This window comes from Hemitrygon akajei, unplaced genomic scaffold (assembly GCF_048418815.1).
Source record: "Hemitrygon akajei unplaced genomic scaffold, sHemAka1.3 Scf000073, whole genome shotgun sequence".
Classification (NCBI taxonomy): Eukaryota; Metazoa; Chordata; class Chondrichthyes; order Myliobatiformes; family Dasyatidae; genus Hemitrygon; species Hemitrygon akajei.
In genome coordinates, this window is record NW_027331959.1 from 1,212,116 (window position 1) to 1,284,204 (window position 72,089).

Sequence of the window (72,089 nt, forward strand, 5' to 3'; positions counted from 1 at the left end):
ACCAATCGATGTGTGGACCGTGCAGAGCGAGCCATGGGTGACCTAACACAACTTCAGCTTTGGGGAAATCGATCACATGAAAAATAATACTCTCCCTGTGATTACCAGAAATCAGGAGACTCACCGGAGCTGTAGAGTGGGTAATGAAGGCCATTTTCACCCCGGTTAAGCCGCTGGCCTCCAGGGGTTGCTTTAGACGGGAGAGTGGCATCCCGAGTTTGGCCACCAAACTGGAATTGATAAAGCTTCCCTCAGCCCCGGAGTCGATGAAGACTGAGACGGTATGTCTCCTCCCTTCAGCCAGTTTAAAAGCGGGCAGCAGGGTTCGCGTGATGGGGGACCGGGAAAAGGAAACATTGTTCGCCATTAGTTCCCTCTTTACGAACGAGCGTTGTCTTTTACAGGACAACTGGATACATAGTAATCAGCCTGACCACAATACAGACAAGAGTTGGTCCGGGGTCTCCTCCTTCGCTCCGAAGGAGACAGACAGGCACGATCAATCTGCATGGGTTCCGTTGGGCTGGATGGGGGTGACTGAGGATTCGGAGAAGGAGACGTGAGTGCGGGCTGGAAGAATATCAGACGTCCCCTGGTGGTTCTCCGGGAACCCCGGATCTCACGTTCCCGCTGACGCTATTTTATGCGGCTATCAATTTTAATGGCCAAATCGACCAGCTCTTGGAAGACGGTAGGCAGGTCACGGGCGGCTAGTTCATCCTTAACCTCCTCGCTCAATCCATAGAGGAACACGTCAGATTGGGCTTCCGAACTCCAGTGGGTAATCGCGGCTAGCGTGCGGAACTCAATGGCGTAGTCCGAAACAGAGCGGTTACCCTGATGAATCCGCAACATTTCCCTCACTGTATCTCGTCCCTGCTGGGAGTGGTCAAGGACTCTCTTCATCTCCTCACAAAAGTCTTCAAACGTGTGGCAAAAAGGGCTCTGCTGTCCAACACGGCCGTACCCCACTCTCTTGCTCTTCCCGACAGCAACGTGATCACATAGGTAATACGGGATCGATCAGTGGGAATGGTAGCGGGCTGCAGCTCAAAAATCAACGAGCATTGGGACAGGAAGGATCTGCAGGTGCCTGGTTCACCATTGTAAGTTTCGGGTGGAGTTAAACGGGGCTCTCGGGCTGGGAGGGTTGGAGTCTGTGGGGCTGATGTTGCCGCAACAGGAGGGTTAAGTCTCAGCGCTAGCTGAATCTGCTGTAGCTGGGAGGCCATACTGCTCAGAGAGGCGGAGAAGGCTTCCATCGACTGGGTGACAGAGGCGAACTGCGCTTCGTGTCTCCCTAAAAAGACTCCCTGTCAGGAAAGGGCCTCACGTACCTGGTTGGGGTCTGCTGAGTCCATATGTCCTGTTCGTTCTGTCAGGCGGGGCCGGTTGCGGTAGGACTCAAGTACAGACCAATGAATGTTCTTTTACCAGGATTTTATTAGCGGCCACAGGAGCAACAGTCTTTCAACACCAGGAGACAGGCACGAAGCCGGAATGGCAGGCGGAGGTCTTACCCGGGAAAGGCTGTCCGGCGAGGGCAGACGATTACGGGTGCTTCACACAAGAATCAAGTTCCAAACAGGCAGAATCCGGAAACAGAATTCAACAATTTCCGTTGGCAGTAGTCACTATCGCAGGCTGGAACGACTCAGTTCAGGACTGGGACGAACAGGCAGAGAGTATGAGTCGAGGCAGGGTTTAAGTGGACCGGGTAATGAGCGAGAACAGAAACGGGTGGATGTTATTGAGGAGATAAGTGAGTAATTGGCGAGAGTCCAATTAAGGGAAGGGTCTGGTTCAAAGCCCACATGGCCAGGTGAAAAAAGGTAGAATTTAAGGGCTGTCGTGGTCCAGAGTTATCAGCAGAGTCCCTTTGACCCAGTGTTCAGGGCGGATCCTTAATAGGAACCTGTCTGCTCAGATCCCGGGAGGTCTCCTATGGATGGACATGAGTGGTGAACTTGATCTTCTATAGTGACCATTTCTTCATTTTTCTGGATTGTGTTTTCATTTAACTTTAGTGCTATGTACTTCTTATTAGTTTTACACATGCTGTCATGGAGTGCTGAATCCTGGTTTCGTTGTAGAAAGTATATCCTGGGGAGATATTTTACTTGACCCCACTCCATTCCGATGTTCACCCATGACCTACCACCTTGTACTTCTTCCTCCGCTCTCCACTCTACATTCCTTACTTCGTCTTTGCATCATTTTTTCCACAAAAATGCCAATACTTCAAGAGCATCGGAGACAGAAGTGAGTATACTGTAGACGTTATTACTAAGGAGAAAATGTGCTTTGGAAACTGAAAGGTCTGAAGGTAGATAAGTCTCCCGGACAGATGGTGAACACCCCAGGCTTCAGAAAGAGGTAGCTGAAGAGTTTGTGCAGACATTACAGCCAGAGAGCACTACAGCACAGAATGATGCCATTCGGTCAATCTAGTCTGTTCCAATCCGTCTATCTGGCAAGTTCCAGCAACTTCCACTGGGACCATATTCCCCCATACTCCTCGCACCATGAACCCATCCAAACTTCTTTTACATGTTGAAATCGAACCTGCCACTTGCTCTGGCAGCCCAGTCCACAATCTCATCGCCTCTGAGTGAAGAAGTCCCCCCTCATTTTTCTCTTTAGGAATGTGTAATGACCTTTCAAGAATCACTAGATTTGGGAATGGGTCTGACGAACTACAAAGTTGTAAATATCACTCCATTCTTTAAGAAGCGAAGGAGGCAGAAGAAAGGAAATCATAGGACATTTCGACTGACCTTAGTGGTTGGGATGATCTTAGAGTCCATTAACGATGATTTTTCGGTGGAAGAGCATGATAAAGTAGGGCAACGTCAGCATAGTTTCCCTCAGAGGAAATCTTGCCTGACAAATCTGTTGGAATTCTTTGATGAAATAACAGGCAGGATAGAGAAAAGAGAAGCAGTGGATGTTGTTTGTTTGAATTTTCAGATGGTCTTTTTCAAGATGCTGCACATGAGGCTGCTTAACAATACCACAATTAGGGTATTACAGGAAAGATACTGGCATGAATGAAGATTGGTTTACTAGCGGGAGGCAAAGAGTGAGAACAATGCAAAGTTGTTATATTTGCTGCCGGTAAATAATGGCGTTCTGCTGGGGTCGGTATTGAGACCGATCCTTTTCATGTTAGATTTCGATGATTCTTTGAGAGAATTGATGGCTTGGTTACCAACTTTGCAGTTGATATGAAGGTAGGTGCCGGGCAGGTGGCTTAGAGTAAAACTGGTGTCTGCAAAAGGACTCAGACAGGTTTGGAGAAGAGGCAATAAAGTGGGAGATGGAATACACTGTAGGGACTGTGGTCTACTGTCTGGTACTCAAGTTCTCTCAGCATAACGTTGGACGAACGTTATTAGAAAAACACTGCGATACAATATGGGTTTCATTTTGTTACATTCAAAAATGTTATTTTAGTACTACAAGTACATTTCCACAGTGGTGGAGAAGTGCCCAATCGCCCCTCGCCAACTATAAAATCCCTTCCAACTCCTACATCACTCCTCATTTCTGTGAACCCCTCCGACCCCGACAGCACTCGCCATCTCTGCAAAACCCTCTACAATCCGCCCTGGTACATTCAGGTGACAGCTGACACGATGAAGACACTGCCCGTGCCATATGGCAGGGTTCATAAAACACCATCAGACTTCCTGTTTGTAAACCTAGCGATTTGCATGGTTATCTTGACAAAACCTCTTCCCACATTACCTCCTGAAACAAAAGAACTATTGTCTTTTCTCAATTCCTTTGTCCCCGCTATATATGTTCACAGGATGCGGTTTACCTTTCCGGGACACCAGAGATGGTCTCTTCCTTCATGGAGTGAGTTTTGCTTCCTCCACCATTGATGCTGATCTCAGTCCAATCGGTTCTATTTCCTGAAAATCTGCCGTCACTTCATCTTACCGTCCCCTTAACATTGGCAGAGTCCTTCTTGTCCTTACCTGCAAACCCAGTAAACATCGGTGGCAGACGCTTCAGGTTAGAGTAATGAGCAGTGCTGGGATAATTAGGCCAGATCCTTTGGCAATGGGAATTACGGGCATGACCAGGAAATATGGGCAGACTTGTCCAAGTATAGTCAGCCTGGATCAAGCCAGTTCCCTGTGCATTGTGGGGATCATGTCAGTCTCCCAGCCTCCCGGACGGCCATATCTGCACATGCTGTGTGGAGCTGCAGCTCCTAATGGACCGCGTTAGGGAACTGTGGTTGCAGCTCGATAACCTTAGACTGGTAAGGGAGAGCGAGTAGGTGATAGAAAGGAGTTAAAGGAGTGAAAGGAATTTGTCACACCGGGGCCACGGGAGACAGATAAGTGGGTAACAGTCACGAGAGTGAAGGGGAATAGTCAGGGACTAAAAAGTCCTGTTTGAGTACTGGTGGGGTTGGTGGTTGAACAGTCTACCTGGGGGAAGCAGCAGTGTCCGTGTCTCTGGCGCCGAGTCCGGTTCTGTGGTTCAGAAGTGCAGGAAAGGGAAAAGGAAGGCAGTAGTGTTGGGGGACTCTCTAGTTAAGGTAAGAAAGAAATGCAGGAAAGAAACTCGGATGGTATTTGCCTCCCAGGTGCCAGGGTCCGGGATGCTTCTGATTGCGACCACAATATCTTGCAATGGGAGGGAGAACAGCCAGATGTCGTGGTACATATTGGTACCAATGACACCGGTAGGAAAAGGGAAGAGGTCCTGAAAACAGAGTACAGGGAATTAGGGAGGAAGTTGAGAAACAGGGCCGCAAAGGTAGTAATCTCGGGATTACTGCCTGTGCCACGTGACAGTTAGTATAGGAATGGAATGAGGTGAAGGTTAAATGCGTGACTGAGGGATTGCAGCAGGGGGCAGGGATTCAGATTTCTGGATAATTAAGACTTCTTTTGGGGCAGATGTGCCCTGTACAAAAAGGATGTATTGCTCTTGAATCCCAGGGGGAGCAATATCCTATTTTGGAGATTTGCTAACGCTACTGGGGTGTGTTTAAACTGGAATTGCTGGGGGGTGGGAACTGCGGAAGAGGCGGTTGGCTCAGAAGTAGAGGAAGCTTGGAGACAGTGTGTGAGGGAGGACAGGCAGGTGATAGAGACACGCTCAGACCGACCGTTTGAGATGTGTCTGTTTTAACGTAAGGAGTATTGTGAATGAAGCAGTTGATCTTAGGGCGTGGATCAGACCTTGGAGCTATGATGTTGTGGTCATTACAGAGACTTGAATTGCTCGGGAACAGGAAAGTGCCGGGTTTGATATTGTTCAGAAAGGACAAGGAGAGAGGCAAAAGTGGTGGGGCGTGGCACTGTTGATCAGAGATAGTATCAAGCCTGCAGAAAAGGTGGAGCGATTGTCTATCGAGACTCTATGGGTGGACGTTAGGAACAGGAAGGGGTCAATAACAGTACTGGGTGTTTTCTTTTTTATAGGCCGCCCAGTAGTAACAGGATATCGAGGAGCAGATAGGGAAACAGATCGTGGCAAGGTATATAAATAACAGTTGTCATGGTGGGAGATTTTAATTTCACAAATATAAATTGGCATCTCCTTAGAACAATTGTGTTAGATGGGGTGGTGATTGTTAGGTGTGGAGTTCTTCTTCGGTACGTTCCAATGAGACAGGGAAGTTATGGTAGGGTTTGGGCACGAAGTAAGTTTGCCCGTCGACCTCTGTTTTGAGATTGGCAAGGAAGATCTACCGCAGAAGACTTATCTGAAGTATGTGTCCCAGATGAGAAGGGAGCTGAAAAAGGCTTATGAATCAGCTGAGGTCTCGGCTACTAAGCCGAATCAAAGAAATAACAGGAAGTATGATCAAAAAGTTAGGTTCTCCTAACTCATGCCTGGAGACTGAGTACTCATAAAAATCTGGGGCTACCTGGGAAGCATAAGGTGGCTGACCGCTGGGTGTTACGCCCTATGTAATGGAGACTCAGGTGTCAAACGTACCAGTGTTTTGCGCGATACCAGAGGCTGGGAATGGTCCTGTCAGGGTTCTGCATTTGAAGCATCTTCTACCTCTGAAGCAAGAGGTGCGAGTTAACCCAGAGCCTGGCCTGGACCCTACACCTAGTAAGAGGACTCTGCGGCACCGTGGACAGACTGAAGGATCCGGAGGATGAGAAAAAGGGGTTGTGGTATATGCTGCCTTTCTCCAACTCCCCAGAAAGTGAGGAAGAGATTCCTTACCTTTCCCATACAGGTAACCTGGGCGGTGGTGGGGGGGGGGGGCGGGGGGACGGGAGATTTGTGGTATTATCAGTGCTCAGACAGGCTTGCAGCTGGACCAGGTACGGGGTATAGTTTCCACAGTAACTGGGGATGAAACTGAGCAGAGGAATCCGGTTGGCAGGAAGGCCCGAATGATAGATGGGGGGAAGCCTCGTCAAGTACACCAGAGGTGTCCCAAGGAATGTCTGAAACTGAAGGAATAGTTGATGGGACAAGGAGGTCTCAAAGAATCAGGAGTCCCCCCAGATAGGCTTGCCTATGTAGCAACAGGGGAACAGATTGCTACGACTATCCCACTAGGGAGATATGTCACTACCCTTTACAAGTGGATTGGAGTTGCTGACATCACGAAATTCCATTGAAAGAGGTGTTATTAACCTGAGATGACAAATTATTTCCAAGTCATGAGGACATGACTATTTTGTTGTGTGGAGAGTGTAATGCCCCGGTTCCTAGTTTTACTGTTATGCTGCATGTGTTTCATATTGGCTGTTCTGCAAAAACAGCTTGTGTTCAGCTTGTTGGGCTTGTGGTTGAACATAAGAGATGAGGAGAAATATGTGCCATCCAATTCGGATGGTTGAATTAAGGGGATGTTTCTCTGGTGAGGGACGCTAAGGTTGGGCTTGGGTTTTGTTCTGCGGGGGATTGGGAGAGAAGACGCTGTAGAGAACCTGTCGAAGAATAGGATCCGATGGGAGAGCCGTTTGTTCGAGATGGGTTGCGAGCGACGTTCGGAAGGTGGGGTGAGCTTTCGGGTTGACCGAGGGCCCAGCGCGTGAGTGACAGAGAAGTTCCAGATGAGCTCCAACTTGTGCACATTTGACTGTTTAATTTGGATTGGGCAGTTTCTTTTTGTTATTCTTTACTAACTTTATCAGTTAAGTCAAGATTCATAAGTATAATTCCTTTAATCGTATGCAGCGTCCAATCTGTTAGTGGTGACAGGATAGCAAATTGCACAGCATCCACAAAAACCGGGGTTTGAGGTGGGCTCGAGCTGTCTCAATCTCACGAGTTCGGTGGGAATTGAGTGTGCTTTCCTTAGACTTACGCAGCCAAGGAAACCGGGGTGTTTCACCAGTATATCAGTGCATGTGGGCAGGCACATAAAGATCAGAACTTAAACGGAATAGGGAATTAAAGTGGCAGGAACAAAGACGTCGACGATAAGCAGGAGCGGTATCTCATCCGCCTGTCGTTTGTCCAACACACAGGTGACGTGTCTTTAAACGTTCCATGAAGCACACAGAATTAACAGATGTACCACTCCATTACTGTTTTCCCTGGATGCAGTGGGGAAAAAAACTGTATGAACATAGACCATTGATATTTACAGCAGATTACAGGCCCTTCGGCCCACAGCAGAGAGACCTACTCTAGAGACTGCCAAGAATTTCACTAGCGCTTCGCCCGCTATTTTGCTCAGCTCCGTGTACTTGGATCACAGAGGACGGGCCTCATCCAGGACCAAGATGTAATGGTGGCGAGGGCCGAATAGTTCAGAAAATCAGGTAAAAATGTTTCCTTCAAAATGCTGAAAGACGTGGAGTGGCAGAAAATATAAAAAACAGAGTTGTGAAGATTGGTGGAATCGTGCTGACTCGTAGAAATTGAAGAGCATGACGATCAGGACAATCACACCTGAATTCGGGAGAGGTGTGGGGAGAATATGCAGAGTAAATATTTGAGATGTAGAAAGAAATTTCTGTCCATTGGCAGAGGGAGAGAACTTTAGAGAAACCTGTGTGGAAGGTTACAACATTGGAAAAATACACCAGAGACGTGGAAACTGTAAGAATGGAATATAGCTTCAAATGAGGAGTATGACAGTGGGGAAGGGATGCAGGAGGACGAACCCGAGAAGATCAGTGGAGTGAATACATGAGTCAGAAATGAACTGAATCAAACATCCACACTGAAGACAGGATACAGAAGAAAGGACACAGAGAGAATTTTCCCCAGGTGAGGAGTTAGGAAACGCGAAAATTTGGAAATGTGACGGGGAAAGTACTCTTCAGCTAATGTAGTGAACATTCGCAACATTTTACCCGAAGTTCCGCCGACGCTCAGTCTTTGAAATACTTCATAATATTCATCTCTTTTATATGTATCAATGAGATTTGATGCGGAAAATGGGGAAAAAACACTTTTTCGTGGGAAAACATTAGCCGTAATAATGCCTCATTACGGAATAGCTTCTGCATGTATTTCATACGTCCATCCGGATTTCCGCGAATTTTCGCAGTGTGATCGCTTTTCCCCAGTTATTACCCAGGAGGCTATGCTCTATTTGCCTCATTTCGTTCTCCGGGAAGGCTGTCATTTCTGTGTCCTTTATCATATGGCTTGGGGTATTTTGGTGGGTGAGTTTTTGTCGGGAAGCGGATCTCGCCCAGTTTTCCACTGAGCCAATGCCCAAATATGGAAGGAAAAGACAGGTTACTGAGCGGGCGGATGTTACTGCGGTGTTTTCACGTCAGGTAGCTGAAGGATGGATGTCCGCGGTGGAGGGAGGGCCATGCGGGAATGTCTGAAAGAGCGCTGAACTCTGGGATCATGGGACTGATTTGGAAGCGACTTTGGAGTGATTCCCATACAAGTGCATAAATTATAAACTCAGCGTTCTTAATTCAGCTGTGCGGTTAGACATGTAAACATCAGTCTTCAATTTATTCCCCAAACTCCGTTTACAGTTTGTGGCTCCATAAATGTATTTTTCTCCCTTCTTCACGGATTCCACATCGCTCCCCTTATCACTTAATTTCTTGAATATTGAGATCAGTTCTCTTTATATCGGTGTGGGAATGCATTGGGGGAAAATTCCTTTTAATAAAATTGATGTATATACAGCCTGGAAGGTAGTTCATCTCAGCGAATAAAGAGTCAGTGTGGTCTTGTGACGGGAACGTCATGTCTAACGAATATGACTGTGATTTTAAAGGAATAATCTAGACGATTTAACGAAGCAGGAAGGTAAAGGGAGTTTGGATGGACTTCAGAAATGTTTCTAAGAAGGCTCCCATGGCAGATACAAGGACGCCGAGATGAGTTGGCAAACCTGTCACAATATTAGCTCGGTAAATGGATGCAAATGATAATGTGCGTGTGTCTCTCTCTTCCCGGACGCCAGCAATAAGCGGCGAGTGTAGATTTGCTGCTGGGTCCTTTATAGATTGCAAAACATTATGCGAAACAAAATGTGACTTAATGGACTTTGTGAAATAAAACTCTGGGAGGACATATAGACCTTTGTAGGGTCGCTTTTAGTTGTAACCTTGCAATGCTAGGTCATACCTCTCTGAATGCAGTGGGACAAGTGGATAGCACAAGGGGTTTTTGTTATACATGCATTGTTCACAGAGACTTTGAGTGGAAGAATTCCGACTCGGTCTTACAGCCGGACGGAGCACTGGTCAGAGCAGATTGACAGCAACGGGTGCAATTCTGATTCCCACGCCATGTGAAGGATTTTGTAAGAACTGAGCGATGGTAGATCAAAATTCACAAAATTGTTTCTTGGACTATGGGGAAGGGGATAAACAATAAGGAGATGTTTGATTGTTCAAAATAGAAAATGAAGTGAAGATTCCTTGTAGAAGTTTTTCAAGTAGGAGGAGGTGTATATTGCACAGATAGCCAACAGCTTTGTCTTTTCCTACGTCGGCAGTGGCTGAAACTACAGGCACATGCATACACAGATCTGAAGACATTCTCTTTTCGCCCCGTGTGCGTGGTGATGTGTACAGCAGACGTGCTGGATGGAGGTGATAACAAAGTAATGAAAACGTGTCTGGATAGCCCTTGGATAACAAAGGTAGCGAGGGATACGGGCTGTATTATGGCTCTGGGTATTGGCATAGTTCGCCATAGTCGAACTGTTAACTGTTTAGGACATATATGTCAAACTCAAGGCCCGCGGGCCAAATCCGGCCCGCGGTGGAATTATCTTTGGCCCGCGAGATAATATCTAATTACTATTAAAGCTGGCCCCAGTAATCGATGCGCCTATGGCGTATGATATGGCTAATGCTGAGTTTATTCACGTACCAGGTTTTCAGGGTTTTTAGTGTTTATTCGGCAGTCTTGCTCGGCGGTCTTCTTCATAAGAAACGGAATTTGTAAAGTGAAACACTTTGTAGTTATAGCAGAGACTGAGACACATGAGAGCAGGCTGAAAAAACGGAGGCAACGAAAGCTGCGTTCGCACGCGTCCGACTGATCCGGCCCGCATGAAGCTGCATTTTGCTCAATCCGGCCCGTGACCTAAAATGAGTTTGACACCCCTGCTTTACATAGTGTGAAGGAACCGCAGCCGAGTGTAGATGCAGAATTTTAAAGCAGCGTGGGTGGGTGACGAACGGGGGTGGAGAAGGAGATGAATGCTTGGAACAGGGGAAGTAAATCTGCTGCGAACTTTGAACATTGTAAATGGACGAAGTCAGAGGCAGCGGGGCGTAGTGATATGCGAGGAGTGACAGAGCATAGGTGACAGGATCGCTGGAACCACCATCGCTGTGAAAGTTGCCGAGGTATCCGCCTGTACAAAACTGCCGAAAAGCGCCCTTGGCGATCAGTTGACGATGCCTCCTTCCCAAATCCCGCTCCTCTTTCGGTACCGAGTGCCGTAACCTTTCTCCCTGCTTGCCCGCATTTGAGGCGTCTGCGAACCCCGAGTTACACCTTTTAAACCTTCAGAAATGAGCTGCCCGCAGAGTTCCATGGTTCCCTCTTTACAGCCTCTCTCTCTGCACAGAGACCCATAGAGCGGCGAGACAGTAATTCACTCTTTCTTTCTGTTGTCTCCCCCACCCCCGGTGAATTTAGTGGCATTGTGATCCTGATCCTGTCCAAGGGAAAGTGCGGCCTCTTCACCTGCACCACTCGCAGCCTGGTGGCCATGGCAATGGCGGGTCCGTTATTATTACCTCCCTGGGCATCACCGTATGCAGTGCGATCTCTGCCCTGGGAGAGGCAGCCACTGACTGTTCTGTCTGGTTCACTGTCAGCTTTACGTTTGACGGGTTTGTCACCATTTGTTGCCAGAAATAGAGAGCTACGTATTGCACCGGGAAAACTGCGTCTGTGTTTCTGACGACAACCGGCGTTCTGTTCTGTTTGGATACTGTGCCATAGTTCTTTATATTGTAACCTGTGAAAGTGACTGACAATATACCCTGGGACTGTTTGCAAATGCCAAGCTACTATATGGACCCCGGGTGGGTGGGATATGATTGTCTTACTACTGTTCTAACGCCATTACTCCCGTTCGTGTTAATACTGCTGTTCAACGCTCTGACGGTCAGACGCATTTCGGTGACGAGCTGAGTCCGTAAGGGGCTGAGGGGTCAGAGCAAGGCGGAGAACCGCAGTGACCCGGAGATGGAGAACAGGAGGAGGTCTGTGATCTTACTTCTCACCGTCTCCGGAAGCTTCATCATCCTGTGTTCCATGAAAGTTTCTGAATTCCTTTATAACACAATTGCCCAATTGGATCAAAATAACTACAATGATTCGGAATACATTTTTCAACACACCGGATACACGCTGGTGATGTTAATTTGCTGCACAAACACATTTATTTACGGCGTAACTCGGTCCAGTTCAGAGAGCAGTTCAGCAGCGCAGCAAAATATCCGCTGACATCAGATGTTGTGAATTCCAGCTTGATATCACAGAACTGCCAGTCATCAGAGAACGTGGCGGCAGGGAGAATTAAACCAGTTTAGATCCCGAGAGGAAAATACACAACGCCACCCTCAGCCCGTGAAGTCCGCCTCCTACCAATTATAAAACTCACCCTAACTTTTAATTTTATCTCCCCGCCATATTCCGGCTCCTGTCACCGCCACAACGCTTTCGGTAATGGCAAAGCAGGAGAGATATACAACTCTCGTTACATGCATCTGCAGTGCAAGTTTTTAGTGATTATGCAGAAAGTTTGAAGTTCGTACCTCATCTCCTTCTACCTTAGGCCACGAACTTATCAATGACCCCTGCTGTCGACCACTCTGGAGGTCCAAGACACGGACTTCTACAAGAAGGGATCCGTATGCTCCACGACCGCTGGACTAAGAGTGTAAATGTAGCAGGGGACTATGTTGAAAAATAAATGTGCTCGGCTTTCCATAATTGACTCCTTCTACCTTAGGCCACGAACGTATCAATCACCCCTCGAATGTCTCGGAATGGCTATATCTACTAAGTAAATCCGTGTTTCGTGTTTATCCTGTGATATTATATCCGGAAGGGGATCACGTTATCACCCTAGCTGTACTAATGGATCCGTCGGAATATAAATGTCAGACTCAGACTCTAAAACTGGATCAGGCGTATACTTATAGTAACCTATAGTATCTTTCAAGTCTTTGCATCTTCAAGCAAGATTTTGGTGAATGATGCTTGCCACTAGATGGCGCCTGTGTATGTAACAAGATTGAAGTAAACTGGTGTTGGATCCTGTAACGTGTTGGATAATTTCAAAATGGCATATTCTGCTTTAGAGCACGAGAGAGACACAACACAGGAAAATATACTTGGTTTTGAATTTGTTAGCTTTTTTAATGTGCATTTCTGTTATTTTTGTGACCACCACCTGGTCCTATATTGTCACAAGGAACCACACAGTTTCTGGGAAGAATTCTCCAAGTTTTAGTGGCGTCAAACGCTTCAAATTGACACCTCGTCTGCCCAGATGGTGGATCCCATCCATGGACAATTATGCTCATCCGGTGGTTAACTCTTTCTTCTACAGCAGAGTTTTACAACCTATTTTAGCCCTTTTAGTGTCGCGAGTCAAGGCAAACTGTCGAGCACCCTGGTTGCTACTCTATGTAACCCAATAATGACTGTTCTGTCTGGTTCGGTCGGACGAGATTGCCGAGTGTCAGACGCGTTGTGACGACAAATGCTCAAGGCCTGCAGTGCTGTGCTTCTTCCTGTGTCCCAGTGCCACATCGTTTTTTGGAAGTGCCTGCTCTGCTGACGATTGGTCAGATTTGATGCCGCAAGTTTGAGGCAGTTTACTCCCCCACCAAGAATCATTAACGCCCCCCTAGGCGAGTGTTATTTGCTCCAAAAGCCATCTTAGGACTCGTAACCGTTCCAAAGGGAATAACTGTTCTATTGTGATAATTTCTGGGTTGATCTTTCATTTCAGTTCAGAATAGCACATGCTCGCGCCGTGTTGAATCCTGTTTTCATTAGATATGATTATGCCTTGTGATGCCTACACTTCAAGCTTTAGCAGCTGGAGCTGAGAAACAATGATTATAATAGGTTGACAAACTCTCTATAGACGGATGATCACTCGACGTAAAGTCTTGGCCTTCAGAGCTGCCCGTGGGAACGAATTCCACAGATTCACCACCCTCTGTCTATTCTCACCCTCGTTCCAAAAGGACGCCCCTCTGTTCTGAAGCTGTTTCCTCTGGTCCTGGACTCTCCCACCATGGGACATATCAGTCTATCGAGGTATTTCAACATTCAATAGGTTTCAATTATATCACCCTTCATTATTTTTGAATTCCAATGACACAGGACCAATCATCAAACGCTCCTCAAATGACAAGACATTCAATCCTGGACTCATTTTCGTAAACTCACCACATTGTCAGCCCATCCTTTCTAAGGGACCAAGAACTGTTTACAATATTCTGACTGAGGCCTCACCAATGCTTTATAAAGACTCAACATTAAATTCCTGCTTTTATATTCTCGTCCTCTTGAAATGAATGCTGAAATTGCATTTGCTTTCCTCACCGCCAACCCAACCTACAAATTATCCTTTAAGGAATCTTGCACAAGTGCTCCCAAGTTTAGACTATTTGGAAAATAGTGTATCCACGGTATTTTTTTCTCAATATGCAAGGCTACACACTTCCCTACACGATATTCCATCTGCTTCATTTACACCCAAACCTCTAATCACCAAGTCCTTTCATAGCCTCTCTGCTTCCTCAAAACTACCTAGCCCTCCAGCTAACTTGAGATCATCGGCAAACTTTGTAATAGAGCTATCAATTCTGACATCCAAGTCCTGTGGAACATCACTAGTCACTGGCAGCCAACCAGAAAACACCCCCGTTATTACTGTCATTTGCGTCCTGCCAATCAGCCGCTGTTTTATCCATGCAATAATCTTTCCTGTAATATCATGGGCTCATAACTTGTTAACCAGCCTCATGACTGGCACGTTGTCAAAGATCTTCTGAAAGCCCAGGTGCACATGATCAACCGATTCTCCTTTGTCTATCCTGCTTATTACCACTCCAATGAATTGAAGGAATTTCAACACACTTTTTCAGGCAATATTTTCCCTTGAGGCAAACGTTCTTAAGGCCGATTTAATCATGTGCCTCCAAGTGCCCTGAAAAACACATCCGTAACAATATCTACACAACCAGTGAGGTCAGACTAACTGTCCTAACATTTCCATTCTTCTCTCTCCCTTCTTGAATAGCAGAGTGGCATTTCCAAATTTGCAGTCTTCTGCAACCATACGAGACATCACTCATTCTTAAAATATCATTACTAATACCTCCACAATCTGTTCAGCCACCTCTTCCAGAACTCTGGGATGTACACCATCTGGTCCAGGTGATCAATTTACCTTCACACCATTCTGTTTCCCAGGATCCTTCTCTCCAGCAAAGGCAACTTCACACACATTCTGACCACTGACATCTGGACTTGCACCATCCCGCTGGTTGTTTCCACAATGAAGGCATATGAAATACTTATTCAGTTCACCTGCTATCTCCTTGTTCGCTATTACTACCCACCCCACCCTCCACTACCATCGTTTTCCTCGTCTGATGTCCACTCTTGCCTCTCTTTAACACTTTATGAATCTGAAGAAACATTTGGTGCCATCTTTAATGTAAATAGCTAGCTGCATATTCCATCTTTTCTTTCTTAATTAGTTTTTTTAGTTGCCTCTTGATTGTTTAGAAAAGCTTCTCAATAATCTAACTTCCCACCAATTTTTGCTCTGTTATCTGCTCTCCCTTTGGCTCTATTGATGCATCTCACTTCAGCTTCTCCTTCTCAAATTTCAGGGTGAATTCCATTATATTAAGATCACTTGTCCCTCAGGGTTCTTTAACCTTAAGTGCTGTAATTCGGTTCATTGCACAATACCAATCCAGAAATGCTGATGCCCAGCTGGACACAACCAGGAGGTCGTTGACCAGTGGAGTGACTCAGGTATCTGTTCAGACCCTTACTCTTAGAGAAATTATCTATATGGGGAAGTGGAGGGAAAGGTAGTAAGTTTTCTGATGACAAAGGTTGGGGGTGTTGTGCATAGCGCAGAGGGCTGCGGGACATTGATAGGATGCAAAACTGGGCTGAGAAGTGGCAGACGGAGTGGTGAAGTGTGAAGGGTGGTGGTTCATTTTGGTAGGACAAATATGATGACAGAATATAGTACTAATCGTAAGACTCTTGGCAGTGTGGAGGATCAGAGGGATCCTGGGGTCCAAGTCCATAGGACGCTCAAAGCAGCTGTGCAGGTTGACTCTGTGGTTAAGAAGGCATATGGTGTATTGGCCTTCTTCAATTGTGAAGTTGAATTTAGGAGCCGAGAGGTAATGTTGCAGCTATATAGGACCCTGGTCAGACCCCACGAGTACCGTGCTCAGTTCTGGTTGCCTCACTACCGGGAGGATGTGGAAACCATAGCAAGTGCCAAGGAGATTTACAAGGATGTTGCCTGGATTGGGGAGCATGCCTTATGAAAACAGGTTGAGTGAACTCGGCATTTTCTCATTGGAGAGACGGAGGTTGAGAGGTAAACTGATGGAGGTGTATAAGATGATGAGAGGCATTGATCATGTAGATAATCAGAGGCATCTTCCCTGGGCTGAAATGGCTGCCACAAGATAGCACAGATTTAAAATGCTTGGGAGTAGGTACAGAGGAGATGTCAGGGGTAAGTTTTTTTTTTTAAACACAGTGAGTAGAGAGTGCATGCTGGCAACGGTGGTGGAGGCGGATATAATAGGGTCTTTTAAGAGAATCCTGGATGGTAAATGGAGCTTGGAAAAATAGAGGGCCATGGGTAACCCCAGTAATTTCTAGGGTAGGAACATGTTCGGCACAATACAACGGCTTGTATTGTGCCGTAAGTTTTCTATGTTTCTATCTTAACCCTTTAGAAGCAGGGAAAATGACCCATAATGTGGAAATGAGCCATGAATAAGGAGGTTAACTACCAATGTCATTCTTCCTCAGCCCAGAGATTTGAGGGATGAAGAACATGTCAGATAGAACTGCAGTCAGCTCGACTTCTTCAGTCTACAGAGAATTCAAGAGGAACATCTTCACCCACCGAGTGGTGACTGTTTGGAACCCATCACCACAGGGAGAGTGAGAGATGAACAACAGGGGAGGATTGAAATGAACTGTCATGGAACAGAATCACTGGCAGGGTCCAGCTGGTCTGAGTTGACTCTCTACTGTACACTGTACACTGTTATAACTTCTCTACTGTATACTAGGTGTGTTATACATTCACTAAGTACCGGAGACAGAGTTTAAAATTGAACTGATTTATTTTTCCCAGATCCAGAATATAAACTCCAGTCCCATTAAAGGTGAATGTACAGCAGAAGAAACTCCTCCCATGCCCAGTGACCAGGGTGCAGAACTGGGTGTGGTGAGCAGCAGCAATAATTGCAGAGTTCAGCACCGACAGTCACTCTCGAAATTGCATTCAGCAACGGTGATGGACAAATATCCAGCATGCAGCTCATTGAAACTTCCTCCCCAGTGTGAACCCGGTAGTGTGTCACAAGGTTAGGTTACTGAGTGAATTCCTTCTCACATTCACAGCAGGTGAATGGCCTCTACCCAGCGTGAACTCAATCATGCACATTTGACTGAGAAGGCTGAGAGAAACTGCTCCCAGTGTCTGAGCAGGTGAACAGACTCTGCCGCTGGTGTGAACTTGCAGGTGTCTCTGTAGACGAGATGACCACATGAATCCTTTCCCACATTCACAGCAGGTGAACGGCCTCTCCCTTGTGAACTCGCTGATGACTTAGTAGGTGGGATGACCGAGTGAATCTCATCCCACAGACTGAGCAGGTGAACGGCTTCTCCCCAGTGTGAACACGCTGATGTCTTTGTAGGGTGGATGACTGACTGAATCTCATCCCACAGACTGAACAGTTGAACGGCTTCTCCCCAGTGTGAATTCGCTGGTGTACCAGTAGTTTGGATGACCGAGTGAATCCCTTCCCACAGTCTGAGCAGGTGAACGGTCTCTCTCCAGTGTGAACTGACTGGTGTATCAGTAGGTCAGATGACTGAGTGAATCCCTTTCCGCAGTCTGAGCAGGTGAATGGCCTCTCCCCAGTGTGAATTCGCTGATGTACCTTCAGTTTAGATGACGAAATGAATGCCTTCCCACAGTCTGAGCAGGCGAACGGCCTCTCTCCAGTGTGAATTCGCTGATGTTCCTTCAGGTTCGATGAGCAAGGGAATCCCTTTCCACAGTCTGAGCAGGTGAATGGCCGCTCCCCGGTGTGAAATCGCTGGTGTGCCATTAGGGTGGATGAACGAGTGAATCCCTTCCCGCAGTCCGAGCAGGTGAACAGCCTCTCCCCAGTGTGAACTGACTTGTGTACTAATAGTTCAGATGACCGAGTGAATCTCTTCCCACAGTCTGAGCAGGTGAATGGCCTCTCGCCAGTGTGAACTCGCTGATGTACCTTCAGTTGGGATGAGCAAGTGAATCCCTTCCCACAGTCTGAGCAGCTGAATGGCCTCTCCCCAGTGTGAACTCGCTGGTGTACCAGTAGGTCGGATGACCAAGTGAATCCCTTCCCACAGTCTGAGCAGGTGAACGGCCTCTCCCCAGTGTGAACTGACCTGTGTGCCAATAGGTCAGATGACCGAGTGAATCCCTTCCCACAGTCTGAACAGGTGAACGGCTTCTCTCCAGTGTGTACTCGCTGATGTTCCTTCAGTTTAGATGAGCAAGTGAATCCCTTCCCACATTCTGAGCAGGTGAACGGCCGCTCCCCGGTGTGAACTCGCCGGTGTGCCATTAGGGTGGATGACCGAGTGAATCGCTTCCCGCAGTCTGAGCAGGTGAACAGCTTCTCCCCAGTGTGTACTCGCTGATGTTCCTTCAGTTTAGATGAATATGTGAATCCCTTCCCACAGTCCGAGCAGGTGAACGGCCGCTCCCCAGTGTGAACTCGCTGGTGAGCCATTAGTCAGATGATCGAGTGAATCCTTCTCCACAAATTCAGCAGATGACCAGCCTCTGCCCAGTGTGAACTGACTGGTGTGTCCACAGGTGGGAAGACCGACTGAATCCCTTCTCACACACAGAACAGATGAATGGCCTTGGCCAGTGTGAACTCGCCGATGTTCCTTCAGTTGAGATGACCGAGTGAATCCATTCCCAATGTCTGAGCAGATGAACGGACTCTCTCCTGTGTAAAATGACGGGCGTGCCAGTCGGTCAGATGAGCAAATGAATCCCTCCCCACAGTCTGAGCAGGAAGGATGGTTGAATTATTCCCTTGCTCCTCGTCTTAAATATCTGGATAGAGAAAGCAAAACTGACGTAATCTGTTTGAGATTCCCGTAGACAAATTCCTTGTCATTTTTAACCTGTAAAAAGATTTACAAAATCCATCAATGGGTGAAGTACAACATTATAGATGAGATCACTTGAGTTGTCAAGGTGTGATCTGGCATCACACTGTTACAGTGAAGTTCAACCCAAGTTGGAGAGAGAAGGCATCTTCTTGCTGGTATCTGGAATGATCAGCAAATTCTCTGATGCTTTTCCTGTCTCTACAAGAATGGGGCATATCTGCCATCTCCAATCTGTGACCTGGCTCAGTTTGACTCTCTCCATTGGTATTATTCCCTGTTCCCACTGAGCTGCATGGGTGCCTGACCCCACAGTAACTGAAACACTCTCACACAAACAGCTGGCAGTGCATTCCACACACCCACCACTCTCTGTGTAAAAAAACTAACACCTGACATCCCCGCAGTATCTATTTCCAAGCACCTTAAAACTATGCCCCTCATGATAGCTATTTTAGACCTGGGAAAAAGCCTCTGGCTATCCACGCGATCAATGCTCCTCATCATCTTTTCACCTAAAATATGCTCTGAACATAAACAAGGGAACCATACATTGCTTTGAGGTTTTGTTAGAGGTATACAAAGTTATTTGGGTACAGATAGGGTAAATGCAAGCAGCATTTTCCACTGAAGTTGGGTGCGGTGATAACCAGAGGTCATGGGTAAGTGGTGAAGGTGAAAATTTAACGGAAGCATGTGGAAAAAGTCTTCACTGAAATGGTTGTGTGAGTGTGGAATGAGATGTCAGCACAAATGGTGAATATGAGCTCGGTTTCAGCATTTAAAAGAAGTTTGGATGGGAGCCTGGATGGCAGGGGTATGGAGAGCGATGTTCCCCGTGCAGATAGTTGCATTTGACAGCTTAAATGTTTTTTCAGCATTGACTAGCTGGGCCAAGTAGCCTGTTTCCATACTGAACTTCTCCATGTTTCTATGTCAGAGAAGCTGGACAAACTTGTTTGGAAGGGAAAAGGTAGGAGTGACAACGGAGCAGCAATGACTGGAATTTCTGGGAGCAATTCAGGAGCTGAGTTATCGATACATCCCAAAGAAGTGGAAGCATTGGAAAGGCAGGAGGACACAACTGTGGCTAAAATGAGAAGCCAAAGCCAACATAAAAGCCCAACAGAGGGCAAACAAGGAGCAATAACTATTGGGAAGCTTTTGGAAACCAACAGAAGATGAGTAAAAAAAAGTCAGATAAGCTCAGTGCATGGAATCATGATATTGTAGTCATTAATGCGTCTTGGTAGCACCCAGCAGTCTGAGGCATTTAGAGGAACAACATATCCAGGGCCTCAATATCTCTTAAAAACCCAGGTTCCCTGCACCAGTTACCTTTCAACCTTTATTTTGTCAGGCACATACAAACCCTACACCCTCAAAATTTCACTTCTGAAGGCCTCCCACTCACCAAGTACTCCTTTGCCAGAAAACACCCTGTCCCAAACCACACTTGCCAGATCCTTTCAGATACCACAAAATTGACCTTTCTCCAATTTAGAATCTCAACCCATGATCCAGATCTCTCTTTTTCCATATTTACTTTGAATCTCATGGCATTATGATCCCTAATTGCTATCACCAGCCCTGGATCATTTCCTAACAGCTTATTGCACACTTCTACGTCGGGAATCCTACGCACTGATTAAGGGCACATTTGACAAACTCTACCCCATCTAGTCCTTTTATAGTATGAGAGACACAGACAATATCTGGAAAGTTAAAAGCACTTACTGAATCAACCTTTGTTTCTTGTCATGGTCTGCGATCTCTCTGGAAATTTGTTCCTGTAAATCCCTCAGACTGTTGGGTGCAACCAAGTCCCAATAATGGCTACAATATCATAATTCCCTGTCCTCAGCTTATCTGGCTTTCCTACGATGCTTCTTGCAATGTGATAAATGCAGCTCAGCACATTCATACCATGCTTGACCATTTGATTGCTGACTCTTATCTGAGGTCTGAACAACATCTGACTGGTGTCAAGAAAACAACCTTGCCCTGATTGTCACAAAAACAAAGGAGCTGTTTGTGGATTACAGGAGGAATGGAGAAAGGCTAGCCCCTATTGACATCAATGGATCTGGGGTTGAGAGGGTGAACAGCTTTAAGATCCTCAGGACAAACATCAACAAGGATCTCACATGGTCTATACATACCGGCTGTATTGTGAAAAGAGCACAGGAGCCCCTTTTACACCTCAGATGGTTGAAGAGGTTTGTTATGGGCCCCAAATCCTAAGAGCTTTCTACAGGGAGACAATTGAGAGCATCCTGACTGGCTGCATCACTGCCTGGTATGTGAACTGTACTTCCCTCAATCTCAGGAACCTGCAGAGAGTGGTGCAGACAGCCCAGTGCATCTCTAGATGTGAACTTCCCATGATTCAGGGCATTTACAGAGACAGGTGTTTAAAAGGGGCCCAAAGGATATTGGGGACCCAATTTATCACAACCACAAACTGTTCCTGCTGCTACCATCCAGGAAACGGTCCCACAGCAAAAGGACTAATAGGCTTCGGGAAGTCATCTTCCACCAGGCCATCAGACTGATTAATTCATGCTGATAGAATTGCATTTCTGCTATATTGACTGTCCTATGTACAAACTATTTATTAGAAATTACTATATCTTACACATTGCACATTTAGACGGAGACGTAATGTAAAGATTTCTATCTCTCATGTAATGACAGACTCCCAGCTGATCCAGAATACATCCATTTCAAGTTCCAACTCCTTAAAGTGCATATGTGCATAGTGATATTTATATAGTGAGGTATTCATTTTAACAGCTAGCAAATCACTGTCAATAAGAACTTTGATCTCCTCTGGGTTCGATCCAGTTCATCTGCTCTCTCACACTATATAGCAGGCCTGTAATGGGTAATGAAGGATTTTCTCACCAAAGCTCTTGCATATTGTCCATAAGTGGTTTGTTTGCTAAATTCTGCTTTAAAAAGTCAGAGTTCCAAATATCACTCCACTTCTTCCCACTTGTAATTTCTCCAGCAACTTATGCATCACCACAATACACATAGGTAACACCAGTTTCGATATTGGACATAAATATTTCCCGTGAACCCTCCTGAGGAATTAAGGATATATATATATAAAAAACATTTTGAACCTATGTAACCTCTGGCTAAAAGAATATTTAGGACTGAATAGGAATTTTTGAACTGAAGTAGACTCTGTGTTCAGTGGTTTGCTAAGACAGGCTCATTACCAGTTCTCTGTGGCTTGCAGAGAGACACACTGAGAGCTGATAACATTATACATTGTACCCTCGTTAGCTGATAACATTATACATTGTACCCTCGTTTGAGTGAAGGGAGGAGGACTCGCTGATAAGGACAGGAATGAACACGTCTGTAATTAAGTCAGGGCCTTGCAAAGGGAATAGCTGATAAGGACTGGACAGTACATCCATCTGTAATTAAAACCTTCATTTAGCGAATTCTCTTATCTACGCAATTAAGTTTTGCACCAACAGACTTCGTGGGCATACCAGCTCAAATAACATCTTGCAATAGTGATGTCTGGGGCTTACTATTTATAAATGTCTGGGTACGTGTATAAATACACGGCTGTAACCTGACTGAGTCAGTCCACTTGTCAGGTGGTGGCAGTGCTTACGTGCCTTCCCTTTGATAACTGGGTCTCAAACTCCTGCAGGAGAATGCACAATAAACTGTGGTGATGATAAGAAGCTGGTCTCCCGGGTTTTATTCAAATTCAACTTTAACATTTGGCATCAGAAACAGGATCCCAATACAGGGAGCGCCAAGCAGACGAGCTGAGTAAGCGGCTGGACCACTCTGGGGACTGCGGAGACCGACCGGTTGCCCGATAGATATTTTACATTTTGTCACTCACTGTTAGTTCTTTTCGATGTACGGTCCCTCGTCCAAGGCTGATTGCATACCTTGACAGGATCGGGAAAGAATCTGTTGGGAGACTCGTATAAGGTAGGCAAAATTTTACTAAGTGAGTAGAAGGCGGTTCCAGGTAAATTTCACTAAGTGGACAGGAGGCAGACGTGCCGGGTAAATTAATTAAATGAGCATGAAGTTCCAGCTGAATAAATTTATTAAATGAGCATTAAGTGCCAGCCAGGTGAATTTATTAAGTGGACAGGAGGTGTCAGCCGAGTAAATGTATCTGTTTGTTAATTAAGCAGGAGGCTTTGTGCTGGGTAAATTACTTAGAGAACATGGGTCAATTGCAGTCGATTGTTACGAGTGGGGCAGGAGCAGCCCTACACAATGTGTGAGAGTTTTCCAGACAAGGAAGAAGATTGCAGCGCTGAATAAGAAATTGGGGAACAAAATCTGGCCACTGGGGGTGAACCAGGGATATTACCTCATGAGAACAAGCAGTAAATTTGATATGGAAAAAGAACTGTGGAAAGAAGTGGAAATTGTTGGAAAGGGAAGGGAAGGATAAGGCAGATGCAAAGTGGAAGGGTGCATTATTAGCAAGTTGGAGGAATAATGCATGTGACAAAGGGTAGAGGTACGTACTGCAGGAGGAACGCCAAAGGTTGGGAGACGCTAAAAGTGGAGCGTGAATGGGTGGATAGACGCAGCAAGCAAGAGCAGGGAAAACAACGTAAGCAAACCTAGTCCAGCCTAGATAGGAGAGAATGGCAAGAATGTCAGTCTGAAGTTCGAACTGATAGGGAAACAAGAGATCCCAAACCCATGTCTGGCATACCAACCCTGTTACAGGACAGTGACTGTGATGAGGTGTGGGCACCCAAGGTACTCCCCCCCCCCCCCGCCAACACCTTACCAGGAGCCGAGTGCACCCAGTGCTCCCGAACCCCAATCCTCCCAGTACTCAGATACGGTGACCACTCGGGTAAAACAGTGGCGGCAGGGAAGGGGGAGGTCCCTATACCCTGAGATTCAGAAAGGGAATACCTACGACAGGGAGGGAAGAATCCAACAGAACCCCAGAGTTAATGGCTCCACAAAGACATTGGCTCAATGGAAGAAGCCAGAGAGTGGTAGTGGAGGATTGCTACTCTGAGTGGTGGCCTGTGACTAGCGGTGTGCCACAGGGATCAGTGCTGGGTCCATTGTTATTTGTTATCTATATCAATGATCTGGATGATAATGTGGCAAATTGGATCAGCAAATTTGCCGATGATACAAAAATTGGAGGTGTAGTTGACAGTGAGGAAGGTTTTCAAATCTTGCAGAGGGATTTGGACGAGTTGGAGGAATGGGCTGAAAAATGGCAGATGGAGTTTAATGCAGACAAGTGTGATGTATTGCACTTCGGAAGATCAAGGTAAAACATACAACATACTGAGGTAGAACACCCGCAGTAGAACAGAGGGATCCGGGAGTACAGATACATAACTCCCTAAAAGTGGCATCACAAGCTGTAAAGAGGGTTTTTGGTACACTTTATAAATCAAAGTACTGAGTATAAGAGTTGGAATGTAATGGTGAGGTTGTATAAAACATTGGTGAGACAGAATTTGGAGTATTGTGTGCAGTTTTGGTCACCTAATTACAGGAGGGGTATTAATAAGATTGAAAGAGTGCAGAGAAGGTTTATAAGGATGTTGCCGTTACTTGAGAAACCGAGTTACAGAGAAAGGTTGAATAGGCTAGGACTTTATTCCCTGGAGCATAGGGGAATGAGCGGTGATTTGATAGAGATGTATAAAATTATGATGGGTATAGATAAAGTGAATGCAAGCAGGCTTTTTCCACTGAGGCCCGGGGGAAAAAAAACTAGAGGTCATGGGTTAAGGGTGAAGGGGGAAAAGTTTAAAGGGAACATCAGTGGGGGCTTCTTCATTCAGGGAGTGGTGGGAGTGTGGAATGAGCTGCCAGAGGAAGTGGTGAATGCGGGCTGACTTTCGACATTTAAGAGAAACTTGGGTAGGTATATGGATGAGAGGGGTTTGGAGGGATATGGCCCAGGTGCAGGTCAGTGGGACGAGGCAGAAAAATGGTTCGGCACTGCCAAGAAGGGCCAAAAGGCCTGTTTCTGTGCTGTAATACTCTATAGTTCTAAAGGCAATTGCCCATGCGAATGCTGCCCAATCCACGAGCAGAAGGAGGAACAGCCCTTAGTGATTCCTGTGTATGCACCCTGGAAGCCTCAAGAAATGATAATGATCATGAATCAGGTCCCAGGTAGAAGAGAAAAACCAGCACAGTTTGCTCAGTATGTCTGCAGTACTATACAAATGTTTAATGTCACCCCGCAAGATTTATTCGGTCTCTGCTGCATGATTCTCTCAGCTGATGAGGGGCAGAAATGGAAGGTAGAATTGAGATACCAAACCTATCAGGAGTTACAGGCGGGAAACCATAATGAGAATGAACAGACAGACCAGATTATTCAAGCCTTGGAAAGGGCTTTCCAGCAACCTGTAAACATCACTGAAGTTCTTGAATGCAAACCTAAGCCTGGGGAATCGGGAATAGACTATTGGGAGTGATTTGTGGCCTGCTACGGCACTTTCGCAGGAGACCGAGTCTTTAATGATGGGAATCTGTTCCCCAGTTTTACACCTTACTGCTCCAATGCTTACCAACTAAGATAGCCAACATGATTAAAACAAATAATATGGATTGGCCTGACAAAGATCAAAATCGAATGCGATGAACTTTGACATATTGTTGGGACCTGACATTGTGTGCTGTATCTGGGGATAAGAAATGGGAACAAAAACCTACCAAGGGACAGATGGGGACAACAACCTGTGTAGAAATTGACAATCAAGGATGCTTCCTACCGTGAGTACCACCCCTCAGGAAGAGCCCAATGTAATATTGCAAGTTGCTGGAATTCCTGTTCCGTTTATGATTGATATGGGGGCAACCACAACCACTCTTGATCAGGAAATAGTACTGGAAAAGGGATTTCAGCTATCAGACGCAACAATCACTCTGTTTGGGTTTGAATGTACGTATCCACGTATCCAGCCACTGCAAGTGGAATTTCAGGGGAACCAGTGTGAGGTTTCATTTACAGTCACCACCAGTCGGGGGTGTAATCTATCAGAGAGAGACTTGCTCTGTCCGTTGGAAGTCGAGATTCTATGCACAGATAAGGCTATCACCCTGGGACTAGCGAACAGCTTCCCCAGTTTCTGAACACCCAGTGGTGGGCACTTAATCTGGACTCCATTGTGTTTGAACCCCTTCTACCAGCGGCCGACCCTCATGTGACTCTGTGCTATGACCCTCCGGGGTGCTCAACTGAGGAAAGCCAGTATTATGCACCCCTCGAGGGACAGAAGTTCCCAGTCACGGTGATTGGAGAGATTAAAGGAAAAGAGGGCAGTGTATTACTGGCCAAAGTTCCAGATTTCTTTGGCGACAGAGAGGACTGGTTGTTCCCCATACTACCGTTAGGGTTTGCCCCGGGTTCAAACCAAAGACCCTGGGGTTCCTTGCCTACACCCTGATGAAACAAGCCTCCAGCAACAAGGGAGACTGGCGAAACTTGGTCGCGGGACAACTCCAATACTGGAAGGAGTCTGAGGTGAAGATGGGACATCTGGTAAGATACTCTATTAATATTGACCGAACCCTAGATGTTGTACCCCGTCTCTGGGCAACTTTAGGCCACGAAGTTGGCCGCACTAACTGCCTCCGTCTGGATCACCGTGATAGATTCTCCCATACATTCCGCAATACGCCCTCAAGCCTGAGGCAATGTGAGGATGGAAGCTCTTTTGTGGATCCAGCAGGGAAACAATATTCTGGCGATGCGATAGTAACTGACAGTGAAGTAATTGAGCAGGCCTCTTTTGAAGCAGCTGTCTCGTCCAGAAGGCTGAGCTGTTTGCTTTGACTCCTGCCTGTATCCTAGCAACAGACTAAAGTGCGAACGTTCACACGGACTCCCGTTATGCATTTGGAATTGTACATGACTATGGGAACGTGGGTATTCCTGACTTCCTCTAGCCACCCCATTAGTAATGCCACCTTTGTAAACAACTTACTCACCGCTCAACAGCTACCTCGAGTTTTGACTATTATTAATGTGCGGCCCTCATCCGCCAGTCATCCTTTAGCAGATGAGACAGCGAAAAGGGCGGCACAGTGCTCGTAGTTGTAGTTGTAGTCTCCTCGGGTTCCCATCAAGCAACCTTCCGTGACTTAAGCAGAACGAGTTTGCCAGACATGTGGGAGGTACGTACTTTTCAGGGGGACGCCTCTGAGGAGGAGTGCAAGCTGTAGTTCCAGGTGGGGTGCCAGAAAGACCCCGACCGAGGTTTCTGGATCACCCCAGTGGGACAGGTTTGTGTTCCTACCCAGTTTTTACCTATATTGGTCAATTATGCACACACCTGGAAAAGGAGGGAATGGTTGTTAACCTGCACCCTGCACACCGGGTACGACTCCCTTGACCATTTTCGTGTCTACAAGTTGATGTTACTGAATTACCTAGAGTACATTGCTATAGATACTGCTTAGTTATTATAGATGTGTTTAGTAGATGGTTTGAAGCTATTCCAACTACCAATAATACTGCTATGACTGTTGTGAAGGTATTATTACAGGATATAATTCCCAGGTACAGCCTGCCAGAGATGCTGAGCTCTGACAATGGCCCACACTTTGTGGTGACAGTGAACAAAGAGGTATGTAAGAAACTAGCTATCAGGCAACAATTCTACCGTACACCACCCACGGGCTGCTGGCATAGTGGAAACAGCCAATGGCACTCTGAAGATTAAATTGGCCAAAGTAACGGTGGAGACTGAACTCACTTGGTTGATGGAAGGACCTACCATTAGCTCTATTCCACATGAGGGTTACCCCACGGGGGAAAACAGGGTCATCACCAGCTGAAATGATGTATGGACAGTCCATGGGGACACCCTGGGGACCACCTTGTGTCCAATGCTCCCAGAAGTTCTACCAGCAAAATTCAAAATTCATACCCTTGGGGAAGAGATGGGAAATAACCAAAATTCTCCAAGCATTACATACACAAGTACGACAGGCTTACAAGGAAGAGAATTTTCACTCCTCCGCACAGAGGAGTGACTATCCCACCACAGAACCGGGGAATATTGTCCTGATCAAGAACTGGGATTGTGGGAAACTCGGACCTCGGTGGAAAGGAGCATATCAGGTGTTACTGACCACTCCCACGGCTGCCAAACTGAAGGGGCAATCTCGGTGGATACATTGAACAGACTACAAACGTGTTACTGAAGGAACTGAGTAGAAGGACTCTCTCGGACTAAAAGAAAATGTATTGTCTGATAGTGGTGTTCATGCTTATGTCTTTGACAGGGCTCACCCCAGCATCCGGGGGCCCCCATGTTAACACATTTCTGTCTCTCTGTCACACCGATGCCAAACAGGTAGAACTAGGGTCCTGCTGGGTTTGTGCTGAAATTCCACAGCATGGTAAAACTATGATTCCAATATCAGTAATCCCGCTCAACCAGAGTGAGGAACTCTCAGCCTGGGCTTTCTCAAACAACACCCGGGGAAGTGAGGTGAGGAACTGTGGTATTATCAGCGATGAATGTGGCTGTCAGTGTTTTGAGGGATGGTATCTCAGGCTCCCACCAAACGCAACTTCCTAGACTGAGAAACATGCATCCTGGCCATACTTGCAGGTGCCCAGCAGCGGAGAGGAATAACTGAGACTGAGTGATTTTGGATGATCACTTTTCTCTCCTATGGAGTAGCCAGGAATTTACGAGATATAATCAATTTGCCTATAGCACTTGAGGAGCTGGCCACAATACTGCAGGGGCCCTGACAGAAACACAGGCCAAGTAACAGAAATATCCACTGAAATGATTGCAATCTGGCAAACAGTCCTACAGAATCATATAGCTTTAGATTTTATCCTAGCTGAGAAAGGGGGAACCTGTGCTAATACTGACACAGAATGCTGCACCTATATCCCTGATGAGCCTGACAGCATCAAGAAAGTAGGGCAGGATTTACAGGGGTTCACCGAAGGTTCGAAATGGTGGTCTTTGAAGGCCTGTTTGTTAATATGTGGGACATGATATTGCATTATGGCCTAATAGTTGTACATATCATTGTTATAATTACTGTTCAACGCTGTTTTTACTCACTGATAAGTCAATGCTGTACTCAGTTGCTTTCTCTGTAAAAAACTACTGCTTTGTTGATCATGTAATGATCAAAAGGAGGGAGTGATAAAGTATGCAAAAGGGTTAACACTTGGTTAAACAATAGCAGCCTGTTTTTCTGAAAGAAACTGCTGATGATCAACAGATGTGCTAAGCCATGCTGAGCCCTATTTCTTCTTGAGGGAAGCTAGCTAGGGTTTCAGGATGTCCTTGTGCACTCACGTGTAGAGATAGGACAGCTTCAGTCTGTTCTAAGGCATTATGACTATTTTGTAATTTGTCTTTAGGGGCTGTCATGTAGTAAATAACTTTGGCTCCAGCCTGTCTTGTGTGGTGGGTATCTGGACAGATATATCCGTGGTGTAAGGGGAATTGTTAGTCAGTTAGTGGATTGGGTGGGAACAGTCATAGACTCTTCCTGTTTGAGTGACTAACTGAGTAAGCCCCGGGTGCTTGGAATAAAGAGTTTGTAGTTATACGGTCTCTGAGTCACTTTATCCGGATTCGACTTCCACAGAATGGGAGTGGTTTTAAAGGGCTGGGCTGCTGGAAGCACATTACCAGACCTGGAGTGATTGCAACTGGTTCTGACAGAGGCACAACTGGTTCCTCTGGACACATTCAGTCTCACTCCAACTATTTCCTACCTTCCTTTTACAGGTATGCAATGTCTAAAGGACCAGTGTTTGAGTAAATGAGACTCACCAAACTTTCTCCTGACTGAATCACTGGAATCTCCGAGTTAGATGGGTTCTCTCCAGTTGATGCTCTCAATCCTTGTGCTGGTTCACTTGTTGCTGTTCCCTCGTCTTCAGTCGTGGTTTGCTTCCAGTTGGGTTTTTCTTCCAATAAATCTCTCACCACAGGTCCAACTTTAACATGAAAGATAATGAAGCACATTAACAATAAAAAGAACCAAACATTTCTGCTTAATGTTACTAAGAACAAAACTCACTGAAACTTAAACGTTGAAGGCAAATATAATGATCTCAGTGAACAATCTTTTATTGTCCCTCACACGTCACAAAACGATATGGGATAAGAAGGAACCATCATTCAGTCATGGTAAGACATCAGACACAGGAACAGAATTAGGGGATTCAAGCTATCTGGTCTGCCCCACCACTCAACCATGGCTGATTTTCATTCCATCACCATATTCCTGCCTTCCTCCTGTAACCCTGAAGCTACTTAGCAATCATCAATATATTAATCTCTGTCATAAACATACCCAAATGGCAGCCTCAACCACCCTCTGCGGCAACAAATTCCACAGATCAGACATCCTTTGGCCAAATTTTTTTTCTCATCTCAGTTTTAAAGGGAAGCATCTTTATTCTGAGACTGTGCTGTCAGATCACCGACTCTCCGTATAATGGAAACATCCTCTTCATGTCCACTATATCCAGGCTTTTCAGCATTTGGTAGGTTTGCTTAACCATACATCCCTCCACTGCCCCCACCGACCCTCTGAACTTCATTGAGCACAGGTCCAGAACCACCAAATGCTCCTCATACATAAAGCCAATCTTTCCTGCAATTATTCTTGTAAATCTTGTTAGCAACAACTGTACTGAACACAAACTGGTACAAGGATAATTTACAGAGAAAGTCGTGCTTTCTTCACTGTTCTACTATCACAGAATGAGCCATTTCCATTTCCAGGTCAAAACAGGTCCATTTCAGGAAATATAAACCATTCCAGGGTAAATGTAATAAAAAGAAACTGGAATTACCAGAAACACTCAGCAGGTAAGGAACAGCTGTGGGGAGGGGAAAAAACTTTACAATTCAGGTTAATATATTTCATCAGAATGACTTCAAACATTTTCTGTTTTTAGTGCAGGTTTCCAGCAACTTGAAATTCTGCTTGATTTCCACCGAGCGACAGACAGGTGGCAGTGAGGGGGGGAATTTCCAAACAGAGTTTGAACACCAAATTCACGGGTCCATTTCTACTGTTGTAAACACAGTACAGCCCAGTTACTCATAGCCTCTCCCTGTGAGGGATGGAATGGGAATTCATCCTCTCCTCATGATTAGCAGTCATTGCTTCCAAAGGAACTCCAGAAACAAACATCTGATCTCAGACCAGAAATACTCACTCAACACCTCATAAGCCCAAGCAGTTCGATCCCCGGGTCCATTTTGCCTGGATCAAGAACTGTGATATCTCAGAACCCAACCTCAATGAGCCACACAGGCAAAGGTTGGGCACCCCTGATCAAAATTTCTGTTACTGTGAATAGTTAAGTGAGTAGAAGATGAACTGATCTTCAAAAGTCAAAGTTAAAGATGAAACACCCTATTCAACATTTTAAGCAAAATTAGTGTATTATTTTTGTTTTGTGTAATTTTAGAGTGAAAAAAATAAAGGAACAGCATGCAAAAGTTTGGGGACCCCAAGAGATTTGAGCTCTCAGATAACTTTTACTAAGGTCTCAGACCTTTATGAGATTGTTAGGGCTATGGCTTATTCATAATCTTTGTTAGGAAAGTCCAGGATGATGCAACTTTCAATGCTTTATAAATACCCTGACTCCTCAAACCTTCTCCCAACAATCAGCAGCCATGGGCTCCTCTAAGGAGCTGCCTAGCACTCTGAAAATTAAAATAATTGATGGCCACAAAGCAGGAGGAGGCTATAAGAAGATAGCAAAGCATTTTCATGTAGCCACTTCCTCAGTTCGTAACATAATTAAGAAATGGCAGTTAACAGGAATGGTGGAAGTCAAGTCCGAGAAATCTTTCCCAGAGAACTGCTCGTAGGATTGCTAGAACCCCCATTTGACTGCAAAAGACCTTAACGAAGATTTAGCAGACTCTGGAGTGGTGGTGCACTGTTCTACTGTGCAGCAACACCAGCACAAATATGACCTTCATGAAAGAGTCATCAGAAGAAAACCTTTCCTCCATCTTCCCCACAAAATTCAGCATCAGAAGTTTGCAAAGGAACATCTAAACAAGCCTGATGCATTTTGGAAACAAGTCCTGTGGACTGAAGTTAAAATAGAACTTTTTGGCCGCAATGAGCAAAGGTATGTTTGGAGAAAAAAGGTGCAGAATTTCATGAAAAGAACACCTCTCCAACTGCTAAGCACAAGGGTGGATCGATCATGCTTTGAGCTTGTGTTGCAGCCAGTGGCATGGGGAACATTTCACTGGTACAGGGATGAATGAATTCAATTAATTACCACAAATTCTGGAAGTAAACATCACACCATCTGTAAAAAAAGCTAAAGGTGAAAACAGGATGGCTTCTACAACAGGATAATGATCCTAAACACACCTCAAAATTCACAATGGACTACCTCGAGGTGCAAGCTGAAGGTTTTACCATGGCTCTCACATTCCCCCAACCTAAACATCATCGAAAATCTGTGGATAGACCTCAGAAGAGCAGTGCATGCAAGACAGCTCAAGAATCTCACAGAACTGGAAGCCTTTTGCAAGGAAGAATGGGCAACAATCCCCAAACAAGAATTGAAAGGTTCTTAGCTGGCTACAGAAAGTGTTTACAAGCTGTGATACTTACCAAAGGGGTTGTTACTAAGTACTGACCATGCAGGGTGCCCAAACTTTTGCTTCAGGCCCTTTTCCTTTTTTGTTATTTTGAAACTGTAAAAGATGGAAAAGAAAAAGTAATCTAGCTTAAAATATTAAAAAATGTGTCATCTTTAACGTTATGCCTTTTGGAACTCAGGTCATCTTTTACTCACTTAGCTATTCACAGCAACAGAAATTTTGACCAGTGGTCCCAAACTTTTGCATGTCACTGTATGTGGTTTTCTTGCTAAATGATACTTTAAAAAGTCAGATTTCCAAATATCACTCCCCACTTGCAAATTATCCAGCAACTTTTGCATTGCCACAATACACACAGGTAACACCAGTTTCTGTATTGTACATAAATATTTCCCCTGAACCCCCACTCCAGGTGGCTGACAGTGGTGAACTCGGTGATGGCAATGCCAATGAATATGAAGGGAAGGGCAGTAGTCTATCTCATTGGAGTCTGGCACATTTGTGATGTGAAAGCTATTTGTTGCCCAGGGCAAAGGTGTTTGATATCAGTATGTACCCAGACAAAATGGGTCAAAGCATGTCCTCACTGGTAGAAAACGCCAGAGCAAGAGCAGGCAGAACAAGCAACACACACAAAATGCTGGAGGAACTCAGCAGGTCAGGCAGCATCGATAGAAAAGAGTACTAATGCTGAGTTCCTCCGGCATTTTGTATGTGTTGCTTGGATTGCCGGCAGCTGCAGATTTTCTCTTGCTGCGGTTGTCGGTAGAACGAAGGTGATTGTCTCAACAGCTGATAGAAAGATATTGCTCCCTTTCTACGAGTTCCTGATCCCTGCATTTAGTTTTCTGGAGCTCAGCTCTGTCTGTGAGATCTATTTGCTCCCATTCCCTGATTAGCCGGAAGCTCCCCGGGGCCCGTGTACGGATCGTGGGGCTGAGAGAGAGGAAAAAGACCTGGCCTGTGCCGAGTTTGTGGGCCACGGTGTTCAATGTTCACAGCAATTGTCACTCAATTAAAACCCACCCAGCACCCGCTCTTACCTCCTACGGTCCTTCCGACATTTTGTGTACTACGCGCATGCGGAGTTTCCAAGACAGCAGCAAGCTTGACGCCTGCGCATTTGATCGGTGCTTCAAGTGACAGCGCAATTTTAAACGCAGGGCTTTATGGGTAATCACGGTGCCATTAAATGTTCATGCCCATACCTCAGTTTGTTTTGTGTGTAGAAAAATCAGCAGTTTTTTTTTTAACCCAGAAAGCGGCTCCCATAAACCATACAGTCAATATCAACAGGCATTTCGTTTATTTAATGCCAAAGTACAATCCTCTTGCAAATGCAGATATGAAACACAAGAGATTCTGCAGTTGCTGGAAAACAGCGACGCACACAGACACAATGCTGAAGGAGCTCTGCAGTTCAGGCAGCAACTAAGCAGAGGAGTACACAGACCAGACATGCTGAAGGGGCTCGGCCTAAATGCTGTCCATTTATTCCTCTCCGCATTTGCTGCCTGGTCTGCTGATTACCTGCAATATTTTGTAGACATTAACCATTTTGTTTTTCAATTGACCAGTTTCCAAATGTTTCTCATCTTTCATTCATAGCCACACCCTGCTGGTCTGGTTCCTCTTCCTCCTCCTCCTTGTAACCTCCAGACCCCATCTCTTTCCGGAGACCTAGAGCCCTGATTAGTGCTGGCAACTCTTTGGATTCTGACTTTGCTCCACCGAAGATTCATTGGCAGTCTGCTGTCAGGCTTTAGAGGCGCATTGCAACAACCCGGCTGTCTGAGGCACAGTCCTTTGAAATTGGTGAAAATGACCCAAAATTTGAAAAAAAAAGTAGGGAAGAGTTTAACCACCTTAGTCCAGAGCACTGGGGAAGGTCAAATACTCAGCGAGCTCATCGTGTTACTTACCTAGGGAAAATCATGTAGGAAATTCATGCAGGTGCACAAGACGATGAGAGGCATTGATCATATTAATATTCAGAAGCTTTTTCCCAGGGTTGAGATGGCTAACACGAGGGGGCATAGCTGATGGTGCTTGGAAGTAGTTCAAGGGAGATGTCAGAGGTATATTTTTATACACAGAGAGTGATGGGTGTGTGGGATGCACTGCCGGTGACGGTGGTAGAGACGGGTACAATAGGGTCTTTTAAGAGAATCGTAGGTACATGGAGCTTATGAAAATAGAGGACTATGCTGTAGGGTAATTCTAGGCAGTTACTAGAGTAGGTTACATGGTCGGAACAATGTATAATGAACGGTAATTTGCTGCAGATTTCTATGATTCTACGAAATTCACAGGAAATCTCTTCTCCCACCGAGTGGTGACAAATTGCAACAAAGAGAGTGAGAGGTAAGCGGCAGAGATAAATTTTTAAATACTGATATGGAACAGAAAAATGGGCAGGGAATAGATGGGCCGAGTGGCCTGTCTAGTGTATATTGTGTGTGTGGTAGAGACAGAGGATTTGATATAGAACTGATTTATCTTTCACGGATCCACAGTATTAAACATCAGTCTAGTTCAAGGCTAACATCAGCAGAACAGTCTCCTCCAATGCTCACTGACCAGGGTTCAGGCCTGGGTGTGATGAGCAGCTGAAAGAACTGCAGAATCTGACAGTAACAGTCCCTCATGTACCTGCTGCTGCCTTCAGTCACCGTGATGGTCAAACATTTAACACAGAGCTGATTTGAACTTCCATCCCTGATGTGAAGTTGCTGGTGTTGCGGCAGCTGGGATGATTGAGTAAAACTCTTTACTCACTCCGAACAGAAATGTGGCCTCTATTTATTGTAAACTCAGCGGAGCATCACAGGGTGGGTTAACTGAATGAGTCTCTTCGCACACACGGTGCAGGTGAATGGCCGCTTCCCAGTGCGAAGCTGCTGGTGTATCTGCGATGGCCGATTGAATCCCTTCCAAAATGAGAGCCAGGGTATGACGTCACACTGCTGTTAACGTCATGGCATTGTATCCAATCAGATCACAGACATGGACACGCGTTCGGTCTCTCCACGTAGCGAGTGGGGCGCTGTCTTCTCCAGCATCCTGGCCTCTACATTCAAGGATCGGTGACATTCCAACGCTGGTGAACTGACAGATACAGCGGAGCTATCGTTCTGTTGTGTTTGTGATTCCCACACACAGATCTTTTGACATTTCTACACTATTAAAAGTTTACAGACCACGTCAGTGGGCGAAGGACAACATTTCAACTAAGATAATTTTAGTCTCCATTGTGCCTTCTGATAAAAACACTGTCACAGCTCAAAACAATTTGGAGGAACAAGACTTCATCTTCTAACTGACTACAGTTCCGGCATCAGGGTCAATATCAAACTCTCTGCTTCCCTCTCTGTATCAAAATGCATCATTCCTCCCCTTCATCAGTCTGTGACTTGGCTCAGTTCGTCTATCTCCTTCGCATTCTGAGCATGCGCCACACACCCACTAAGATCACATTTTATTTACAGGCTGTGACTAGAGACTTTCTGATTATTATCAGATTAAGAACTTTTTAAAGCTATTATTAATGCTTTTTGAGCTAGTGATTTAGATGCATATCATATTATTACTGAGTTAAGTATTGTATTGTATGTAATGAGTTTTTGCTACAACAAGTGTATGGGACATTGGAAAAAAATGCTGAATTTCCCCATGGGGATGAATAAAGTATCTATCTATCTATCTATCTATCTATTATGTCCCTCCTGGCATCTGTCGGATGTAATCTCAGAGTCAGCAATGCTATTGAACCTCAGGAGTAGGTGATTAGGCTTTTTCGTTGGAGATCGATAAACTGCCGGTGGTGTGTGGCTGGATGAGTGGGTCTAAGACAGTTTGAGACTGGAAGGAGGTAGCGTTTGGAGTTCCCCAGAGATCAGTCCCTGACCATAGTTGTTCACAGTTTAATGGCCTGGCGGAGGCAGCGAGATGTGAGATGTCCCAGTCTGCTGGTGACGCAGAAAGAGTGGAGTTGGGGGAGGGGAGGCTATTGACATGCAATTTCGTCGCTTTGCAATCAGTACATAGTGCACTGTGGGGCTGCAGTGGCGGGTTCCATTGCTGGGATCAGTGCACAGTCACTGTGGGTTATGAGGCTTTTGTGAATAAAGCGCCATTCTCCAATTTAGAATCTCAAGCCGTGGAGCAAACCTACCGTTTGTACACTTAAGTTGCATTTATGGCATTGTGATAACCAGATACTATAGCCCTCCACGACCTCTCTATCCAGTCCTTTCAATATCCAACTTAATCCGTAAATTTGGCCAGAGGGCCATCAATACTGTCATCCAATGCATTGACATATAATGTAAACAGAAACGTTGCTAACCAGACCCCTGTGGACCTCTGGGGTAATAATCTCAGGATTGCTACCTGCGCCATGTGCTAGCAATGAAAGAATAGCATGATCAGGCGTATTAATGTGTGGCTGAGAGACTTGTGTAGGGGGCAGGGCTTCAGATTCCTGGATCACTGGGGCCTCTTCCGGGGGAGGTACGACCAGTACAAAAAGGACAGGTTACGCCTGAACCCAAAGGTTGTATGGAATGACACCTGGGAGGAGCATATCGCTGCAGCAGAGAAACTGTTAGAAAGGCTGACCAAGGCAAATCTCACTGTAAACCTTGCTAAAAGTGAATTTGGCCACACTGCTGTCATGTATCCTGGCTATGTGGTATGCCACGGCCAACTGGCACCTGTGTAGGCCGAGGTTCAGGATACTGCTGAGGCTTCCATTCCGACGGGCAAGAAAGCATTACAGACGGCTTTTTTCGGAAATGGTTGGGTATTACCGTAAGTTTTGTAAGAAATTTGGAGACATCGCTCTCCCCTAACGAAACTCCCAGGGAAGAGTGTAAGATTTGTGTGGACTGACTTTTGCAAAGAGGCATTTGACCGCCTGAAAACCATTCTGTGTTATTACCCTGCGCTCAAAGCACCTGATTTCAATAAACCATTTTGAATCGCGGTAAAGGCTAGTGATAAAGCTGAGGGCGCAATATTTTTGCAGAAGTATGACGATGCAATTGTACATCCAGTGTCTTATTTCTCAAAGAAATTTAATATGCATCAGGAAAATTCCACCACTGTTGAAAAAGAGATGATAGCGCTCATTTTAGCGTTGTAACATTCCGACGTCTGCATATGTCCTGCGCAGAGACCACTTGTGGTTTACACAGACCATAATCCATTCGTGTTTCTGAGTAAAATGAAGGATAAGAACAGAATGTTGCTCAACTAAGTTCTGATCTTGCAAGAGTATGACATGGAAATAAAACACGTGAAAGGTACTGACAATGTTATAGCAGCCTGTTTGTCTCGATGTTAAGTTTAAGTTTGAAATGCTTTGCTATGTTACCTGATAATTACACATGTATTGGTTTAGTGCGCCGCCCTATAAAATGCTTTGGTTTAATTTGAATGCATGGAGAACCTGCTTCATCGTCTCTGTTGTGGACGAACTTAACGGGGTCATTCCTTATCGTGACTCCACATGAGAGCACAGTTCTGCAGTAGGGATTGCTTTACGGAGGGAGTTTACCGAGGTCAGTCTCGGGACACGATGCCACTGGTTTTGAACTGTGGGTTGACAGCTCTATCTCAGACTCACCCTACTCCGATAACACACACTGAGTTGGATAATTTGGACAACACAAAAGATGCAGCTCCGTGTAACCGCGGAAATGCGATGGTGATCAAACTGGGACTCTTAACGGTGCAGTTGACTTCCCTCGTTTGTAAAAGTGTTTCAGGTTCATTTGGAGAACTGTGAGTTGTTTCAGAAACCGTTGTCCCAGTAGGCAAAGTTGGTGGTGGATTCAGATGCTGTCTGGATCAACTCATGTCTGTGATAGTCAGTCGATGTCCTAGTTAATTAATGAACTTCAGTTTGCACAAGATGATGCAACACTTGCCGTTGTGTACTTAACGTCACGAGTTGTTTTTTCTTCCTCTGCATTGCAACAGCCTGTGTCATCTCTCTGAAAACACAGGCTGCGGACAACCAGTACAGCAAGTCAGCCTGAGGTAAGCCGTACCACCTGGCGACTCAGCGGTGGGACAATAGTCACTGGATGATAGAGACAAGGGATCATACCGTACGTATCGCTCTCTCTCTCTCTCTCTCTCTCTCTCTCTCTCTCTCTCTCTCTCTCTCTCTCTCTCTCTCTCTCTCTCTCTCTCTCTCTTCCAGCCCCCCCCCCCCCACTCACACAATTTTCTATCTCTGTTCCGGCTCCTTTCTCTCCCACGGCCTCCAGTTTCCGTCTTACAATTTCATCTCTCTTTCTCTCTGCGCCATTCTTCCCCCCGTCTCTGTCCGCATTATTCAATATCCCGCCCAGGCCCTCCCTTTCTGGTAGAATATATGCATCCACCTCGATCTCTACCCGTTACACAGACGTGGCAGGAAGAACGAACCCTAGTGCAGGACTCTGACATAGAGGCCGGGTCAGGAGGCAGAATCGAAACCAGGCTGAGTCAGGACTAGGGAGGCTTGATTCACGAAATGATACGGGGTTGAAGACTTGGAGCTAGGTTCCTCTCTTTCTGAGAGTCGACCGACAATCTGGAAAAGTCTGACCGGAGCTGTCGGAGTCTTATCCTCTGGTGGTAATGGAAACTAAGTGCTGGTGATTGACAGGAATTGGGAAAGACTGGGAATCAAGTGTGGGGATTAAGGACCAATTAGGGAGGAAAGGGAAAAGGTGGGAAATGCCAGCCAGAACCATGACACCAACATCTTCCGAACCTCGATCTCTACCCTCCCATATCGTCTTCATCCCATCCAAAGATACACAGAAACATAGAAAACCTACAGCACAATACAGGCCCTTCGGCCCACAAAGCCTCTCATCATCTTATGCACCTCTATCAGGTCACCTCTCATCCTTCGTCGCTCCAAGGAGAGAAGGCCGAGTTCACTCAACCTATTCTCATAAGGTATGCTCCCCAATCTAGGCAATACCCTTGTTAATCTCCTCTGCACCCTTTCTATGTCTTCCACATCCTTCATTCAGTGAGGTGACGAGAACGGAGCACAGTTCTCCAAGTGGGGTTAGACCAGCGTCCCATATAGCTGCAACATTACCTCTGGACTCCTAAATTCAATTGCACTATTAATGAAGGTCAATACACCTTACGCATTTTTAACCTGAGTCAACCTTCGCAGCTGCTTTGAGCGTCAATGGACCTGCGCCCCAAGATCCCTCTGATCCTCCACATTGCCAAGAGTCCAACCATTAATACTGTATTCTGCCATCATATTTGACCTACCAAAGTTAATATCTCACACTTATCTGGGCTGTACTCTATCTGCCATTTCTCAGCCCAGTTTTGCATCTTTTCAATGTCCAGCTGTAACCTTTGATAGCCTTCCACACTATCCACAACACCTTCAACCTTTGTGTCATCAGCAAACAGACTAACCCATCCCACCTCTTTCACATCCTGGTCGTTTATGCCAATCACGAAGAGTAAGGTCCCAGAACAGATCCTGGAGGCACTGCACTGATGACCGAACTCCAGGCAGAATATGACCCGTCTACAACCGATCTTGCCTTCTTTAGGCAAGTCAATTCTGGATCCACAAAGCAATGTCCGCTTGAATCTCATCCCTTCTTACTTTCTCAATACGCCTTGCAGAGGGTACGTTATCAAATACCTTGCTGAAATCCATATTCACTACATCTATTGCACTTCCTTCATGAATTTGTTAAATCACATCCTCAGAAAATTCAATCTGGCCTGTAAGGGAAGACCTGCCCTTGACAAAGACACGCAGACTATTCTTAATCATATTCTACCTCTCTAAATGTTCCTAAATCCTGCCTCGCAGGATCTTCTGCACCAACTTGCCAACCAGTTAAGATACACTGATCTATAATTTCCTGGTATATCTCTACTCCCTTTTTTGAATAAGGGAACAACATCTGCAAAACTCCAATCCTCCAGAATCTTACCCGTCCCCATTGATGATGCAAAGATCAGCGCCTCAGGCTCAGCAATCTCCTCCCTCGCCTCCCACAGTAGCCTGGAATATATCTCATCCGGTCCCGGCGACTTATCCAACTTGATGCTTTCCAAAATTTCCAGCATATCCACTTTCATAATATCTACATGTTCCAGCTTTTCACTCTGCTGCAACCCATCACTACAATCACCAAGATCCGTTTTCCATAGTGAATACTGAAGTAAAGTATTCATTAAGTACCTCTGCTATTTCCTCCGATTCCATACACACTTCCCCACGTCACACTTGATAGGTCTTATTCTTTCACATCTTTTTCTCTTGCTCTACACATACTTGCAGAATGCGTTGCGATTCTCCTTTATCCTGCCTGCCAATGCCTTTTCATGGCCCCTTCTGGCTCTCCTAATTTCCTTCTTAAGCTCCTTCCTATTAGCCTTATAATATTCTAACTTTACATAGCTCTCAGAACCTTTTTTAAGCTTTTTTTCCCTCTTGACTGGATATATTACAATCATTTCACACCACGGGTCCTGTATCCTACTATAATATTCCTGTCTCATTGGAAAGTGCTTATGCAGAACTCCACACAAATATCACCTGAACAGTTTTACATTTCTTCCGTACTTTTCCCTGGGAACATCTGTTTCCAATTCATGCTTCCAACTTCCTGCCTGAGAGCCGCATAATTCCCCTTACTCCAATTAAACGCTTTTCTAACTATTCTGTCCTATTTCTCTCCAGTGCTATTATAAAAGAGATAGAATTATGAACACTAACTCCAAAATACTTTCCCATTGAGAAATCTGACACCTGAACAGGTTTATTTCCCAATACCAGAACAAGTACAGCCGGTCCTCTTGTAGACTTATCTACATATTGTTACAAGAAACCTTCCTGAAAAACGTAACAAACTCCACCTCATCTAAAGACTTTACTTTAGGGAGAATCGATATTTGGGAAATTAAAATCGCCCATCACGACAACTCTGGGTTTTTTTTTACACCTTTCCAGGATCTGTTTCCCTCTCTGCTCCTCGCTATCCCTGTTACTACTGCGAGGCATATAAAAAACACTCAGAAAATTCATTGACCTCCTCCTGTTCCGAACATCCACCCACCGAGAGTCCGCAGATGATCCCTCCATGGCGTCCGCCTTTTCTGCAGCCGTGACACTATTTCTGATCAACAGTGCCACGCCCCCACCCTTTTTGCCTCCCTCCCTGTCCTGTTTGAAACTACTAAAACCCGGCATTTGAAGTAACCATTCCTGTTCCTGAACCATCCCTGTAATGGCTTCCACATCATATCTCATAGTACTGATCCACCCTCTAAGCTCAACCACTTTGTTCACAACACTCATTCCGATTTAAAAAAAATCACATCTCAATCGTTCGGTCTGAGCGCGTCCCTTCTCTGTCACCTGCCTATCTTCCTTCTCGCACTATCTACAAGCTTTCTCTATTTGTGAACTATTTGTAAACCACCTCTTCCGTTCCGTTCCCACCTGCCAACAGTTCTAGTTTAAAGTCTCACCAGCAGCCTTAGCAAAACTTCCAGCCAAAATGTTGAACCCATGCGATTCAAGTGCTACCTGTCCAGTTTGTACAGGTCACGTCTGCCCCAAAAGAGGTCCCAATGATCCTGAAATCTGAATCCCTGCCCCCTGCTCCAAACCTTCAGCCACGCATTTATCCTGGACCTCATTCTATTCCTATTCTCACTGTCGCGTAGCACAAACAGTAATCTCGAGATTATTATCGTTGCGGTCCTGCTTCCCAACTCCTACCTAACTCTCTGTAGTCTTTCTTCAGGACCTCTTCCGTCTTCCGACCTATGTCACTGGTACCAATATGTATCACGACCTCTGGTTGTTCTCCATCCCACTGCAGGATATCATGGACGCGATCTGAAACTTCTCAGACCCTGGCACCTGGGAGGCAAACTGCTATCCGAGTTTCTTTCCTGCGTCCACAGAATGGCATGTCTGACCCCTTAACTACAGAGTCACTATCACTGCTGCGTTCCTCTTCCTTTCCCTCGTCTTCTGAGCCACAGGGTCACACTCTGTGCCAGAGGCGCGGCCACTGTCCCTTCCCCAGGTAGGCTGTCCCCACTCCAACAGTACTCAAACAGAGGTACTTATTGTCAGTGGGTACGGCCGCAGGGGAACTCTCTAGTACCTGACTCTTCCCTTTCCCTCTCCTGTCTGTGATGCACCTGTCTGTCTCCCGTGGCCCCAGTGTGGACAGCTGCCGATAACTCCTTTCGATCACCTCCTCGCTCTCCCTGACAAGGCGAAGGTCATCGAGCTGCCTACCCAAATCACTAACGCGGACCCTGAGGAGCAGCAGCTCGACACACCTGGTGCAGATATGGCCGACCAGGGGGCTGGGAGTCTCCGGGAACTCTTACATCTGACACCGAGCACAGAAAACTAGCCTCACACACATAGTTGCTCATTTGCAAAAATAACGTAGGCAAACCTACGTCGCCTGGTCCCGTTGTCCCATTACCGCCGAAGTCCGTTGAGCCAAATTCCTATCAGTCTGCTACCTCTCACTACGCTGTGCGCTGGGTATGGCGGTCTTCTTTTTAAATCTTTCGCGCTCTACCTGCTGACTTCACGCGCCTGGGAAATCTTGCCTCGCTTTTACCCCGAGTGGGAAAAACTGCCTTCGCTCCGGGTATCAGCCGTTCGCTCGAAGCCTTCTTGCGCCGAAGGGACACTGTATCAGACAAATCAGCGTGCCGGAGATTTTGGTGACGTTAAACATGGGGTTCGGTTAATAATCACACAACGAGCAGTGGGTCTACATGCATCTCTATCATGTGCGCAGTCTCTAGGAAGTGGGAAATCACGGTCAGTGGTGCTCAGGTCACAGCGATGTCAGCCCTTGAGCTGAAGGGTGTCACAGGTCCTATTACTAAGGTTTCTGATAACTCTCACCAGAGATGCTTGAAGATCTCAGTAGTCCAACAGCATCAGGAAAAAAAGAAGCACAGTCCTGGTTTCGGGCCGAAGCACTTCGGCAAGACTGGAGAAAAATTTCATTTGAGGAGTAGATTTAAAAGGCGCCAGGTGTGAGAGTGAAACACCAGGGGTTAGGCGAAACCAGGAGGACGTGGTGGATGAAGTAAATAGGTTGAAAGGTGAAAGAGACAGAAGACCATATAAGACAGAAAAAAGGGGAGGAGCACCATAGGGAGGCGATGAGCGGTCAAGGAGATATGGTGAGAGAGGGAAACGGATATGGGACATAGAAAGCGGGTAGTTGGTTCAGCGGGTTGGAAGGCCTAACTGGAAGTTTGAAAAATCGATGCTCAGTTCATCAGTTTGGAGGCCATCCGTACAGAATATAAGGTGCTGTTCCTCCATCCTAAATGTGCTCTCATCACGACAGAGGTGGCAGCCATGGATGGACATACCGCAGTGGGAATGGGAAGTGGAATTATAATGGATGACACCTCGAATGAAAAGCCTCTTCCTGAGAGCATATGCGGCGGTGACGGAGGAATTGAGGGAAGGAGATTGCATTTTTACATGTAACAGGGCTGAACGAGGTATAGTTCCTCTCGCCCCACCCCTCGGCCCCTTTCCATACGGATCCCCCAATACTACTCCCCACTAATCTCCCTCCTGACACGTACTTTGTAAGCGGAACAAGTGATACACCTGCCCCTACATCTCACTCACTAACACTCAGTGCTGTAAACAGTCTTTTCATATGAGGCAACTCTTCACCTGTGCGACCGTTGGGATCATTTATTGTGTTCGGTGCTCTCGGTGTGGCCTCCTTTATATCAACGAGACTCGACCGAGATTGAGCGACGACTTTGCCAAAGACCTACGCTCATCCCGCCAGAAAAAGCGGGATCTTCCAGTGGCCAGCGATTTTAATTCCAGTTCCCATTCCCATTCCGATATGTCCATCCATCCCTGTCGTGATGAGGCCACGCTTGGTTTGGAGGAACAACACCCAATATTCCGTTCCGGTAGCTGCAATCCGATGGCACGAAAATCGATGCCTCAATCTTCCTGTAATGCCCCATGCACCCTCCACTTTTCACCATTTCCCATCCCCTTTACCCCTTATCTGCTTGCCCACCAATCGCCTCTCTCCGGTAGTCCTCCCACCCATGTTTTCCTTCTTCCACGGCCATCTGTCTCAGAATGAAGTGCATTGTCGCTTCCGGTGTGGCTTCCTGTATATCGACAAGACTCGACGTAGATTGTGAGACCGCATGGCCAAGCATCTGAGTTCAGTCTAGCAAAACAAGCGGAATCGCCCACAGGCCAGCGTTTCTAATTCCAATTCACATTCCCATGTCCATCCATGGCCTCCTCCGCTGTCGTGATGAGGCCGCACTTAGGTTGGGGGAAATAACACCTTATATTCCGTTTGAATAGGTGGAACCTGACGGCATGAAAATCGATGTCTCAATCTTCCTGTAAAGTCCCCATTCACCCTCCACTCTTCACTATTTCCCATCCCCCTACCCCCTCACCTAATCTCCTTGCCTGCCCTTCACCTCCCACTGGTGCTCCCCCCCCTTTTAATCTTTCTTCTATGGCCGTCTGTCTCTTTCACCAAACAATTTCCCATCTGCTTAGTTCATCACTCCCCCTGCAGGCTTCACCAATTACCTGTTCTCTCTCCCCCCATTCCCGCCCAAATTTTAATTTTAATTTTAAATAAACTTTTAATTTCACCCCTCAGCTTTTTCTTTTTCTCCAGTCCTGCCGAAGAGTTTCGGCCCGAAATGTCAACTGCTGTTTTGTTGAGTTCCTCCAGAATTTTGTGTGTGTTGCTCTGATTTCCGGCTTCTGCAGGTTTTGTCTTGTTTGAGAATTCGGGATCATATTTATTATCATTTACATACACTGTGACGTGAAACGTGTTTTTGTGGCTGCAGTACTGTGCAGAGAATTCGCCATAAGTACATAGTTAAAGAGAGACAGACAGACAGATAAATAGATAGAGAGATAGATAGAGAGAGAGAGAGAGAGAGAGAGAGAGAGAGAGAGAGAGAGAGAGAGAGAGAGAGAGAGAGAGAGAGATCAATGGATCGATAGGCAGATAGACACGCACCAATGGGCAAAGTCCTCTCCCTCTCCCTCCCTCTCTCTCTCTATGTCTCTCTGTCCTCTCTTTCTCATTCTTACTCACACCGTCTCCTACCTCTCTATCTCTGTTCTGGCTCCTTTCTCTCCTACTGCCTCCAGCATCCGTCTTACAATTTCATCTCCCTTTCTTTCTGTCTCTTTCCCCCATTCGTCCCCCCGTCTCTGTCCCCATTATGCAATATCCCGCACACAGCCCTCCGTTTCTACTGGAATATATATATCCACCTGGATCTTTACCCTCCCATATCGTCTTCATCCCATCCAAAGAGACTCTGTATCAGACAAATCAGCATGCCGGAGATGTTTGTGAGGTTAAACCTGCGGCTCGGTTAATAATTACACCAGGATCACTGGGTCTACATGCATCTCTATCATGTGCGCAGTTTATGGGAAGAGGGAAATCACGGTCAGTGGTGCTCAGGTCACACTGACGTCAGCCCATGGACTGAGGGGTGTCACAGTTTCTATTACCAAGTTTTCTGACCACACTCACCAGAGTGACGGTATGAGCGAAGGGCAGGGCGTGGGATAATGAAAGGGGATACGGAGTGGCTGAGTGAGTGTGTGGGAAGGTGGCAATGGAAAACCCTGTGGATAGCTATAAGGGCATCGTCTTTGGTGTAGAAGACATAGTCATTATTAAATGAAAAGAGATCTGTTGCTGGTGATGCCCAGTTAGTGGAGCTGTTGCACCATACCCAGAAAATAAAGATCACCATAGGGGAACTGTCGCTAACCCAGTCTATACCTTGTACTTCTCCCCGGGCACGTCAACGCGTCTAATTTCGCGCATTGTATTTTGCTGATGTTCCCGTCGTATTGTTGACAGCTTTGGTGAAAATTCCCGAGGGATGGAAACTGGTATCTCCTCTATTGATAACCAGAATGAGAATCACAAAAAATGCTTGAGGATCTCAGCAGGCCAAACAGCATCAGTGAAAAAAAGAAGTGTTGTCCGAGATTCGGGCCGAAAACGCTTCGGCAGGACTGGAGATTTAAAAAAAAAACAGCTGAACAGTAGATTTAAAAGGCGCCGGGTGGGGAGAGCGAAACACTAGGTGTTAGGTGAAACCTGGAGGGGAGGGAGTGGTGATAAAGAAATTAGCTTGGAATGTGAAAGAGCCAGGACCATTTAAAACAGACAAAAATAATTGTAGGAGCACCAGAGGGAGGCGATGGGCGGTAAAGGAGATATGGTGAGAGAGGGAAAAGGAGATTGGACATAGAAAGTGGGGGGGGGAGTAGGGTCGGCGGTTTGGAGGGCATTACTGGAAATTTGAAAAATCGATTTTCAGTTTTTCAGGTTGGAGGCCACCCGTACAGAATATAAGGTGCTGTTCCTCCATCCTAAGTGTGCCCGCATCACGACAGCGGAGGGGGCCATGGATGGACATACAGCAATGGGAATGGGAAGCGGAATTAAAATGGATGACCACTCGAATGAAAAGCAACATCCTGAGATCATATGCAGCGGTGACGTAGGAATTGAGAGCAGGGGATGGAGTTTTTACATGTAGCAGGGTTGAACGAGGTATAGTTCCTCTAGCTCCCCCCCTTTCCATACGGATCGCCCCTACGTGACTCCCTTGTCCATTTCTCCCTCCCCACTGAATTTCCCTCCCGGCTCTTATCTTTGTAACCGGAACAAGTACTACACCTGCCCCCACACCTCCCTCACTAACATTCAGAGCTGTAAACAGTCTTTTCATATGAGGCCACACTTCACTTGTGAGTCTGTTGGGATCTTTTATTGTGTTCTGTGCTCCCGGTGTGGCCTCGTGTACATCAACGAGACTCGACGTAGATTGAGAGACGGCTTTGAAAAAGACCTGCGCTCAGTCCGCCAGAACAAGCGGGATCTCCCAGTGGCCAGCGATTTTAATTCCTGTTCCAATTCCTGTACCGATATTCCATCACTCACTGTCGTGATGAGGCCACGCTTAATTCCTTTTCACCATTTCCCATCCCCTTCCCCCGCCCCTCACCTTATCTGCTTCCCGCCAATCGCCTATCTCTGGTAGCCCCCCCCCCCCGCCCCCCACACCCCATTGTTTTTCTTTCTTCCATGGACATCTGTCTCAGAATGAAGACCATTGTCGCTCACGGTGAGGCCTCCAGTATATTGACCAGACTCGACGTAGATTGGGAGACAGCGTCGCCAAGCATTTCCGTTCCGTCCACCAGAACAAACGGGATCGCCCACTGGCCACTGATTTTAATTCCAATTCACGTTCCGATTCCGATATGTCCATCCATGGCCTCCTCCGCTGTCGTGATGAGGCTACGTTTAGGTTGGGGGAACAACACCTGATATTCCGTTTGAGTAGATGCAACCTGACGGCACCAAAACCGATGTCCCCACGCCCCCTCCCCTTTTCACCATTTCCCATCCCCCCTTTCCCCCTCTCACCTAATATCCTTGCCCGCCTGTCACCTCCCTCTAGTGCTCCTCCCCAATTTTGTTTTCTTTTTTCTATGGCCATCTGTCTCTTGCACCAAACATTTTATCCCCCCATAGATGCTGCTGCTTTGTAGAGTTCCTCCAGCATTTTGTGTGTGTTGCTCTGATTTCCGGCTTCTGCAGGTTTTGTCTTGTTTGAGAATTCGGGATCATATTTATTATCACTGACATTCACTGTGTGACGTGAAACGTGTTTTTGTAGCTGCAATACAGTGCAAAGACAGAAAATTCCCAATAAGTACATGTAAAGGGAGATAGATAGATAGATAGATAGATAGATAGATAGATAGATAGATAGATAGATAGATAGATAGATAGATAGATAGATAGATAGATAGATAGATAGATAGATAGATAGATAGATAGATAGATAGATAAACCAACCGACTGATGGGTAGATCAATAGATCGATAGATAAATGGATAGACAGATGGACACGCTCCAATGGGCAAAGTCTCAGCAGGATGGAGTCAGCGAGGATGTTTTCCCTGACTCAGATGTTTTGGATCAGGGACCTGCTCCATCATCAAGGGATTACATTGGCAATCAATCTCAGAATGAAGTGTATCATCGTTCACATATTTGGTGCAATTTCTTCTTCTGTTCCAACAGCACAGCGTGAGAGTGAAACATTGTAAATTGCAATAAAAAAATACTTATGGCAGACAGGAGCTGTCAGGAGAGGAAGGGGAGAGACATTAGATGAAGTACACTTCATTAGAACTGAGGAGGGAGAGAAATGTAAGTTGGTCTGGGCAGCAGCAAAGGTGGGAAGGCACTTTAGAAATGAAACATCTCTGCTCTGCTGAGATTTGACTGAATTGGTTTATCTGATGTACGAGATACAGTGCAAAGCTTATTTTTACACTCCACACCAAACTCTCTCCTTCTGTCCGACCAGCCCTACCCTCAACCCGCTCTTACAACTCCCTTACTGTGTTCATCCAATTCCACTCAATCACTCTTCCTCTCCCGCCTATTCTCTCGCACTCCCTCTTTCCCCATCTCTGTGACAGAAACGCTGTCTTTTCCTGGAGTGGAGGAGGCTACCCGAGGTGTTCTAACCGATGAAGGGCATGCATAGTTCACACGCTGGGAACGTTATCCCATGTAGCAGAGGCTTCAGTAGCACACAATATAGATCTAAGAGGCGAAGTGAGAGGCTCACCAGGATTGTTAAGTGACTGGAATCAACTAGGGCTGGCTCTCCTGCTGTCGAGGGTGCTAACCAGAATCCGTTGCGGTGCAGTGGGAAGGATAGTGCTTGGGTAGAGATACACTGACACTCCATCCCCTGTATCGAGATGAGCCAGTTAAAATTGTGGGATTATAGCCAATGTACGAATTATTTCGCAATACAATGATGTTGAGTACTAGAACTGGCTCGGTGGGCCGATGGGCTGGTTGCTGTATAACCCTGTGAATGGCCTTATGCCCATGGCAAATACTGGATAGTGACTGTTTCTGTTTCTCATAGGGTAACAATGCTGCCCGTGTTTCTGCTTGTCGCCTCGCTGGCCAGCGTGGAAGGCTTGAGCAAAGAGTAAGACGAGAGTCAAATTCCTTTCCTGCCGCAGTCCCACCATCTGTCGCTCTATCCCGATTCCTTGTATCCCTGCCAGTGCTGCCTCCGTGTGTTGCACTCCCTCCGACCAGGCACTGCCTGCCTCGCCTCCCTCCTTCAATCAGTTTTCCGGGACCAGCCGCCCTCCCCAACCCGGTTTCCATTCACAAACTCCGCCTCTTCAATCCATATCGCTTAAATCCTGATCCTCCCTGCAACGGAAACCGAGGCAAGAACGACAACTGAGTACTCGGATTAAACATTTGTACCGAGCCACATCAGTAATGGTAGACACTCAGCAACAGACAATATGAGAGCTAAGAACCGAGCTCCTTTCAAAAAATACATTTGCGGTCCCCTCACCAGCACGGCGTCTTTCTGCAAACCAGCCTCCCACCAGATAACATCACCCATGTTTAGCGTACGGCTCTCTTAATGTCGTACCTTGTTACACTGTCGGGTTTGATCTGAGAGCCCTTCTCTTCTGATGACACACATCAGAGAATCCACTGTTTTGTGGAATGTGTGGGATGCTTGTCTGCATTGTCTGTTGAGCTTCTGATTCTCTCATTGTGTTTTTGCTTGCAGTCGTTGCTTGGGATATGATGTCCTCTGCACCACTGCGGATTATCAGGTAATGTGATCGCTGACTATTACTTTTCGCTTCCTCATTCCCCCGGACGTCCCGTCTCTCCCTTAACCACATCTGTTCTCCCGAGAACCTCCCTGTCATAGATCATTGTTCACTGTTGGCACCTGAGCCTCTAATTACCCGACACTGCCACGTACAGATTCCCGTCCACGTCATTCTTCCTCAGACCGTGGGGACGAATTGTCTCCGCTCCTCCGTCATTGGTTCTGAACCCTGGAGCTGCTTATCCATCAACACCGGGGTATCAGACGCAGCTGGAGAACTGCAGCCAGCTGACTACCCACCCTGGCCCCACTTCCCCCAGGGAGGGTAGGGTGAAGGGTAATTTAAGGACTTTAAGAAAGATGTGTCTTTTAGAGAGGGTACGAAGGAGCTTTGCTGGGATGTTTACTGAATTAGTGGGTCCGTGCTCTGGTAGGAATTTGCGCACACTCGGAATGCTTTCTTGAAGCGGCGGTAGCTGAGGCGAGGTCATTAATGGTTTAAATATTTGAGAAGTAACTCTGACATGTGTTTTACGTGAGAGGCGGTAATAGCAAAGAAGTATGCAGGAGGCCGTCAATTGTGAGTTTTTTTTCTCTGTCGGTGGAAGGGCTTCAGAAACAACATGTTCAGACTACAAAAAATCTACGCGCATGTCAGAATAATAGTGAAGGGTAACAAGTGTAGAGAAACTTGGTTTTCAAAAGTTATTGAGGCCATGATTAAGAAAAAGAAAAAAAAAATGTACTTCACAAGTATAGCCAGGTAGGAAACAATGAGGTGATTATGGAGTACAGGAATTGCAAGATAGCACTTGAGAAAGAATTCTGGAGGGCTAAAGGAAGGAATAACGAATAGGCAAGGTGAACCCTAAGCAAGTATATAGAAATCGTAAGAGCAAAGGGATTGCCAAGGGCCAGAATTGCTCTGCTGGAAGATTAGAAACCATGTGTAGAGCCAAAAGGGGGGGGTGTTGGGGGGGGATGTTTGTTTTTCCTGAAGATTTGCGCACGGATTCTATGGAAGTGAGGCGAAGCGGCAGAAACATCATGGATTCTGTACAGATTACAGATGAAGAGGTGTTTTCTAACATGAGGCATACCAGAGTGGATAAATACCCAGGAACTAATAATGCGATCCCTCGGAAGCCACAGGCAGCCAGCTCAGACATTACTTGGGCCTGAGCAGATACATTTGAAACATCCTTTGCAATTGGAGAGATACCAGAGGATCAGAGGGTAACCAATGATATTCCGCTGTTTTTAAGGCTTTAAACGTCAAGCACAAAATTATATATAGGAATTTCTGACATCAGTTGAGGAAACGTGACTGGAAATTGTTCCAAGGGACCTGATGTAGAAGTATTTGGATAGACGTTGACTAATTAAGTACTATCGGCATGGGCTTCTGCCTGGTAGTTTATTTCTAACCGATTTATAAGTTTATCAGGAAGTTACCAGGAAAATAAATGGATGAAGGCAAGGCTTTGTGGGAGAAACCAGATAGTGGCAGTAGATGTTTGTCTCTCAGACTGGGGCCGGGGAGTATCGATGTGTTATAGACTGTGCTGTGTTCTTTGTTGTTTTCTTTCATATATATCAACACGACCGATGATAATGGATCTGCAAAATGTCGGTGACACCAAGTCTGGGGGTATAGTGGATAGCGAGGAAGACTATCTTGGCTTCCAGTGGGATATGCACCAGCTGGCAAAATCGCCTAAAATATGGCAGGTAGAACATAATGCAGACAAGTTCGAGGCTTTACACTTTGGCAGGACTAAACACACATCAGGACACTGAAGAATCTGGTAGAGCAAAGTGATCTGAAATACGGTCCATAGTTCGTTGAAAGTGTCGTCATGTGCAGTTACGGTCGTAGAAAAATCGTTCAGCACATTGGCCTTCATTAATCAATGCATTGCGTGCTGGAGATGAGATGTTTAGTTGAACATGTTTCAGACATTGGTTAAGCCCAATCTAGAGTATTATCTGCTGTTGTGGTCACCTTCATAAAGGAAAGATGTAATTAAGATTGAAACAGTACAGTGAAAATTTACAAAGATATTGCCGCGACCGGAACATCTGCATTACAAGGAGATATTGTAAAAAGTTTCGTCAGTATTTCTTAAAAGATTGAGAGTGGTTTTGAAAGATGTTTACAATGTTAGGAGTGGAGTACTTGTTTCCACTGGGGTTGAGTGGGACTACAACCGGCATCCTGGGTCCAGTGTGAAAGTTGGAAAGTTTAAAAGATGTTTACAATGTTACGAGTGGAGTACTTTTTTCCACTGGGGTTGAGTGGGACTACAACCAGCATCCTGGGTCCAGTGTGAAAGTTGGAAAGTTTAAAAGGAACATGAGGAAAAACCTTTTCACTCAGAGGATCATGAGTGTGTGGAATGAGCGACCCGCACAAGTGAGGCATGCGAAGTGGATTTGATCGTTTAAGCGAAGATTAGATCATTACATGGATGATGAGGTATGGAAGTCTTTGGTCTCGGTGCAGATCGACTGCAGTAACAGTTCAACTGGTCACTGCATGGATTAGATGTGCTGACGGGCTTGTGTTGTACTTCTCTATGTCTCCATGGGATTTTATGGGCAGGGTTTTTCACCCCGAGTGCGCTGAATGCTTCGAGCGTGCGACCTGTGTTGTTAGACCATAAGGCCATAAAATATAGCAGTAGAAATACGCCATTAGGTCCATATAGACTGCTCCGCCATTCAAACGTGGGCTGATCCAATTCTTCCCTTCATCCCCACTCCCCTGCTTTCACTCTATACCCTTTGATGCGCTGACTAATCAAGAACGTATTTATCTCTACCTTAAATACTCCCAATGACTTTGCCTCCAAAGCCGCTTGTGGCAACCTATTCTACAGATTTACCACCCTATGACTAAAGTAATTTCTCCGCATTTCAGTTTTAAAAGGACGACCTTCAATTCTGAAGTCGGAGCAAATTGTCTTCGAATCCTCTACCATGGGAAATAACTTTGCCAAATCTACTCTGATCAGGCATTTTAACATTCTAAATGTTTCTAGGAGATCACCCGTCATTCTCCTGAACTCCGGGGAATACAGCCCAAGAGCTGCCAGACTTTCTTCATACAATATCACTTTCAACCTTTTCATTTTAGTGGAAACAGTTACATGAGAGTTTTTTCACAGGCATTTAGATAGACACCTGAAGGAAAATGTTAGAGTATGGACAACGTGAAGAGAGAGGGACATATTTTAGTTAGCCAGTTGATTACGATTTTAATTGACCTGGAACAGTGTTGTAGGCCGAAGGCGGCGCGACGACGCAGGGCGCAGCGGCCACTCCAGTAAGGAATATCCGTTATCTGTAAGTAGGGGCCGTGCACAATCCTGATTTGATTGAGACGGATGTGTGAAGCACGGAGGAACATCTGGCGAAACTTCTGACATGCCTGTGCTGCTGACGCTGCTACTGAGCGATCGGAGAGATCTCCAGAGAGGAAGGCCCCGAATCCTCGGCTTTGCCTGTTGCTTGGTGGCCGGAGCCGGGGTTGAAGCACTCGGCAGAGATGGTGCTCGGTGCTCGGTGTCGGAGGGCTGGTCGGAGGCACGAAGTTGTCGGAAGTTTTCGGACGGACTCATAGTTGGCTGTGCTCGGGTGCTTCCAGAGGCTGCATCGGGAAGTTTTGCCACGTTGGAGGTTTCTTCCTTCTGCCATCTGCGTGAGATGATGGGCTATCTGGGACTTTGAGACTTTTTTTTTTACCGTGCCCATGGTATGCTCTTATCAAATTATGGTATTGCTTTGCACTGTTGTAACTGTATGTTATAATTATGTGGTTTTTTTGGTCAGTTAGTCTTGGTCTGTCTTGTGTTTATGTGATATCATACTGGAGGAACATTGAATTTCCCCTTGGGGATGAATAAAGTATCTATCTATCTATCTATCTATCTATCCTCTACTTCTCTATGTTCCCTGTTCTGTGTTTGATTTGTCACAGCGGCCTTGTTACAGACAGTAAATCCGCCGTTATCATTTGCGCCCAACACATTCTGAGGAGGTGCTGCGGTAGTTCGCCAGGATTGGCACGCTTCGAGTGTCAACATATCTTTCCACCAATGACTCTCCATGACCAATACGTCCTTGTAATATGGGAGGATACCAGAGCACCCGGAGGAAACCCACGCGATCACGGGGAGAACGGAGAATTCTTTACAACCGAGAATGATGATGTGGATGGCGGGGAATTGAACCGATTTGCGAGTGCTATGAAACTCTACGTTGGTTGTTACAATACGCTGCCGCCTTGCCAGGGTACCTTCGGACCACGAAGGGACTATTGATACATGTGCGCATTACTGAGTGTATCTGTTCAGAGGAACTTGTCCCACTTTAAGCCCATACCCTGGTCAGTGTCAAGACATTCTGTTCGTTACTATGCTCATATCGTTCTGCCTCCCCGTAAGCTAGCCTTCCTCCTCAATTCCGAAACGCACATCACCGAACCCCTCTAACAATCCGTACAGTAAGAACTCTATCCTCTGTCAACAGTTGCGCCGGTACAATGAATCGGTCTGGGTTGGAATACAAGGCAGCTGGGACATGATTCACGGAACTGACATAGCACGGCTGCAGCACTATTTCAGACGGCGAAACTCGGAAGGTAGGATAACGCCCAATTTTGATGGTATCAGACAGAATCTGTCGTCTGTCAACTGGGACAGGCTGTTTCAGACACTTATGTATTTGTTAAGTTGGAGGCTTTGAAAATTGTAAAGGTAAAAATTACAAGTGTAGAAAACCGTGGTTATCTAGAGATGTGGAGGCGCAGGCTGAGAAGAACTGGAGATGTATATCACGTATAAGCAGGTAGGAACAACATATGTATTTATGGGGTAACCCTAATGCAATGGAACACATAAAAAGGAATCAGGAGCGCCAAAGGAAGGCATGAGTTTTCCCCAAAACACAAGTAAAGGGGAATGATCGGGGATACTACATATATGTTAAGAACAAAAGCATTGCAAAGGACAAAATTTATTCCTCTGGAAAAACTGAATGGTATTCCATGTGTGTAGTCAAAAGAAGTGGGGAGGTCATAAATGATTTTTCTTTTTCCTCTGTATTTAGTCAGTAGACCGCTACAGCATCTATAGCACAGAGGCAAAGCGGCAACATCTTCACAGAGGAGGATGTGTTTGTTGCCCTGTCGCAACTTAGCGATGCAAGTGGAAACATCACCGGCGTGTTAAAAGTGATAGTCAGCAGTATGTGATGTATCAGAGGACTGGAGTATAGGTAATGTTGTTGCTGTATTCATGAAGCAGGAAGCTATCGGGTGGTCAGCCGGGTACTAATAGTGGCAAAATTAGTTGAAGGTATTCTAATCAAATGGATACATAAGTATCTGTTTTAACATGGATGAGGATTAATCAGCTTAGCTTCCTGCCTATACATTATTGAGGCCGTTGCCACTAAAGCTGATGAAAGCAAGGCTATGGACATTGTATACATGGATTTCAGTATTCCAGTTGAGAAGGGCCCGCGTGGGCGTTTGGACAAGAAGTTTCGATGCATTCAAGATTAGGTAGTAATTTGAATTAGACATTGGCTTTGCGGAGCAGCGAAGTACATTGTCGCGTCTCTGGCTGGAGACCTGTGACTAGTAGAGAGCCGTAGGGATTGATGCCGTGTCCGTTGTTGTTTGCCATCTATCTAAGGGATCTGAATGATAATGTGGTTAACTCGATTAGTAAAATTCAGGGATCACACCAAGATCGGGAATGTAGTAGACAGTGAGGATTACTGTCATGGCCTGCAGTGGAATTTGGGCGAGCTGGAAATTGTGCTTAAAACGGCAGATGGAACTTAATTCAGTCAAGTGCGGGATTTGCAACTTCGGTCGGACCAGCCGGGGTAGATCTTAAACAGTGAAAGACAGGGCACTGAGGAGTGCGGCAGAGCAAAGGGATCTGGGAATACAGGTTCATATTTGACTGAACATAGCGTCACAGGCTGACCGGGTCGTAATAAAAGATGTTTGTAGATTGGTCTTAACTAAAAGTATTGAGTAAAGGAGATGCAAAGTTATGTTTAAGTTGTCAAAACTGAGAAATAAACAAGTTTGCAAGAGGACAGAAGAATTTTTATAGGGAATTCCTGGGTCTTCAGGACCTTAGCTATAAGGGAATATTGAATTGGTTAGGTCTTTAATTTCTGGAAAACAGAATATCTAGAGGAAATTTCACAGAGGTTTAATAATTATGATGGGTATAGATAGGTTGAACCATTCAGGCGTATTCCACTGAGGCTAGATGGGAATACAAGCAGAGGTTAAGAGTGAAAGTTGAAAAGTTTGAGGGGATCCGTCTTAACTCAAAATTTATGGCAACGTTTAAAGACCTGGCAGCAAATATTGGTGCATGTGAGCTCGTCTTCAAAGTTTAAGCGAAGTTTGGATACTAACATCGATGGGTGGAGTATGAAGAGTTAGGATCCCAGTGGTGATCGAAGGAATCGGGCACTTTAACTCGTTCAGCACGGAGCAGATAGGCCGAATGGCCTGTTTCTGTGTTGTTCTCTTCTATAACTCGATGACTCCATGACCCAGAATGAACTGGATGAGGCAGTATAAATTGGAATATTAAGCTTGCAGATGACAAGAAGCTTTGCTGACTTGGAGATAATGTGGAGTATTGCTGTAGGCTGCAGCAGGACAGAGACAGGATGTGGAGGTAGGCTAATAAAGAGAAGGTGTTGTTCAACCCCGACAAGTGTGAAGTTAGATTGTAGAAGGAAATTTGGGATCCGCACCACAGATCCATTAAACCTGCAGCAGAAATTGACATGGTTATTGAGAACGTGTGTGGTATGTTGCCCGGGGTGGTGTCAGAGGCAGGCACAATAGCTCACTTAGGAAACTCCTTGATAAGCATATGGAGGTCTGTGTGGGAGTGAAGATTCCGATTGATCTTAAAATAGCTTGTAATGTAGTCACCACACCGCGGAACGTAGGGTTTGTATTGAAACTAAAGCTTTAGTATATTAATGTTTCCAAAGACATGTATTAAGGATTATAGTATTCTATAACACTTTTAGGGATGGAGATCCAATTGACTGGACAATCTCTCATTTCATACACCAGGAATGGAGCGCTTACAATCCACTTCGTGCTTCCCGAAGAGCTCTGGGACAATCCTCCAACAGCAACCGACCCAGGAGTGAGTACCAGCTGAAAGCGGACAATACGTTGTATTGTGTCTGACCCCCATGCCCCTCAATCTCTAGAGAGGCAGGTGTTCAGGAAGGAGTCCTGCAGAATCGTATGAATGTAACTTCTTTATCAGCATCTGAAATCAGATACAAGTACTTGACCAAGAGGAAAAACTGGAGTTGGTTCAGGTGTTTGAGATTAAGTCCCAGAGATCTGTCAGCACCGAATAATGTCAATGTTTTCCAGGAATTTGGCACCTCAAGACGCTTTTGCTGTCCAATATGAAGGAAGCGTTTGGGGTTACTTAAATGCACACGGTGCAAAAGGACGAACATAGCATGATTATCTTAACGGGAAATCATGCCTGACAAATATGCAGGTATTCTTTGAGGAAACGACAGGCCGGTCTGAAAAAAGGCGAGGAAGTGTGATAAATCAGTGTATCTGAATCTGAACCTGAGGTAGATGCAGTGAGTCATGGTGGGTGCGTTTCTAACCGATTGTTTCTGTTCCGGGATTCTGAAGGGAGAGGAGGTGTAGGGGGAAGTATCGCGGGTCCGGAATCTGGGCGGCGAGTGGAACTGCAAAGTGATCTCAGATATGACTTGACAACTGATTGAATGGAAGAACAGGGTGGAAAGCGGGGGGCTGGTGAATCGGAATTTCCCTGTTGCCATATTACGTTCTTTGCATCTCTCAGGTGTTCGTCACTCATTTACCAATGATGGATGTGTTCGCCAGGAAAATCCGTCGGTTTCACTTTTCCGACGTAGTTGATTTCAACCGCACGCTCACTGAGCAGAATGTCCATATCAACAATTCCAACTTCTTCATGCATTCCTGCTTGAGGTAGGTTATACAGCGACATGTTTATTTAGGTTTTTCTACGATCAGTGGCCAACGGGCTTTCCTAGAATGTACTGGGGCAGCTCGCAAGATTTCGCCATGTTTCCAGAGCTAACATATCATGTGCACAGCTTCCTCATCAGAACCCACAGTTTCCCAATATCCAATGACAACAGCATGCCTCCGCACAGGACAACCCCACTCCCGTGGTGTGAGGAACACTTACTCCGAGGGTGAATCCATCACTCTCACCACGTCACCAATAGCAAATATCTGAACCCCATGCAGATACAGCACTGGAAAGTGAAACACGAGATTTCACCCAGGTTAACCAACAACCACTCTTCCCTCTCCCAATCCCTGTCCCGGGCAAAAGATCTGAATTTCATTGCTGGTGCTCCGAGACAACGGAGAGCAGAAAGCAGAGCCACCATGTAGTGTCCCGTTTTGGATGCCCAGAAACAGTTAGTCAGCAACTTTGTCCCACCTTTCTGCAAAGACACTTCATGCACTGTCAGAATCAGACCATTATCACTGTCCCATCTAAAGACAACACCTCGCATGAAGGCACCATGAATCCCCGTGCTGTGCGAGGCGGCATTGTGTACGTCCTGCTGAGCGAGCAGTGAACCACGTCTCCGGGTTCACCGCGCTGAACACGACTGAGGCTTCTTCAGATTCTGGCGCCAAAAAAACAATTAGCGGCCAAAGGCTCGGAATTGGCGAGTAAATGCATGAGGAAGATTGTCTCGGTGAGCGAGGCGATAAATAAATCAGAGACAATATATCATTAGGGTGTTCACGCTGACAGAGGGGTGGAAACTCTCCCGTGGTAAACCCCATCTCCTCACGCTGCTCTTTCAAAGGTAAGGGAACGTTTGAACGACTGTCCTCGACTCTAAAAGTGACTGGCTGAATGCTGTTCGATCACAGAGCCCTGCAAAAAATTATTAAGCTTTTCAAATTTTCCAGACAGATTTCTCAGTCAAGATCTCCCCTGTACAAAACACTGCTGGCCTGAGACTGTTTTATCACAAGATACTCCAAAGTTTCACCCTCAATAATGACTCAAAAATCTCATCAGCAGTTAGCGGTACGCGGGCGATTTATAATTAGTTTTCGATAAGATAATGAGATGTGGGAGAAGTATTGAACCATTCGGCCCATCGAGACTCTCCACCATGTTATCTTGCCTCATTTGTTATCCTGCTTGCCTCATTTCTCCTGTTTTAATCTCTGTACTTTGTTACCTTTACGAATCAAAAGCAGATCAAACTCCACCTTAAATAAAATCATAAACATGGCCTCCACATCCATGGCAATGAATTCTTCAAATTCAGCATCTTCTGATCCTCATGTGCTGTGCTGTACTACAGCATGTTCTATTAAGGTGGGGGGTTATATGGGAGGCAGGGTTTAAGAGTCGACAGCAACATTGCGGCCGAAGGGCCTGCACTGTTCTGTACTATTCTATCTTCTATATTCTGGCGAAAGGAATTCTTTATCCACTCTTAGGCTAAGCACTCTGCTCCAATCCCCAATCCCCCATAGGAAACGTCCTCTCTCCAGCTACTCTATCCAGGCCGTTCAATGGTCCATGATTTTCCAGCTCATTCTTCAAAACTACATCTATCGTTGAGCTGAGAGTCTCTCGCTAATTTTATACCTTCATCTTATCCTTGAAACAGGTCAGCAGCTTTAGGTAAAAGAGTGTAAATGGATGTGGAATGTTCTGTGTGCGAGCGGGGCGGTAAATGAACCAGAGCCGCTGCAGTATCTGTTGGGTGTCCGTGCCTACGGAATGATGGGAAGGCTCTGGCGCTGTCAGATAGAAGGCTCGCTTATCGCACTGCTCCTCCGAGGGGTGAAACAATGTGAAACTTCTACGGGGTCAGTGTGCCCAGAGGGAAGGTGGGCTGGTATCCCGGTGCTGCCACTGAGCATCTTTGGAAGGGTTCAGGTGTTGGGTGGCAGTGATAAGGGAAGAGTTGGTCACAGTTAACTGGTTGATGTGTGGTCTCTAATTCTTTATTTGTTTTTTCCACAACCACAATTAGGGAGCCAGTGGCGTTCGGACATTCGTTGAAAGGGTAAGTGCAGGGGAATGTTGTGACTGTGATCGGGTCAGTTAATGAATCAGAGACGCTGCAGTATCAGGTGAGTGCACATGCTGACGGTCGGTCAGGAACAGAAAATATACAGCACTGGACCTCTATGTTCGCCCTTTATCCTTGATTATCATTCCTACAGAGCCGTCTTTTTTTTTCTATTATCCGTGTGTCTAACAGTTTCTTAAATGTACCTGATAGATATGTCTCTTACCGGACTCCTGACACTGCGTTCCACACACCCACCATTATGTGCAAATACATGCGTCAGGCAGACCCTATACCTCCGTCTAAACACTTTAAAATTATATCTCCTGATAGTTATTTCCACACTGGGAAAAATGTCTTTGGCCATCCGTTTAACTTGTACAACCCTATGCAGTCGCCTTTCACCCACTTCGCTCTAAAAGGAAAAGCCATAGCTCGCTAAACCAATCCTCATATGAATTCCCTCTAGTCTAGGCAGCATACTGGTAAATCTCCGGTTTTCAGCTTCAAAAGCTGTTACATACTTTCTGTAATGAGGCGACCAGAATTGAGCACATTATCCCAAGTTTAAATGAGCGGCAACATTACTCGCGGCTTTGAACTCAACCCCTCGACGACTGAGGCCAACATCTCATACAGTTTCATAACAACCTGTTCAACTTGCGTGTCAACTTTGATGAATCTATGAGCGTGAAACTAAAGATGACTCTGTTCTTGCACACTGTTCATGAACCTGTCATGAACCCTGCATTTTGCATTCAAATTCGACTTTGCAAAGTGTATCACTTCACACTTTTCCACATTGAGCTCAGAGTTGCCAATTCTCTGCCCAACTTTGCATTCCTCATTGCCTTGTTGTAACCTACAACACAATCCACACTATCCCGAAATGTCATCTGGAAATGGAACAGCCTAATCACCCGCTTCCCGAACAGATTTCTGCGGAACACCACTGGTCACTGACCTCCAAGCGAAACACCATCCACCTGCTACCACACTCCTTTTTCTGTGGGTAGGCTAGTTCTATCTACAGTAGCCACGTTTGTCTGCCACTCATAGCTGAGAAAGTTTTCCTAAAATCTTCATCAGTGTGCTTTGTCTAATAATTAAGAATTTGATTCAGTTCCTGAGACATGTCCTGCCCCTCTTTCAGCCATGATCAGACTATCGTTCTTTAACTGTCCAGAAATACTGTCGAAATATATTCTCCAACAGTTTGACCGCACGTACGTTGGGCCTACTGGTCTGTAATTCCCAACGTTTTCCCTGTTTCTTTCCTTGGTCAAAGGAATAACAGCTGGCAACGTCCATTCCTGTGATACTATTGCAATAGCCAGATGACACAGAAAGGTCATTACCAAAGGCGCAGCATTATCTTCCGTCCCTTACTGTAGAAAACTGGGATACATCCCCTCCAGCAAAAGGAATTTATGTATCCTAATGTTCTCGAAAATTTCAGCTCATCCTCTTTCGAAACATCGATATATTCAAGCATATCAGCCTCTTCTACATCATGCTCACATTTGAAAAATTCCCTCTCAATTGTGAACACTGAAAGAAAATATACATTAAGGACATAGGTGTAAATGGCCTTTGGGTTTCTAAGCTCCTGCCTGGCTAAATTGTAGTTCATTTGAAACCTGTCTGATCCCTGCTTCCTAAATCCGAAGTCTGCTGCTTCCTCTCTCTGGACCATCTCTTGTCAACCATGTATCCTTTACTCTACCAGCGCCAACCCTGTCTCAATGGGACAAACCTATCCAGAAGAACATGCTAGCTCTTCCTTAAAAAAAATTCCACAGTTCAGTTGTGCATTACCCTGTGTATATCTCTTCCCAATTTACGTTTCCAACTTCCTGACTAATAGCATCGTAATTCGTTCTCCCACCAATCAACTGATTTATAATACCGTCTCTTCCTATCCTCATTCAAAGCCAGGGTAAAGAATAGGAGTTGAGGTCACTGTCTGTGAAAGGAGGTCTGGCAGTATCGCATTGGGAAATATGGCAGGTGACCTGGTTCATATATGGTCTAATATGGCGTTTCCTTCAGATGTACTGCCACAAATGAGTCGAAACCACTTATGTGTTCCTCGAACAGATTCTGCCAATCTAAACCTTTTTCTCTAAGGAGGTTCCAGTCAATATAATGTCACAATACTAAACGTCTTTATGCTTACATATTTCCAAAATCAATCTCCTGAATTGTTCCTCGGTCGTTATTTGGCTATTTAACTGGTCCGTCTACTTCATATTTCCAATAGCATATCTACTCTTCCCGATTCTGACTCCATCCACATTGACTCACTGAATGATCCGATCACGACTCCTCCATTTGTGCTGCTGTGAGATTATCCGACTCTTGCACTTTTCCCCCAGTCCCGTTTGAAACAAAGAAACACTGGAACATCCAGAAGCGATTCCTGCCCTTGTAACAACAAAGCCTCAGTTATGGCCATAACTCCGTAGTTCCATGTACTGAGCTGCTCTCGAAATACAGCTCCCTTGTCCCCACACTTCTCGCATTAAAATAGGCGCAGTACAATCCAACCTACTGTCTGTAGGTTCACCGCCTCTCCTTCCTCACAATGTCCCAATACGCCACTGTTTTTTCCTCTGAAATATCCCATTCCCCTCCCGAATTATATTTCCGTTCCCCGCCACCTCTATAAAACCTGTCTGCAAGATTTCCCTCCAGTTCATGAGGCGAAGTAGTTACCGAAGCGGGTTTTGGGATACAGGATCCACCTATATTTGGAAAGGTTGGAGTGATTAGGCATAGCCAGTGTGTCTTTGTAGAAGGAAAATCACGTTCCATAAATTTGACCAGGTGTTTTGAACAGGTAAACAAGAGGTCTGACAGGGTCCCAAATTTTAAGATAGCTGAAAGGTGACATATAATGGATCCCCTTGGAAAAAGGTAGGTGGATCGGTGGGATTGGAGACAGAGAGATGGTGAAGATGTCTGACCCGTTGCCCTGCAGCTGTAATAACATTGGCACCCAGAGTTGGGAGGTCACCTTACAACTGTTCACCATGTTGTTTAGAATTCACCTGCACGATTGTGTACACCTGTGGTCACTACAATATTGAAGGGAAGTGATTTTGCTTGTGAGAGCGGAAACAAAGAATCCCATGGGCGTAGGAAGTCAGACTACAGACACGGGAGTTTCTAGCTTAGAAAATTCTAGCAATAAGTCACCCGTTGCTTCTGTGACGCCGCTGTTTTTTTTTTCTTTGGAGGGGGACCGGTTTAATGATGAATAGAACAATACTTTCAGTAAAGGGACTGCTCTTCCACACTCAGGAACATTCCCCTCAACTCTCTGTTATATCTTTCAGTCAGGAGATATGGTTCGTTTCCACCGGCGGATTCGACTGCCCGGCCCCGTGAGGCCAACGAGGACGCTTTGGATCCTCCGCTTGCTTCCTGTTAAACGCCACTTTCTACATGCTCTCCACTGTTAATTCACTCCCAACACCGTCACTCAGTAATCTCAGCACTGGCCTGTTCACCCGTGGGGTAATGCCAGACATCGAATACCCGTGACCAACCCGTATGGGATCATCACCTACTCTCACAGGGGCCGCAGAGTGGCTGTATTCTGAGCCCAGTTCTTGGACGTTGGCAACTGTGGTCCTTCGACTGACGCAGGACTATCTGACCTTTGTATGCGATGTGGCCCAGAAATGATATTACCTTGTCGGCCTGGTTCGATTTGTCACGATTACCAGACAGACGGGACGTTTCCTAGGATCTCTTTCATTCCCGGCGTAACAGTACGATAGAGAACACGTCCAAAATCGCGAGGAATCCCAGACTGACGTTTGAGGTTCGAGTGGATGTCTGTGTCTCTTATGCGAGTGCACGGCGGAAAGTCAAGAGACACGGGCCACTTTTGTCGGACCGCACGGGTATTCGGCACCAGAGCTGTGTAACTACTGGGCAGAACAGCCGGCGGATGTTTGATATGATCCACTTCCTGTGTTGATGTAACTGTAAACACTCTCGTGTACTCTGATGGTAGCAGGGGTTCTAATATTTCCTTTTCCACGGCATGTGGCAGCTCCTTCTCGGAGCTCACTACTGACCACACTGCCTTTCTGACATCTGTCCCGCGGTGGTATAACCATTTCCCAAATTAACTGCATGAATCAATAAAGCCAACGCTGTTTGCATTAACTTGGTCTGCATCTCTTGTCAAACGGTCGCTGCTGTCAAATCCGACTGTTCATTGGGAAGGTACATTCAGCCCCACCGGGAATAACCAGATCCTTGGGCAGTGAAAACAGCATGCTGACACACCCACACTAACAGCTCACCCCTCTTCCCTTCCGACACTGAGCCACTCTGTGGAAAACTGTCAGCTGATAGTGACGCCGCCTGGGGTGCGGGGAGGGTCGTGTGGAACCGGAGCGGTACACCGTCAGGGAAAATGCGAGCAGTCACATTACTAACGTGGGCCTACAGCCCAAATGGTCTCTCCCACCATATTGGTATCACATGCCGTGAGGTTAGATAGGTCTGAGTTGACGGCTCGGATAGTCAGAGCGCAGGATAACCTGTGCGTGGGGTAATGCCAGACTTACCAGCTATCACTGGACAGACGCCATACCCACAACATTCCCCTCTTAACCGCATCCATCCTTTCGCACGGCTGTCAATCTACTCGGGGCGAAGCACCAAACCCATAACGGTATCTTGCAGAGAGACAGCAACATCTGGAATGGGAGGTGTGAGAATCAGAGAACAGTGATATAAGAATCAGCGTGTGGAGAGGGGACATTCGATTTGGGGCCAGGGAGGGGCGTGGTGTGGATACCGTTGGAGGTGATGTTGCTGTCGGAGGGGGTGATAATTGTTTAGAGAGAAAGGATTGGGGTGGACGAGGGGCTCGGAAACGTAATCAGTAACAGATCTGAGAAGGGAGCTGTGGCTATGCGTGACTGTGGAAGTGATGGGGGGGCGGGGGATGTGGATGAGTTCGGAGAGTCTTATGACCGAGGGTCCCGGGAGGGAGCGCCGTGTGTTTGACGGTGGGGATGTCAGAATCAGGTTTAATATCACTGTCGCATATCTAGACGTTTGTTGTCTTATGGCACTAAGACAGAAAATACAAAGTTATAAAAGAATAAATTACATTGAAATATATATTAATATTAATTACGTATTTTTCAATGTATACATAGTTCATAAAGGGAGGGATATTATGTGGGCGTATATATGGGCTCATTTTCTATTCAGAAATTTGATGGCGAAGGGCATAGGTGTCAAACTCAAGGTCCGCGGGCCATATCCGGCCCGGCGTACAATTATATCCGGCCCGCGAGATCATTTTAGATAGATCTATTATTTTAATTATTAATGGCCCGGCGATATGAAGCCTATGATTGTAAGTTAATACCAATCATAAAAATAATGCTTGCTCAGCAGTCTTCTTCATAAGAAACGGAATTTGTGAAGTGAAACACTTTGTAGTTATAGCAGAGACTGAGACACATGAGAACAGGCTGAAAAAACGGAGCCACTGAAAGCTGCGTTCGCACGCGCCCGACTGATCCGGCCCGCATGAAGCTGCATTTTGCTCAATCCGGCCCGTGACCTAAAATGAGTTTGACACCCCTGGCGTAGGGTAAGAAACTGTATCTGAAATGTCGAATGTGGGTGTTCAGGCACCGTTAACTCCCCCTGACGGTAGCAATGAGAAGAGCGCGTGTCCTGGGTGATGAGCATACTTAGTGATCGATGCCCTATCTCTGATCATCGCCTGTCGAAGATGCATTTGGAGCGAGAGAGGACAATGCCCGACATCAATTTAGCTGAGACTGCAACTTTCTGTAGCCTTTCCGATCCTGCGCAGTGGCCCCCTGAGGAAGGGGTGGAGCGTCGGAGGGTTGATCACTGAGAGTTCAGGGAGGAGTAGCAGCTCTGGGAGATTGACTGTCCACCCGTCTCGTTAACACTGTGAGGGACGCGGAGCACACAGGCTGCCTGCGAACTGCAATGGACCGACCCTGTGGTTGTTCCGGTACACGCAGCAGAGCAAAGCACAGGAGGCCGAACGGCCCCTAAAATTAGCGCTCGCAATCTGCATGACCATGGTTAATCCTCCCATGTCTCAGCTCCACTCCTATGCCGGACCCCATCGTCCACAGCTCCTCCATCATTTAAGTATGCACCCGTCTCCACTTTAACTAGTGGATGCAGCTACATGAGAGAACAAATGACCCCGTGCCGCGCTCAAGCCTGAAACTTGTTCCGCTCTAAACCAATGTGAAGTGCCACCGTCGCTATCCATGCCCCTTGTCCAATTTCTGCTGCGTTCTGCAATCATCACTCAACTCCCTCCCCGGCAAATACCTTTCGCCGAATCCCTCCGGTTTCCATCCTCTGCTGACACTCTGCGATCAGACGCGTCCTGTCGGGTTATCTCCCAACTGACCCTTCCGGTCTAGCTCTGTTTTAGACAATAAGACCGTAACATATACGAAAAAAGCTCTAAGCCAGTTGGATCATCGAGTCTTCTCCGATCTCTCTCAGCCCAATCTTGTCTTCTCGTAACCCTTCATGCCCCGATTAATCAAGTATCTATCAATTTTTGCCTTTTATATATCAAATAACCCGGCCTCCACAGTTGTCTCCCTAAAGATAAAGATCCCGATAATCCATCCCTCCCTCCTACACGAGTTCCTCAGCCACACATGCACCTGACAGATCATCCCATCCTTACCTTCACTGGCGAGTGCACAGGCAGTGGTCTAGATATAACTACCTTGAATGTCCAGTTTGTCCGCTTTATGTCTAGCTCCATAAAATCTCTCTTCAGTGTCTGCTTATTTCCCCGTGTATGTTACCGGTGGTCAGATGTATCTCGGCTTCTGGTTGCTCACACTCGCCCGTGAGAATGCCGTGGAGCGATCAGAGACTTCCCTGACCCTGACGCCTCGGAGAAACATGCCGTCCAGGTGCCACTGTCGAGTCGACAGAATCTAGCCTCTGTTCCTCTGACTATTTCATCTTCCATCACCACCGCAGTCCTCTTCATCTCTCTGTTCTTCCATGCTACCAGAGTGCCAGACACCAGATCACTGCGACCACCTGCTCCCCACCCTGGAGCAGATGTGTATATCAGGAACGCAGGAGATATCCCGGAATTCCCACATCTAACGCACAGAACAACTCCGGAGAGATGTTGCTGACATTAAGTTGCTGCACAAACACTTTTATTTACGGGGTAACGAAGACCAAGTTCAAGCAACAGTTCATCAGTGTAAAGAAATGTCCGTTTCTGTCAATTATTCCATTAATTGATAAACATAATATCTAAGTTCTTCCCGGAGGCAGTCGCAGTGTTTTCCATCTTGACACTATAGAATTGGCGCTCATCAGAGAACATGGCAGCAGGTAGAATAAAACTAGTTTAGAATCCGGGAGTGACAGAGCACGGTAACAGAACCTTCGGCGAACGCAGCTCCCGAACTTCACTTCCTACCGATTACTAAACTCTTCCTCCCTTTTATTTTTCTTTTTTCATTATATCTCCGGTATCGTCAGAACCACAACACGTTCGATAATGAATCCCATACCCCAGTGTAAATTTCCATCGGTCAAGTGACGACAAAGCCGTAGCTTCCTGTGACATGGAGGGAAAGGAAAAGCTAACGGAAATACTGCCGTCTCGAGGCGAACTGGCGGAATTCGCGCTGAGCACTCCTGAGAACAGATCGGGCCTGGTTCCTGCTCGGATTGAGTGGGCAGCACGGCAAAGAGATTTAGCTGATTGCACTCTACATCGGCACGCCCTTCAACACGCTATGAACAGACAACATCCACGTGCACAGAGGTCCTAACTTCAACGTTGGGGTTTACATGTCTCCACTGAGTTGGTATCAACTTTCTAATGTGTTTACCTGAACAGGTAATGACTCAACTAGGTCCTATTACCATTTATTACCACCTGCTCTCACCATGCAGAGGTCAGACCGCCAATCTACAACAGCAACCACTTTGACAGTGGGATCGATTGTAACTTTGACACTGATGTTGGCAGATTGGAGGGGAAGTGCATTCACACCGGGTAAGGTTCGATTTGAAGTGAGTATTCCTGATGTTGAGGCGGAGATGCCCCGTCGGCAATTAGTGATGAAGATATCCAGAGCAGGCAGAGAAACAGCGCGCTGAGTCCAAGAATAGGTGGAGGGTTGGAGACAGGAGAATGTACCTTCGGAACTGGGTGGCGAATTCTCGCCGAAAAGGTGTGCTCGGAGACAGAGCTGAATGTGAAATAAACTTTCCGTCCCAGCAGCAGCTCCACCCGAACATCTGAGAAGCTCCAGTGAATTGTTTATGAAAGTGTTTGCAGAAATACCTCACAGACTAGACGTATAATATTATGTGATGCGTATAACAATGACGTGGCATTACATTTTCCACTGAGGTGGTATACTTCGATTAATCGCCACGCGGAACTGAGACAACCATGCTGCAGAGAGTGAGAGACAGAATGGAACCAAAATCACCAATCTGGCAAAACGACCGTGACAGGACTCGAACCTGCAATCTTCTGATGACTTCGATTCAAGCACCGAAGTCAGACGCCTTATCCATTAGGACACATGGCCGTATTCTGTGGGAAATTCCAAGATAAAAAATATGGGGGACATGCTGACTGCTGCCAGGAGTTTCCACGTATAGAATGGTTTCCTGACCGAACTAAAAGTACTGGTATGCAGTGTTGTTATCCCAGGTGAACATTCGATCATTGTTCTTAATATCTCTCCATTCATTCCTGCTTTAGGCTGTACATTTAAATTCAATATTCTCTTTCTGTCACACAGAAAGGAATTGTAAAATGCCCACACCACTGTCTTTTACGGCCGCGTCATATTCTGGGACTGGAATAATTGAATATGGCCCACCACATTTAATACATTATTGATAGAGTGAACTCGATTTCTTTTCAGATATTTCAGCCGTTGGTTTGATAACCCGGAACCGAACAGCTATGTGTTTATGTTGTGTAAGCATTGGGGTGTTCGGATCTGCGGCTGCGCACAGCCGGAGGTGCCCTTCAGCGTGTCTGTAATACAGTATCTATCGGGTTATTGCATTTGCCCAATACACGGAAAGTCGTCATTCTAGAGCCAGCTGGCAAATTCCCTTAATATCTGTTCACTTGAAAACGAGCAATATGACAACAAAGCTACTGAAATTTTATTTAATTCAACATAAATTTATCTCATTGTACAACAGAAAGCAGTCACGGGTTCTCCGAGTGGCGGAGCACGGAATGGAGCCTTTTGCCACAACATGTCCATAGCGCCGAAGGTGCCTGCATTAGCTATTTCCAAGTTTCGTGTGCTTGGCACAAATCTCTCTACACTTTCCCTATCCACGTCCATGAATTCTAGTAATCACAGCGAGCAAAGGAAATCGACATAGAATCTGAAAACAAACGTGTGAATCTCCAATCACAAGAGCAAGAAGTGGCCGAGACGTTTAGACGATGGACTGCTAATCCATTGTGCGCTGCACGCGTGGGTTCGACTCCCATCTTCGTCGCGCCATGTTTATCTGGGAGACCATCTTTGAAGCAATCACTTCCGAGCCTCCGCCTTTTGTCCCAGGGACGCCAGACAGGTTGGTATGTGAGTCATGAAAAACAATATTCACCATTAGTTGAATATTCACCATTGTCACCGAACTTGGCCACAATGTCACAAGACATAGAAACAGAATTATACTATTCGGCTCATTGATGTTTCTCCACCATGCCATCATGATTGATACATTATCCCTCTCAACCCAATTCTCCTGGCGTTTTCTCGTCACCTTTGACAACCATACTAATCAAGAACCTGCCACCGGGGGGACGTCACGTGATGACGTAGGATCGAGACGCTGGAACCCAGCCCTCCCGTAAAAAATCAATAAATTAATACTTAAATGAAGAAGAACTAGCCAATACTTTCAAAAGGTTACTTATAAATTACTCTGGATTGTTTCAAGCTATTCCTCATAGACAGAGGACGAAGAAAAATACTACCGCGAAGACAGCTGAAGTTCGAAAAGAATCAAGGCCTACTTCTACCGAAGAACCGCGGACTCAGGTACAACACGCTACTGGCGAAATGGAACAGGAAACTGCAGCAACATCGGTCATTTCGAAAGGAAAAGATCAACGAGAACTGCGCAAGCTTACAGGAGTGAGCATGCGCGAACGACAACAGCAAAAACTACAAATCCCAACAGCGACTTCAACTGAAAGTGACAGCGACTCTGAGAGAGAATCAGACTCTCTGGAACAACCAGGTAAAGACGGAGATGAGAAGTCCTTTGAAAATATATACAAGATTTTGAGGCAAATAATGCATAAATTGAATGCATTAAAAGTAATTAAAAGTAACCAAAAAGTAATGAAAGAAAAAATGATGAGTATGGAGGCTATGTTTGATAATATGACAAAGAAACAAGAAAAAATAGAAAAGAAAATTACAGATTTGGAAATGAAAATGGAAGACATGGATGGAAGAATGAAGGAAATGGAAGTAGATAATATTGCCTGGACATCAGAAAGAAAACAACTCGTGGAAAAAATGGATAAACTTGAAAATTTTAATAGACGCAACAATATTAAAATTGTTGGACTTAAAGAAGGCATCGAAGGAGAAGACCCAATAAAATTTTTTCAAAAATGGATTCCTGAAAAATTGGAAATGGGGGAAGAATTTTCAATTGAGATTGAAAGGGCACACAGAGCTTTAAGACCAAGATCTCAAGATGAACAAAATCCGCGATCAATTTTGATAAGATGTTTAAGATACCAGGATAAAGAAAAGATTTTGAGGGCGGCTGCCCAAGGTGCCAAAAGAAGAAAGGGTCCATTGATGATAGCAGAGAAACCAGTTCTTTTTTATCCTGATATAAGTTATAACCTTTTGAAGAGAAAGAAAGAATTTAATTCAGCAAAAAAAATTTTATGGGAAAAAGGTTATAAATTTTTAATGCGCCACCCAGCAACACTGATAGTTTTTCTGGAAGAGGGAAAAAAATTTTTTTCCGATTATCGAGATGCGGAGGTGTTCGCACAAAAACTTCCATCTACTCGCTAATTCAACGTAGAGACTTATAAATGTAATGGTTAAAGACGAAGATAGAGACAGCGAATGGAATTGATGGACATTTAAGGACGATTCAAGGGAGAAAAGTAAAATTTTAGAAATGTTAATTGAGAAGAATGTTTTTTTTTTCTTTCCTTTTCTTATATATACACTTTTTACGTTGCGGGGGGGATGGGGAGCTTTGAATCGGTTACTACGGGATTCACGTGTGTAATCATGGCGATTGCCATGACCCGTACAACAGAGGGGGGTAATGTTGTGTTTTTTTTCTTTCACAACATTAGTAGGGGGGTTTTTTGTTTTTTTCCTTATACTCTATTTTTCTTTTACTTTTTTGCCTGGATGATTGGTGGGGACACACATAGCAACATGGAGACTTCTAAAAGGATTTCCCAAGATACCATGAAAGTTGAAAGATTAGGTATTATTATAGATTGGAGTAATATAATTAAAAATAATGACTAACTTATTGAATTTTTTAAGTTTTAATGTAAATGGGCTTAATGGACCAGTAAAAAGAAAAAGAATTTTAACATATATTAAAAAAATGAAAATAGAC

The 72,089-nt window shown here is 45.8% G+C and overlaps 1 protein-coding gene and 2 long non-coding RNA genes across 3 annotated transcripts; 2 read left to right on the plus strand and 1 right to left on the minus strand.

The window, feature by feature from the left end:
• Positions 1–16,788: 16,788 nt before the first annotated feature.
• On the minus strand, positions 16,789–33,567 carry LOC140722265 (uncharacterized). The gene is made up of 4 exons (XM_073037067.1): positions 33,542–33,567; positions 32,509–32,591; positions 29,679–29,845; positions 16,789–18,882 (listed from the first exon to the last, which is right to left on the minus strand). Exon 4 carries the CDS (start codon positions 18,474–18,476, stop codon positions 17,253–17,255), a length of 1,224 nt encoding a protein of 407 aa, XP_072893168.1. The 5' UTR covers positions 18,477–18,882; positions 29,679–29,845; positions 32,509–32,591; positions 33,542–33,567; the 3' UTR covers positions 16,789–17,252.
• Positions 33,568–38,476: 4,909 nt separating this feature from the next.
• On the plus strand, positions 38,477–50,273 carry LOC140722230 (uncharacterized). Its single transcript, XR_012097564.1, has 3 exons — positions 38,477–38,614; positions 49,551–49,616; positions 50,226–50,273. It is a non-coding gene; the product is annotated as an uncharacterized lncRNA (long non-coding RNA).
• Positions 50,274–54,803: 4,530 nt separating this feature from the next.
• On the plus strand, positions 54,804–58,306 carry LOC140722229 (uncharacterized). The gene is made up of 3 exons (XR_012097563.1): positions 54,804–54,918; positions 57,354–57,475; positions 58,169–58,306. It is a non-coding gene; the product is annotated as an uncharacterized lncRNA (long non-coding RNA).
• Positions 58,307–72,089: the final 13,783 nt, after the last annotated feature.

Coding starts and splice junctions, on each gene's coding strand:
- LOC140722265 (XM_073037067.1), bottom strand. CDS start 18,476: ATGGCTCACCAGCGAGTTCACACTGGGGAGCGGCCGTTCACCTGCTCG.